A 72,089-nucleotide genomic window follows, 5' to 3' on the forward strand; every position below is an offset into this window, starting at 1 on the left:
GCCCCTCCCCTCTCCATAGCCACATAATGGAGACAGAAATCCTGCTTCTTCTGCAGTGAGGGGGGAGGCTGGGAGATTGCTTTTTCAGTACAGAAGGAAACTATTTTGGTTTATAAAACCTATTACAGAGTTTCTTAAATCGCTTGAACTGTTGATATTTAATGTTTTTAAAAAAAAAGACCCTGAAATGACGGTTATGCTTTAAGGCTATGTGGAAAACATGGATATAGTCATTGGCTGTATGCATGTTTTCCAAACAACCTTAGAGCTTTATCCAACATCAGCAGCCACTGCTAATCAAATGCCGAACGATCGGGTTCGGATGGACTCGAGCATACTCGAGGTTTGGTCATCTCTAATGAGCACGCTCCGCACTTGATGGCTGGAGATGCCTGGAAAACATTGATAGAATCATATTGCAACATTTAGTGTTTCGCAAAATCTCTTAAAGTGGCCAGAAAATATTTTCACTTGCCACAAGAAAGCAAGAGCAAGATCTACCCCCATAAATTAGGCTATAATATGGTTTAATAAAGTCATTCTTATATTCCTGTGCTACTCCTCAACTGCTGACCACAATATGGTCTACTAATATAGATTCTAGTTTATCAGCAACTCAAAATATGCCCTTTACACCCTTTTCTGCTTTTCTGTTCCTCTAGGTACCATAAAGTATACTAGTCTCTAATAAGAACATTGTGTGTACAATGGAAAAGCTCAAACATGCATTTATTAGCAACACAAAGATTACCAAAAACACAGGATTCACATTATCTGTAGTTTATTTAAACATAACAAATACTGCACAACAGGTGATGCACATTTGGGACACACTTTGTGCAGTCAGAAGACACCAAAAATAGCACAGATGTGTTTAAAAGGCAGTGGGCCATAGTGTAGTAGTGTTTGACTTGTGGCCAGTAATTCAGCAACTTGCTCCTGGATCATCTTTCACTTATTCTTTCTTTGTACACAGCAGTTAAACACACTACAAATATGGCATAACCACAGTACAGGCAGTGTCATTGGCCCACAAAACAAAATAAAAAATAAAATGAAAACTAACAAAAAAACAGGTTTTCCATAATCCAGGAAAATGTAGATATATATATAAACTATCATTTATTCCATAATAAACTGAAAATATAAGGCCCGTTGTAACAGAGAAAGGACATTTTATTTGCATTTTTGCTTAACTGCTTTTTCCTTCTCAAACTCTGCAATCTGGTTGAGAATATTTAATAGATCGCCAGGTAAAGCCTTACTGGTGTCTTTACTACCATTCCGGGCTTCTTTATGAGATGTATTTGCACTTCCTTGGAAAGACTGTTCGTGTGATCTGCAACTACCACTACCGGACCTTCTTTCACCGGTTCCATGGTCAGACCCTGAATACTTACTTTGATAGGAATCAGACTTATGGCTAAAAGATTTTGGGGGGTCTTTGTGACAATCTTGCAAATCATGTTTTTGTCTCCCCTCAGCCTTTCTGTTATATGAGTCTGTAGAATCTCTTCTACCAGGTCTATACTTACTGGCTGAAGCTGCACTCTTTGATGTGCCACCACTGGCATGAGTTTTTGCACTAGTATAGGAATCCCTTGAATCTTCAGACCTACCTCCAACATGATCTATAAACTCCACAGACGATGAAGATAGGGACCGATTCCTTGATTTGAACTCCAGGGATTTTCGAGGTCTATCCCGATCGTCACATATTTGGCGATCTTGTTTCAGAAAAGAAGCAGAGGTGTGTGCAGGTGGAGTAAGCTGTTCATCGTCCCGAGTTGGGACACTGGATGAATGTTTCCTAGAGCGGCTGGAAGATACAGAATGTTTACTACTCCTCTTCCTTTTCTTGTGTTTTTTATGACTAGAAGAAGATGAAGAGCTCTCTGAAGATGATGCATTTGATGAGGAAGATGAAGATCTTTTGCGTTTCTTCTTTCTATTGTCATGAATAGATTGATAATAGCAGCTTAGTAAACTATTTCAGAAGCAGCTCAGATTGGAGACTAGGACAGATTAAAGGGGTAATCCCATTTCAGCAAACAATATTTGCTACATACTATAAAAATATGCAACTATTTATTATTAATGCGGCACTAGGAAATTCTTAGTTTTTAATATAACAGGTGACTGTGCAGCTACTTCAAGAGGGGGACATCACTTACCTCTGGACTTTAGGGATTACAGAGCAAGAAATATGGAATTAAAAATATAGGGTCATCGCTACAACAGGACACATGCAGGTATGACCCCTCGTCACAGGGTATAAATACAGATTTTACATACAGAAAATACAGCAGTTAAGTGGAATGTATTTTAACTGTCAGTTAAATATTAGAAGAAAACATTCGTACTTGTATGTGGAAGAGCTTAGTGCCATCCCACCAGTGAAAGAGGAGCTTAAAGAGAACCAATCACCTAAATATAACTGTCCCTATTATGACAGTACATCTCTCCCTAAGTCTATTCATGAAGATACAGACTGCCTTTGCAGTCTGTATCTTTATACTTTACCTGATCCTCTGTTCCCTGGCTGTTCCGGTGAGCGCCGCCATCTTGATGACGTCACTTGCGTTCCAGCTGTGCGTTCCAGCGTGACGTCATCAAGATGGCGGCGCCGCCGGAACAGCCAGGGAACAGAGGATCTGGTAAAGTATAAAGCTACAGACTGCAAATGCAGTCTGTATCCTCATGAAGTCTATCTATGAAGATACAGACTGCCTTTGCAGTCTGTATCTTTATACTTTACCAGATCCCCTGTTCCCTGGCTGTTCCGGCGGCGCCGCCATCTTGATGACGTCACGCTGGAACGCACAGCTGGAACGCAAGTGACGTCATCCAGATGGCGGCGCCGCCGTAACAGCCAGGGAACAGAGGATCTGTTAAAGTATAAAGATACAGACTGCAAAGGCAGTCTGTATCTTCATAGATAGACTTCATGAGGATACAGACTGCATTTGCAGTCTGTAGCTTTATACTTTACCTATCCTCTGCTTCAGTGCCGCAAGGCCGGGCACCGCCATCTTGATTACGGGCCTTGTGTTCCACCGCTGGAACGCAAGTGACGTAATCAAGATGGCGCCGCCGGCCTTGCTGCACCGAAGAAGAGGATTAGGTAAAGTATAAAGATACAGACTGCAGAGGCAGTCTGTATCTTCATAAATAGATTAGAGAAGAGGGACTTTAGATAATACACAGCGATCTTGCGCTGTATAGCGCGAGATCACTGTGTGTTAACAGAGCGGCAGGCAAAGGATCATGGGAACCTTTCCTGCCACTCTGCATGACGGGAGTTTCCTGTCTCGCGCCGGCTCTTTTGAAAAGAGCCGGCTCGAGACAGTAAAGTAAAAAGGGAATAATTCAAAAACGTGACAATAAAAATAATTAATTATATTTGCAAATGTCAGTTAAATTATGATTTGCATCTAATTAAGGAATACAAAAATTTTAACTTTCGTCCATGATTGGTTCTCTTTAACTATTCAGTCCATAAATGTATGTGTAACCAGATGGAATGGAAAGGTATGCTTATTTTTAACTAGAAAATGTACCCGGCACTGCCCGGGTATAAAGTGTCAGTTTGTTAATTAGATTTATTCAGGAGGCCAATCTAACGGTATTGTTCATCTTAGTTAATCAGTGGAATTAGTGTATACCTGTAGTCCATAGTTGGAGGGGTTCTGTACACCTACAGTGTATAGTTTTTAGGGGTCTCGCATATCTGTAGTGCATAGTTGGGGGGTGGGGGGCTGTATACCTATAGTGTATAGTTGAGGGAGGTCCTGTATACCAGTGGTGTATAGTTGGGGGGGGCTGTATACCTGTACTGTATAGTTTGGGAAGTCCTGTATACCTGCAGTGTATAGTTGGTGAAGGTCCAGTATACCTGTAGTATATAGTTGGTGCTGTATACCTGTAATGTATAGTTGGTGGAGGTCTTGTATACCTGTAGCTTATAGTTTGAGGGCCCTGGATACCTGTAGTGTATAGTTGGTGGAGGTCTTGTATACGTGTAGTAGATATTTTGAGGGTCCTGTATACCTCGAGTGTATAGTTTGAGGGTCCTGTATACCTGTAGTATGTAGTTGGTGGAGGTCCTGTATACCTGTAGTATATAGTTGGTGAAGGCCCTGTATACCTGTAGTGTAAAGTTTGGGGGTCCTGTATACCTGTAGTATAGATTTGGTAAAGGTGCTGTATACATGTAGTGTATAGTTTTGGGGTCCTGTATACCTTAAGTGTATAGTTTGGGGTCCTCTATACCTGTAGTATATAGTTGGTGGAGGTCCTGTATACCTGTAGTGTAAAGTTGGGGGTCCTGTATACCTGTAGTATAGAGTTGGTGGAGGTCCCCTGCACCTGTAGTGTATAGTTTTGGGGTCCTGTATACCTGCAGGGTCGAATTTACCATTAGGCACCCATGGTCTGGTGCCTAGGGTAGCACCTTTCAGAGGTGCAGTACCCTCCCGTTCAGACTTGCAAGAAAATCTGGTGTCTTTTCGAGGGGGGGGTATGGCGGTATTGGTCAGGTCTGGTATAGCGGTGTTATCCAGTCACAGTATGGTGGTATCAGGTCTGGTGTGGTGGTGTTCTCCAGTCACAGTATGGTGGTATTGGTCAGGTCTGGTATGGCGATGTTATCCAGTCACAGTATGGCGGTATTGGTCAGGTGTGGTATGACAGGGTTATCCAGTCACAGTATGGTGGTATTGGTCAGGTCTGGTATGGCGGTGTTATCCAGTCACAGTATGGTGGTATCAAGTCTGGTGCTGTGGTGTTCTCCAGTCACAGTATGGTGGTATTGGTCAGGTCTGGTATGGTGGTGTTATCCAGTCACAGTATGGTGGTATTGGTCAGGTGTGGTATGACAGTGTTATCCAGTCACAGTATGGTGGTATTGGTCAGGTCTGGTATGGCGGTGTTATCCAGTCACAGTATGGTGGTATCAAGTCTGGTGCGGTGGTGTTCTCCAGTCACAGTATGGTGGTATTGGTCAGGTCTGGTATGGTGGTGTTATCCAGTCACAGTATGGTGGTATTGGTTAGGTCTGGTATGGTGGTGTTATCCAGTCACAGTATGGTGGTATCAAGTCTGGTGCGGTGGTGTTCTCCAGTCACAGTATGGTGGTATTGGTCAGGTCTGGTGGTGTTATCCAGTCACAGTATGGTGGTATTGGTTAGGTCTGGTATGGTGGTGTTATCCAGTCACAGTATGGTGGTATTAAGTCTGGTGCGGTGGTGTTCTCCAGTCACAGTATGGTGGTATTGGTCAGGTCTGGTATGGTGGTGTTATCCAGTCACAGTATGGCGGTATTAGTCAGGTCTGGCATGGCGGTGTTATCCAGTCACAGTAAGGTGGTATTGGTCAGGCCTGGTGTGGCGGTGTTAAATGTGACGTCTGGAGCCATTATCTACCAATCTATCATGATGCTAATTAGCTGCAGCTAATTATGTCACCTGTCTGTGCAGTGTGGAGATTTTCCCATTCATTTCTATGGGGCGCCGCTCTTCCCTCTCCCCTCTAAATTTTTTTTAAAAACTTTTTCAACTCCTTAACGACCCTATGATGTGTATTTTGTCATACACTGACCCGGCGCGCGTGCTGACAGATGAGTCCAACGCTCATAGAGAATGACGGAGCGCTGGACTCTCCTGTCATTCTCTATGGGTGTTGGACTCCTCTCTCAGCGCGCGCGCCGGGCTGCAGCGGCTGAGATCTCCGGGACCCGACCGAATCCAGAAGCGGGACCCGGCGGGATGAGGTAAGTATAGGGGTCTCTAACGGGGGGTCGGGAACCTGTCACCCCGGTACGGGGGGTGACAGGTTCCCTTTAAGAGAGTATGGAGAGGGCTCGAAAAAGGAGCCTGGTCTATAGACGGAGGCGACTTCTGACTGCTAATAGCAGCTTGGGGGTCGCCATGGTGCGGCTATTTAACAATTTAGATGGAGTTGTCAAAACAGACGACTGCATTTAAACGGCCTTTACATACCTCACTGGCGGTCCAATGTAACAATATCTCAAGGAATCTATCCATGGTCATTGCAGTCCGAGGCCTTTGTCAGGACTCCCAGGACTGCCTAAATAAAGCAATAAGTACTGAGTTAATGGATCAATGCGGTATGTACTGCCTACTTCAGCCTTCATTGTGTGTGTGTGTGTGTGTGTGTGTCGGGGGGGGGGGGGGGGGGGGGGGACAGCACACTATAGCTGATGTCAGTGGGTAACGCGTCCTCCCTCTCTTTAATGGGCAGGGTTATAATCGCTAACCCAACCCACTGAAGATGGGGGCCAGGAGCAGGATGGAGGCCTTTGAGAAATATGTTGACCTATGGGTGGGCTATTTACCAACAGAAAAAAATGGTGGGTAGAATACCCCTTTAAGTACAAAGTGCACTCATTGCATTCTGCACTTGTAATATAATTTAGTCGCAATGTTTGAGACCTTTATATAACTCAAAGTACACAGATCCTTCTAAATCTCAAAATTTGCTTTTCCCAATGCAGACATTAGCAGACTGGATATCTGTACCTTTTCTCTTCTTTTAGGAGTTTACGCAATTTTTCAGCACTGGTTTCTATTTTCTTTTCTTTCGTTTTTTCTTCCTTTTCTTCAAATTTCTCTCTTTTTTCCAAAGATTTCTTTTTATCAAATTATCAAAAAGATATTGTTATAACATATGCATTTTTTAAGTAATATTCAGCAGTCCCACCACCCACATTGTAAGCGCAATAAGCCATATGTATGATAGTAGAAAATCCAAGAATATAACAAGGGAATAAAAATTGAGATGTAGAAACATCCACACAAAACCCATTATGTATTATTGCCATACAGTCACAATACACATTGGCATTAATTCGCAGAGTATAAGATTGAAGTTAAGGTGTTATTAGCAAAGCCATATGAGCAAAAGGTACATAGACCAAAATGTTAGTCAATAAAAATAAAATTTTACAAATATGTTCATACAAACCAGTTGACATCAACCCAGGTCCATTTTAGGTGGTAGTTTAGGAATCACATTCCATTTTCAAATTAGGAAGATAGATAATTGATATTCACAGCCACAGCACCAAGAGTTCAAGGCAGGAGGAGATACATAAAGAGACACATCATCAGTATTACAGGAAGAAAGTTACAAACGCAAAACTGTAGTCAAAGCAATACACATAGGTTTGCCTCCAATCAGCTATTCATCACTACAAGCTCCCCATCCCAAGTAACACTCAGACCCCAAACAATCATAACTTTTGATATGACTATTACCTCAAAAAAAAATTTTTTTGGTACCCATATAAGGCAAACATTAGCAGTATATTCATAGTACATTAATAGCAAACAATGATGTACAACCATTTTCCATTACAGGAAAACTAACAGCAAGTTAGATTCCTTTAGGGAAGGAGACACTCTTTGCGAACGAATCTTTATATCTGCCACAGTATTTTAGTAAAATCATATTTTTATCAATATGCTAATAAAGGTGTATAGTGCACTGGTAGCAGTACGCTATCCCTTGGTGTACTGATCCACCACCTCCCTGTGAACATTCAAGCAGTGCTCTGCTCCAGTCAGCTGATCAGTGCAGAGTACCACATGGTAAGCAAATTGGTGCACAGAGGGATAAAGTACTGCCCCAGGGCGCCAATCACCAGCGTTAGTATATGAATAAAAATTATGATTTTACAAAGGTGCAGATGATCAAGATAACGATACTCAACGTTACTTATTAGTGGTCAGTGTACCCATCTCTAAGTACATAACAGCAGCTTTCCTGCAGATGACCATTTTAAAAGAAAAAGCATTGTGTACTTAAAGGGGTTGGCCAGCGAAAACATTTTTTCTTTCAAATCAACTGGTGTCAGAAAGTTGTATAGCTTTGTAATTTACTTCTATTTGAAAATCTCAAATCTTCCCATACTTCTAAGCTGCTTTATGTCCTGCAGGAAGTGTTGTTTATTTACATTCACACACAGTGCTCTCTGCTGACATCTCTGGCCGAGTCAGGAACTGTCCAGAGCAGCAGCAAATCCTGATAAAAAAACCTCTCCTGCTCAGGACAGTTCCTGAGCAGGCCAGAAATGTCAGCAGAGAGCACTGTGTCTGAATGTAAATAAACACTTCCTGCAGGACATACAGCAGCTTAGAAGTACGGGAAGACTTGATATTTTTAAACAGAAGTAAAATTACAAATCTATAAAACTTTCTGACACCAGTTGATTTGAAAGAAATTTTTTTCCCGCTGGACAACCCCTTTAAGTCTTTTACAGTGGTCAAGAAACATTATAACACATGATTTCTTTAAAAAAATATACATATATCAAATGTTGCATATAAGTCTCTGTGCACAGCACATTAAGAGAAAATAAAGAATCACCTGTATACACTGGCGCACTTTGTTTAGTGCCTCCTCAGCCTCAGCGAAGCATTTGTCTATTGTCAGCGCTTTGTCATAGTAACTCTCTGCATTCAGTAATTTATCCTCCTCTTCCAGCCTGCAGTGAGATCATTATGTTAATTTTAAAAGAACAGGACTGATATAGACAACTAATGCACAGATTACAAGTAGGAAGACAGTCCAATTATTGGGGAAATGAACATTCCTGTGTAAGGGCCATATTAGACAGAGCAATTATTTGTGCAATCAGGCTGATTCGGACAGATATAGCTCTGTGTAATAAAGAAAAATATTTGGTTGCCAAGTGATAGGTGACAATGTAAGGGTATAGGAAATAACAACATTGCTTACCTGTCCAAACTCCTCCAGTGTCCTCCTCGCTTGTTTCTGTCTGTGTTCCCCGCTGACAGCAGCTGCCTCTGACACTTCTAAAGCAGTCTCTGCAGAGACAGGCTGCTCAGCCAATCACTGGCCGAGACGGGGCAACACTCAGCCAGTGACTGACTGAGGAGCCTGTCAATGCAGAGGCTGCTTCAGAAGTGTCAGAGGCAGCTGCAGTCAGCGGGGGGATGCAGAGACACTGCAGGAGCACACTTGGGGAGTGAACAGGTAAGCAACATCTTTATTATTTTCTTTACATGCTGGCATACCCCTATAAAGCAAGGGATGCACGACATTGTTAACCATGTCTATGCCGCACGATAATCAAGCTGTGAATTAGGCCTTATCAAAATGAGTCTGATACCAGTCTAAAACATCCCTAAACAGGTGATGTGTGGCAGACACTGAAATTTTTGTCATACAACTGATCAACTTTTGTGAAGGCTCAGCAAGTAAGCAGCTTATTTTATGCAGCTGGATGGTCTGTGTAAAAGGGGCCCTTATGCCTTAGACCACATTCACACAGCTGCTGTTCTGTGACACAACCGTGTCATAGAATGGCCGTTGTCTTTGAAATTCACATCTGTCGTTACTGCAGTGGTGAACATAATTTCTTTAGAATTGGAATGCGGGCACATTCAGGTGTGCTTGCGGTTTAATTAACCATAGGAGACAATGTAAAATGCGTCCGTAGCCGCACTTTACATTGTCTGCAGTCAAATTTGTGCGTCAACTATTCAATGAATAGTGGCTGCACAAAATTGACGTCAGTTTTTTGAGTGGCCACATGGAATCCATAGTAATTAAAGCGACCGTTGTTTAATGAAAATATACGTTGTCTGAAAGTGGCCTTAAAATGGAAACAATTACATTTTCCTTAAGCCAAATGAACAATACTGGTATTAAATAAAGGGGGTTGATCCTATATACACTGTAAACATCACTGGGGAAAAAATTTTTAAAATCATACTATACTCACTGTCCCCCTCTCTCCACAAGTGTTTGGCAAAGGTATTTTCTTGCATTCTTATGTGTTGGGCAGTTTTCTAAGGCAATTTCAAAGTCATCAATTGCCTTATTTAAGCTGCCTTTTGTAGCATATCTAAAAAATATAAGCAGTGAGCATTCAGATTTATAAAAAATGTTATAGCGTTATAATAACAGTGGTTATGATTTCTGTGTTACGTGCTGTTAGGGCAGTGATCAAAGTATCGTCATCAATGTAAATCAGTGGCTCATAGATAAAAATGCATGCCAAACGTATATATACACACATAAAATATATAAAATATTAATATATATATATATATATATATTTATTTTATTATTTTTTTAATCATTTGAACAGTAATCTTAGGGTCTGTAATATCCATAGCTGTAATAATATCACGTCAGTAGCCTTCTAACAGCCCTACTGTATCTAAATGCTTCAGATTTCATGGAGACATAAGGCTTTTCAGAAGGAATCTCTTGGCAAGCTAACAAAAACCTGCCCTCTAATGTATTAAAGACCTATGTAGTGCTAGAAGCCCCCTGTCATTGCCCCGCTAGGTGCCACATTAGGCACTAGACCCCTGTGCTGTATCAGGACCCAAGCAACCCTCCATACCCCCTGAGTGATTTCATCATCTCCTTCCTGCTCTGCAGTCAATGCAGAGGGGCAGGGGAGAACGATGCTGGTTGTGTGTAGGAAGGGGGGACCTGGCAGCAGCTGAGATGTAAGGATATAACCATGAAAAGTAAGTGACTGCTTGTTTGCCTGTGTCTTTGGGTGTAAATGCATATGTGGAAAGTGAAAGTGTTCAAGTATGTAATGTGCACAGTATGTGTATCATGTGTGTAAAGGATTTGTGTATAGTGTGTATATGATGTATTTACAGTGTATATGTGATATGGTACAGTATAGGTGGTATGTACAGTGTATGCATGCCTCTGTAGTATGTTTATGATGTATGCATGTATGTATGTATGTATGTATGTATGTATGTATGTGCAGTAGGCATGCATATATAATGTATGTTTGTACAGAGTGTGCTCATATATGATATGCATGTATTAAACAAAATCCAAAGGACCGCATCTACTTCATGAAAAAAATGTATGTTTTTTATTCTTACATTTTGCGCATACAGTTTTATATATATATTTTGTATATGCAATATAGCATAATATGAAAACACATTTTTTGCCCGAAGGAGATGCTGTCCTAGTTTATAGTCAACTTTGCGTGACAGGGATGCTATGGGTTGATGGTAGTGTCCCCAGCCCAGGGAATCTGCAGTACACAGCGCCACGCAAAGTGTATTCTGCCTGTATTAGACAAATTGCGCTGACATGTGACCCTACGCGAACTGTAGCCTCAGCACAATCTGTTTAATGCCAGCTACATACATTTTTTATATATATATATATATATATATATATATATATATATATATATATACATACACACATATACATACATACACACACACACACACACACACAGTGTGTATGTCTGTCTGTGTCTGTATGCATGCACAGTGGGGGAGATTTATCAAACATGGTGTAAAGTAGAACTGGCTCAGTTGTACCTAGCAACCAATCAGATTCCACTTTTTATTCATCACAGATTCTTTGGAAAATGAAAGGTGGAATCTGATTGGGGTAACTGAGCCAGTTTCATTTTACACCAGTTTGATAAATCTCCCCCTGTGGGTGTATATATATGATATAAGTATGTATGCACAGTGTGTGTTGTGTGCTTATGATCTATGCATCTATGTACGTAAAGCATGTGTGATGTGTGGATCCAGGTAAGCAGCACATCCTACAGTGCTTACACCACTGGAATAATCTATATTTAAATGCAATTGTATGGTACATAGGATTCCATAGACCAAAGTCCAGCACTTTCTTCCTGTGTAATAAAATTTACAACTTTATTGTAAATCTCTGATACAAGACGCCATTACCATCACATGCCGCATTTGATGGTAACAATAGTGTCTTACATTATGGAGTTGTTATAAAGCTGTGAATTCTAATACACCTGTCTGTCAGGCTATGTTCACACACTTTTCTGAGCCAAACAGTTGCTACTCAAAAAGTCCTAAAAGGTCCTTTTGTATGGTTTATTGTGTTTAATTAAACTTGATATTAAAATGGCCGTAGTGACTTTATGGTCATAATCATTACTATAGAATTAAAAGGATTATCCAGAATTTGAAAAACATGGTTGTTTTATACAAAAAACATCCCTCTCCTTACGTTATGAGTGGTATTACAACTCAGCTCCATTAACTTCCCTGGAGCTGCAGTACTGCACCCAAAATGGGGACAAATGTTGTGCTGTTTTTGGGAGAAAGCTGACATTTTTACCTAATTCTGGATAGCCACTCCACAAGGAGTGTCATCAGGAGAAGGGCGTATGCCATAAGTGTCATTAGGAGAAGGGAGTATGCCATAAGCGTCATCAGGAGAGGGCAAATGACATATGCGTCATCAGGAGGGGGGCAAATGACATAAGTGTCATCAGGAGGGGGTGGCAAAGGACATAAGTGTCATCAGGAGAAGGGGGGCAAAGGACATAAGCGTCATCAGGAGGAAGGCAAATGACATAAGCGTCATTAGGAGAGGGCAAAGGACATAAGTGTCATCAGGAGGAGGGGGGCAAATGACATAAGCATCATCAGGAGGGAGGCAAATTACATAATCCCTCCTCCTGATGACGCTGTTTGCAAAGTGAAACTAATTGAGGAGCTATGCAGCTTTTAATATAGGACTGGGTCATCAGTATTGTTCTATGGATAGTAGTCTGCAGCTGCTACAGTATAGGCAGGGCCTATGTGGCCCACATATTCATACACTTCATATACTCATGACCTGGAGTGAATTTTCAAGTGTCATGTTAAACTTATTCTTTAAGGGTACGTTCAAACCTACCGGATCCGCAGCGGATTTGACGCTGTGAGTTAGCAGCGAAATCCGCTGCGGATCCAGTACTGTGAATTTTAATTTTAATTTAATTTAACCCCCGTGCCGCCGACCGAAAGCCTGCCCTGCAGCCCTGATTGGCTGAAGAGGAGCGAGGGGAGCCTGAATCAAGCTGCAGGCAGGCAGGCTTTTTGGCCGGCGGCACGGGGGTTAAAATTCACAGTGCTGGATCCGCAGTGGATTTCACTGCTAACTCGCAGCGTCAAATCCGCTGCCGATCCGGTAGGTGTGAACGTACCCTTATTGGGTATGATTAAATGCTACGTTTTAATAATAGGGTCCAATCCAAAATGTAAGTGGGCAATTGGCCCTTTTGTTAGGGGGGCCCCAGAAACTTTGCCTGTATGGGGCCTAGGGCTGGGCGATTAATTTTTTGTGAAAATCGTAAATTCGATTTTCACAAAAAATCACTGTGGGTGGAGCAGCATGGAACGTCGGGCGGGCGGCCAGGCTGGAGGTGCAGGGTGCGCAGAGGTGAGGTGCAGGGCGGTTGACGCTGCGTGGAGTGTCGGGCTGGAGGTGCAGGGCGGGCGCCGCTACATGGAGTGTCAGGCCGGAGGTGAGGTGCAGGGCGGGAAGTGAGGTGAGGTGCAGGTCGGTCGGGCAGTCCGCCTAACAGAGCCGCCACTGACCTGCCCCGGTTGTACATATAGCGTCCTGTCCCCCCGGCCACACATGCAGGTCCCGGTCTCTGGAGGAGGCTGCAGAGACTGTAGTGGTGATAGCGTCCTGTGGGTCCTGGAGCTGTACAACAGAATCTGCATCCCCCGATCCCGCTGTACAGCTCCAGTAATGGCAGCGACGCTATCACCAATACAGTCTCTGCAGCCTCCTCCAGAGACCGGGACCTGCATGTGTGACCGGAAGGGGAACTTGTGTGCCTGAGTAAGAGGATAGCAATGTGCACTCCTGCCCCATTCCCCCTGTGTGCCCCCCAGCTGCCCCAGTCCCCCTGTGTCTGCTCCAGTCCCCCTGTGTCCTCCTCAGCTGCCCCAGTCCCCCTGTGTCCCCCCAGCTGCCCCAGTCCCCCTGTGTCCCCCCCAGCTGCCCCAGTCCCCCTGTGTCCCCCCCAGCTGCCCCAGTCCCCCTGTGTCCCCCCCAGCTGCCCCAGTCCCCCTCCGTCACCCCCAGCTGCCCCAGTCACCCCCTGCCTGCCCCAGACCCCCTTCAGTCACCCCCCAGCTGCCCCAGTCTGCCCCAGCCCCCTTCAGTCAACTCCAACTGTCCCAGTCCCTCTTCTGTCAACCTCAGTTTGCTTCAGTCCCCCCTCAGTTTGCCCGAGTCACCCGCAGCTCCCTCAGTTTCCCCCAGTCACCCCTCATCTATACCTGTATTACTACTACACCCCTCATCTTTAGTTGTATTACTACACCCATCTTTACCTGTACTGCTACTACACCCCTCATCTTTACCTGTACTACTACAGCACACATCGATACCTGTACAACTAATCCTCCTCATCTGTACTACTAAAACACCCCTCATCTTTACCTGTACTACTACTACACCCCTTATCCACTATACCTCCACTACTACACTCTACCTAGATGGAGGCACAAAAAAGATCTCCTATACTATATGGGGACACAGAGGGGGGCTTGTCTACTACATGGGGAGCACTGTTACAGTGGGAAGCAATACAGTTGTTGTCTCAAACGTCATTAAAATAGTATCTGAAGCTGCAGGGAGAAAAATGTTCTGTTTATTTAGCAAAAAGAAAAAAATAGAGATTTAAATTGAGAATCGTGCAAAAATTATTTTAATTTTTTTTTAAATCGAGATTTTATTTTTTGGCCACATCGCCCAGCTCTAATGGGGCCCATAATTCCTGATGGCAAATACGGCCCTCTATATTATAGAGAGATACATACACATACATATATCTTTCTGTATGTGCTTATGCACATACAGTTGAAAACTTATCTGCGTCTACACTGCTGAGAAGAGGTATAGCAGCCTGGCTGTTCTCCCCAGGAGATATCTGCACAGAAGACTTGAGTATATGTTTTATTTTTCTTATTATGGCATGAAAGGGACTCTCTGCTTAGTGGGGGTGCATTTTCCACAACTGTAATGCCAGAGAATGGTTTGCCATTTGTTTTATATACAGTACAGTGGTCCTTCAACATAAAATATTAATTGGCTCTTGGCCAACCATTTTATGTTGAAACCATAACTCTATGGAAAACAGGTAATTGGCTGTGAAGCCACCAAAACATCAACCCAAAATGAGAAAAGAAATTTGACATTTAAAGAAAAATAAGCCGATAACTCCTAAAGATAAAGCAAGTCCTTACATACAAGTCCGATAGAGCTACTGGAAGCTGTAAATTACTTCCTACGTAGAAGACTTGACTGTGTTCAGGGTTCCGTAAAAATAAAGTGATGTTGCCCTCATCCGGAGCCCAAAAGAGCATCTCATCCTGGCACAGGTAAAGAGCAGTACAGGACATGTAGTATCACACTGTACAATAGAGAGGAGATACTAGACAGCCAGTCACTGCACGTGCTTCACTAATACTGGGGTTTTACAAGTAAAATGACCACTTTTATTGCTCCATTATCGACACCTGCCACAAGTCCTGACTGTCTGCAGCACTGTATGTGGAGTCTGGTCTCCGGTTACAATGGTCCAAAAAGGAACATTGTATGTTGTTAAAGGAGAAGTCTAGTGAAAATTTTTATTAAAGTACTGTATTGCCCCCCAAAAGCTATACAAATTACCCATATACACTTCTTACGGCAAATGTCAATACAGTGCTTTTTCCCTGCGCTTAACCCTTAGGGGACACAGCCAGTTTTCATTTTTGCGTTTTCGTTTTTCCCTCCTCGTGTCTAAGGCCATAGCACCTGCATTTTTCCACCTAGAGACCCAAATGAGCCCTTATTTTTTGCGCAACTAATTGTACTTTGCTATGGCAGATGTAATATTTGCCTAAAATGTGCCGGGAAACCAGAAAAAAATTATATGTGTGGTGAAATTGAAAAAAAAAATGTTTTTTTTTTTTATTTGGGGGGGGGAGGGGGGGGGGTTGTTTTTACTCCGTTCGCCCTGGGGTAAAACTGACTCGTTATATATGTTCCTTAAGTTGTTACGATTACAACGATATGTAACATGTATAACTTTTATTTGATTTGATGGCTTGTAAAAAATTAAAACCTTTTAAAGAAAATATATGTTCCTTAAAATCGCTCCATTCCCAGGCTTAGGCTGGGTTCACACACTGTATACTTCAGGCAGTATTTGGTCCTCAAGTCAGGTCCTCATAGCAACCAAAACCAGGAGTGGATTGAAAACACAGAAAGGCTCTGTTCACACAATGTTGAAATTGAGTGGATGGCCGTCATATAACGGTAAATAACTGCCATTATTTCAATATAACAGCCGTTGTTTTAAAATAACAGCAAAAATTTGCCATTAAATGACGGCCATCCACTCAATTACAACATTATGTGAACATAGCCTTTCTGTGTTTTCAATCCACTCCTGGTTTTGGTTGCTATACAGCCTCACAAATACAGCCTCAAATATACATAGTGTGAACCCAGCCTTTTAGCGCTTTTATCCTTTGGTCTATGGGTCTGTGTGAGGTGTCATTTTTTGCGCCATGATGTGATCTTTCTATCGGTACCTTGATTGCGCATATATGACTTTTTGATCGCTTTTAATTACAATTCTGGATTTGATGCGACCAAAAATGCGCAATTTTGCACTTTGGGATTTTTTTGCGCTGACGCCGTTTACCGTGTGAGATCAGGAATGTGATTAATTAATAGTTCGGGCGATTACGCACGCGGCGATAGCAAACATGTTTGTTTATTTATTTACTTTTATTTATAAAATGGGGAAAGGGGGGTGATTCAGACTTTTATTAGGGGAGGGGATTTTGTTATTAAAAATACATTTTTCTTTTACTTTACACATATACTAGAAGCCCCCCTGGGGGACTTCTAGTATATGCACTCTGATCTCTCATAGACTCTCATATACTGCATGAATCCATGAGATCGGTGTTCTATTGCTTTTGGCTGCTGCAGCCAAAAGCAATAGAATGCAGAGTCGGGATCAGCGCCATTACGGCGCAGACCCCGGCCCGGGATGGATGCGGGGATCGCCCCCCCCCCGCAATCGCGCCGCAGGGGGGCGATCCCCCCACTAGACCACCAGGGATGAATAAAAGCAAGTATTTAGAAGCAGCTGTCAACTTTGACAGCTGCTTCTAAGTAATTAATTAGTGGGCACGGCGATCGGACCGTGCCCGCTAATAGCCGTGATCCCGGGCTACATGCGGCACCCGGGATCGCGGCAGTTCAGAGGGGGGTCGCCGCGCGACCCCCCTCTGAACTCCCATAGCGGCACGAGGACGTTCAGTAACGTCCTGGTGCAGCTATGGGTTAATACTGCATAAAGGATTCACTTCCTGGATAAAATGGTGATGTCACGACCCGACTCTTAGAGCTGTGCGGGCTATGGCTGCTGGAGAGGATGATGGCAGGGGGACACTGAGGGACACAGGGCACTGAAGGGACACTCTGCATCCCTCTGCCATCATCCCCTCAAGCAGCCACAGCCCGCACAGCTCTGGGAGTCGGGGCGTGACATCACTATTTTATACAGGAAGTGAAGCCTTTATGCAGTAGTAGGTGAAAAAAGCACTTTATGTGCATTTCCCAAGTGTATATTGGTGATTCGTATAACTTTTGAGGGGGAAAACAATACTTTAAAGGAGAAGTCCGGCCAAAATTAATTTTTGATATGTTGTTACTTATGAAAAGTTATAAAAATTTCTAAAGGACATTAATTATGGGAAATGCACATATAGGTCTATTTCCCTTAATTTAGTAGATCAGGAAGTGTTAGAATTCTCTCAGATCCAGTGACGTCACGACCAAAGGTGTAATTCCTATGGAGTGTCTAGCAGAGGGCGCTCTATATATAGAAGTCTATGGGACTTTATTGTGTCTATAGATGTCTATGTAAAGTAAGGTAATGTAGTGTACAGTATGCTTTATTGAATGAATACATCTATGGAATACTTTGGGGAGCAAGGGTACTTGCTCCCCAAAGTACTGCATAAATGTATTCATTCAATATATTAGGATATCACAGTAAGCCCGCCGACCACCGCATTCCCTCCGCCCGCCGATCCGGACTATATACACTGAACTACAGCTCCCATCATCTGCTTATAGTATGAACAGGTGATGGGAGCTGTAGCTGGGTTATGGATATGACTTGCCTGCCGCCGCTGATGTCACTGCTTATGCCGCCGGGCCCCAAAGTATTCCATAGATGTATTCATTCAATAAAGCATACTGTACACTACACTACATTACCTTACTTTACATAGACATCTATAGACACAATTAAGTCCCATAGACTTCTATATATAGAGCGCCCTCTGCTGGACACTCCATAGGAATTACACCTTTGGTCGTGACGTCACTGGACCTGAGAGAATTCTAACACTTCCTGATCTACTAAATTAAGGGAAATAGCCCTATATGTGCAATTCCCATAATTAATGTCCATTACAAATTTGTATAACTTTTCATAAGTAACAACATATCAAAAATTTATTTTGGCCGGACTTCTCCTTTAATAAAACATTTTGCCAGACTTTTCTTTAATATTGTATCCTATGACCATTGTAAGTTGAGGGATCACTGTACTATCTGCCAATAAAAAGGGCCACATTTTTATAGAATGCAGTTTGAAACTAGATTTGCATTTCCAGGGAAATACATAGTGCTTGAAAAGAGCGCCCCTTTACCAGTGACTTTCAGAGCGCCCCTTTACCAGTGACTTTCAGAGCGCCCCTTTACCAGTGACTTTCAGAGCGCCCCTTTACCAGTGACTTTCAGAGCGCCCCTTTACCAGTGACTTTCAGAGCGCCCCTTTACCAGTGACTTTCAGAGCGCCCCTTTACCAGTGACTTTCAGAGCGCCCCTTTACCAGTGACTTTCAGAGCGCCCTTTTACCAGTGACTTCCAGAGCGCCCCTTTACCAGTGACTTCCAGAGCGCCCCTTTACCAGTGACTTCCAGAGCACCCCTTTACCAGTGACTTCCTTTTAACATAAATGCTGGGTGCTGTCCCTTTAAGAGCGACGTGGGTCCCATCCCTTTAAGAGCAACTTGGCTCCCGTCCCTTTAAGAGCGACATGGGTCCCTTTAGGAGCGACGTGGGTCCCTTCGCTCTTAAAGGGACCCATTTCGCTCTTAAAGAGACCCAGGTCGTTCTTAAAGGGACCCAGGTCGCTCTTAAAGGGAACCAGGTCGCTCTTAAAGGGAACCAGGTCGCTCTTAAAGGGACCCATTTCACACTTAAAGGGACCCAAGTTACTCTTAAAGGGACCCAGGTTGCTCTTAAAGGGACCCAGGTCGCTCTTAGAGGGACCCATTTCGCTCTTAAAGGGACTAAGGTCAATCTTAAAGGGACCCAGATCGTATTAAAAGGGACCCAGTTCGCTTTTAAATGGACCCAGTTCGCTCTTAACCCCTTAAGGACGGGGCCCATTTTCGTTTTGCGTTTTCGGTTTTTCCTCCTTGTGTTTAAAAGGCCATAGCACTTATTTTTTGTGTCACTAATTGTACTGTGCAATGACAGGCTGAATTTTTGCATTAAGTACACTATGAAACAGAAAAAAATTCAAAGTTTGGTGAAATAAAAAAAAAAAAAAAACGCATTTCTTTTATTTGGGGGAACTGTGTTTTTACGCCATTCGCCCTGGGGTAAAACTGACTTGTTATGCATGTTCCTCAAGTCGTTTCGATTAAAACGATATATAACATGTATAACTTATATTGTATCTGATGGCCTATAAAAAATTCAAACCATTGTTAACAAATATACGTTCCTTAAAATCGCTCCATTCTTATAACGCTTTTATCCTTTGGTGTATGGGGCTGTGTCAGGTGTCATTTTTTGCGCCATGATGTGTTCTTTCTATCGGTACCTTGATTGCGCATATACAACTTTTTGATCGCTTTTTATTAAATTTTTTCTGGATTTGATGCGACCAAAAATGCGCAATTTTGCACTTTGGGATTTTTTGGCGCTGACGCCTTTTACCGTGCGAGATCAGGAATGTGATTAATTAATAGTTCGGGTGATTACGCACGCGGCGATACCAAACATGTTTATTTATTTATTTATTTGTTTACTTTTATTTAAAACCTGGGAAAAGGGGGGTGATTCAGACTTTTATTGGGGAGGGGGCTTTATACTATAAAACAAAACTTTTTTTTTTTTTTTTACACATACTAGAAGCCCCCCTGGGGGACTTCTAGTATATATATTTTGATCTCTCATTGAGATCTCTGCAGCATAGATAGCTGCTGTAGCCGGAAGTAAACGAGTGCCGAGCCGGGGACGGCGCCATCTTGGATGAGTCCCCGGCCGGCATCAGTAACGGAGATCGCTCCTCCGGGACAACGTCCCGGAGGAGTGATCTACCCCACTAGACACCAGGGAAAGGTTGCCTCCGATAATCGGAGGCAGCTGTCAACTTTGACAGCTGCCTCCGATTAGCTAATTAGCCGTGCCTGCTAATAGCGGCGGTCCCGGGCTACACGCGGCACCTGGGACCGCGGCCGCGTGTAGCCCGGGACCGCCGTGCCCGCTAATTAGCTAATCGGAGGCAGCTGTCAAAGTTAACAGCTGCCTCCGATTACCGGAGGCAACCTTTCCCTGGTGTCTAGTGGGGGAGATCACTCCTCCGGGACGCTTTGAAGTGCTAATGAGGACATATGACATACCGGTACGTCATATGTCCTTAAGAGGTTAAAGGGACCCAGGTCGCTCTTAAAGGGACCCAGGTCGCTCTTAAAGGGACCCAGGTCGCTCTTAAAGGGACCCAGGTCGCTCTTAAAGGGACCCAGGTCGCTCTTAAAGGGACCCAGGTCGCTCTTAAAGGGACCCAGGTCGCTCTTAAAGGGACCCAGGTCGCTCTTAAAAGGACCCAGGTCGCTCTTAAAGGGACCCAGGTCGCTCTTAAAAGGGACCCAGGTCGCTCTTAAAAGGGACCCAGGTCGCTCTTAAAAGGGCCCATTTTGCTGTTAAAGGGACATATTTCGCTCTTAAAGGGACCCATTTCGCTCTTAAAGGGACCAATTCACGCTTAAAGGGACCCATTTCACTCTTAAAAGGGACATATTTCGCTCTTAAAGGGACATATTTTGCTCTTAAAGGGACCCATTTCGCTCTTAAAAAGGGACATATTTCGCTCTTAAAGGGACCCAGGTCGCTCTTAAAAGGACCCATTTTGCTCTTAAAGGGACATATTTTGCTCTTAAAGGGACCCAGGTCGCTCTTAAAATGACCCATTTTGCTCTTAAAGGGACCCAGGTCACTCTTAAAGGGACCAATTTCACTCAAAGGGACCAATTTCACGCTTAACCCCTTAAGGACAGAGCCAATTTCGATTTTTGCGTTTTCGTTTTTTCCTCCTTGTGTTTTAAAGGCCATAGCACTTGCATTTTTCCACCTAGAAACCCACATGAGCCCTTATTTTTTGCGTCACTAATTGTACTTTGCAATGACAGGCTGAATTTTTGCATAAAGTATACTGCGAAACCAGAAAAAAATTCAAAGTGTGGTGAAATTGAAAAAAAAAAAACGCATTTTGTTTATTTTGGGGAAATGTGTTTTTACGCCATTCGCCCTGGGGTAAAATTGACTTGTTTAATTAAGTCGTTACGATTAAAACGATATGCAACATGTATAACTTATATTGTATCGGATGGCCTGTAAAAAATTCAAACCATTGTCAACAAATATACGTCACTTAAAACCGCTCCATTCCCAGGCTTATAGCGCTTTTATCCTTTGTTCTATGGGGCTGTGTGAGGTGTCATTTTTTGCGCCATGATGTGTTCTTTCAATCGGTACCTTGATTGCGCATATACGACTTTTTGATAGTTTTTTATTTCAATTTTTCTGGATTTGATGCGACCAAAAATGCGCAATTTTGCACTTTGGGATTTTTTTGCGCTTACGCCGTTCACCGTACGAGATCAGGAATGTGATTAATTAATAGTTTGGGCGATTACGCACGTGGCGATAGCAAACATGTTTGTTTATTTGTTTACTTTTATTTATAACCTGGGAAAAGGGGGGTGATTCAGACTTTTATTAGGGGAGGGGGCTTTTTATTGACAACAACACTATATATATTTTTTTTTACACATATACTAGAAGCCCCCCTAGGGGACTTCTAGTATATACACTTATAGATATGCTGCAGAGATCCATGAGATCGGCACTCGTTTGCTTTCGGCTGCTGCAGCCGGAAGTAAACGAGTGCCGAGACGGGGACGGCGCCATCTTGGAGCGGTCCCCGGCCGGCTTCAGAAACGGAGATCGCTCCTCCGGGATAACATCCCGGGGGAGCGATCTCCGCCACTAGACACCAGGGAGACGCTGGATCCGGTAATCGGATGCAGCTGTCATGTTTGACAGCTGCATCTGATTACTGTATTAGCGGGCAAGGAGATCGGACCGTGCCCGCTAATACCTACAGTCCCGGGCTACAAGCGGGCTACAAAGGGACCCAGGTCGCCCTTAAAGGGACCCAGGTCGCCCTTAAAGGGACCCAGGTCGCCCTTAAAGGGACCCAGGTTGCCCTTAAAGGGACCAATTTCACGCTTAAAGGGACCCATTTCGCTCTTAAAGGGACCCAGATCGATCTTAAAGGGACCCAGATCGATCTTAAAGGGACCCAGTTTGCTCTTTAAGGGACATATTTTGCTCTTAAAGGGACCCAGTTTGCTCTTAAAGGGACCCAGGTCACTCTTAAAGGGACCAATTTCACGCTTAAAGGGATATATTTTGCTCTTAAAGGGACCCAGGTCGTTCTTAAAGGGACATATTTCGCTCTTAAAGGGACATATTTTGCTCTTAAAGGGACCCAGGTGGCTCCTAAAGGGACCCAGGTGGCTCTTAAAGGGACCCATTTTGCTCTTAAAGGGACATATTTCGCTTTTAAACTGACCCAGGTCGCTCTTAAAGGGACCAATTTCACGCTTAAAGGGACATATTTTGCTCCTAAAGGGACCCAGGACGCTCTTAAAGGGACCCGGGTCGCTATTAAAAGGACCAAGGTCGCTCTAGCGACATGGGTCTCTTTAAGAGCGACATGGGTCCCATACCTTTTGGAGTGACTTGGGTCCCTTTAAGAGCAACATGCGTCCCGTCCGTTTAAGAGCAACTTGGGTCCCGTCACTTTAAGAGTGACTTGGATCCCTTTAAGAGCTACATGGGACCCTTTAAGAGTGACTTGGGTCCCGTCCTTTTAAGAGCTACTTGGGTCCCTTTAAGAGCGACATGCGTTCCTTTAAGGGCGACCTGGGTCCCTTTAAGAGCGATCTGGGTACTTATAATGGTAAAGATCATTGCTCGGTTACCATGACAATCTTACTCATGTCAGTGAGACAAAATCATTAAGGACCTTCCATATATTACATCTTCTATTGGCCAATAGTGGTCATGTGACTGTGGATGGTGTGATACATTGCCTGACAAAACCTTAGAGTTCCTATTGGCTGCTATATCTCAGCTATTTGCATATGTGCTGTGATTGGCTGTTAGCAGTTAGAGTGTGGCCATTATTTGCAATGGGCCATTATTTTCTATGGGAAATTTGGGGTCGTTTAACGTAAATTTCTTAAAAACAACAAATCCGATTGAAACGAAAAATAGATAGCACACCTCACACCGCCGAGGGCTTCGAAACGCAGTTTGAATGGAGTGTGTGCGCAAAGCGGTTCGGGCTGTTTTACGCGCAGAAAAATGGCTGGAAGAAGAAGAAACGGAAGAAGAAGAAGAATATGGATTACAATATAGTGCTTTTCAAGCACTATAATTATTAAATACTCACAAGGCACCTCGTGCAACTAAAGCTTCAACATTTTTGGGATCAATTTCCAAAGCTTTGTTGTATTCATTCATAGCATCAACATGACGACCTAGCTTAAAGTAATCGACTCCTGTCTTCACACTGTTATATAAAAAATAAATAAATAGTGAGGCAGTTTATATATTTACCAGAACTATTATTCACAAAAAGAAAATCAGGTGCAAGGGGGCAAACAAACTCACCACTTTAAAGCCCAGGATGATGACTGCTTTCTTCTTAAAGAAGGAGCATAATCTTGATCACAAAAATTCTCCCTGCAAAATTACATTTTTTTATTTTAGGTTTGTACCATCTGAGGGCTGAGGAGAATTCAAAAATGGTTAAATTTAAAAACTAAGACCTGGCTCGACTTACACCATTTTGTACAAATTCCAAGAGGTTTTCCATACATGAAAAGAATGCATATATCTACATTTACGTTTGCACTGCAGTACTGGTGCAAAGTTTAAAGGGGTATTTTGGTGACCCCATCAACAGGAATGCTAGGCTTCAGTATCACATTTTACTGGCTATCAAATGGGCGATTTTCTGCTTAGTAGAAGAAAATGGTAGACTGGGAGAATAGGCGTAGAGACCTGCAAGTGAGGTGTTATATAAAGTGTTCACAATTTGGGTATACTCACACAAGGACCTAACATGACCTAAAATTCAGGGGCACCTTTAAAGGAGACCTGTCACCCCCGTGCCGGGGTGACAGGCTCCCGACCCCCCGTTACAGCCCCCTATACTCACCTGATCCCGCTTTTGGATCCGGCCGGGTCACAGAGACATCAGCTCCCGAAGCCCAGCGCGCGCGCTGACAGGAGAGTCCGATGCCCATAGAGAATGACGGAGCATCGGACTCCCCATTCATTCTCTATGAGCGTCTGACTCCCCTGTCAGCGCGCGCACTGGGCTTCGGGAGCTGATATCTCTGTGACCCGACCGGATCCAAAAGCGGGACCCGGCGGGATCAGGTGAGTATAGGGGGCTGTAACGGGGGGTCGGGAGCCTGTCACCCCGGCACGGGGGGTGACAGGTCCTCTTTAAGCAAACCAACAGTTGGTCTTAAAACAAGTCAGTTTTTAGAGTCTTTAGAACTTTATCAAACAGCCAGCGCCACATTGAAAAATTTGGCACATTACAGATCTATTCTACTAGTATGCACAAATAAAAGTTTTAGTACATAATAAATAAACCTAAATTTTCTTCTAATGTTTTATGCCTACTCTCCCCCACTATATCAGAACTCCAGGTCTTTGTCACTCACTGCTCAGGTGAGCTACAAATGTCAAATACAGCTATTGTGGTAAGTTAGCCAGATGTGACACTATTGTGAACTGAATTGTGTTAAATTACATAAACTGCAGTTTGTGCTGTAGTTTTCAGTTTTGCCGTTTTTACTCAATTGCAAAAGTTGCATTGCAAGAGTTAATGCAGTTGATATTGTTTTCACAGATCTAGGCAGAGAATCTGCACACAATACTGACAAATGTCACAATGTGTTAACATGGCCTAAATGTCACTCCGCAAAAAAATCACAAGACTGAACATCCACGGCCAACAGAACATCTGGAATAAATATGGACAGAATTTATTTTATGATGCATGTTTGGAAAACCAAGTGAGTTATTAAACTAGAGGTGCTGCATTTAGCTTCAGCCCACTGGTAAATGTCACACTAAAAGACAACATACAGCTTCATCAGCATCTTTTGCAACCCATGGTATTACTATATAACTAGGTTTTGTTATGTAACATTACCTCTGAAGGCCTCGTATTAATGATGGTGGCTTAGACTCATCAATTCCAAGAGTACTCAGGAGGAATTCAACAGTAGATGGGTTGGAAAATGCCACAGATTGCTGCAGGACCTTTTCATATGTGTCATTGCTGCTGGAGAAGGCAGTACTGTGTCTTGACAAAAACAAATTGATCGACCAGTTAATACACATTTATAATTATCATTTTGCATCTGCTGACATCACTTTATTTGGTGGGCCATATGTTTCTTTATGGGAAAAAGCCGGCAAATAACGGCAAAAGGTTATGTCATAAATATATCCGTCAAGGATAAATAGACAAGACAAATGGGGCTCAATATAGACCAACTGACAGTATTCATGGTGATCAAAACTTTAACTGAGCATGCCTGACCCACCTCAGCGGGTTGTCAGGTCTACAGGTAACGAAACAATGCAGGAATATGGGGGATTAGTAAGTCTATATCTTTCAAATAGTAATACTTGTACATTTAAAATAGGTTTAACCCCTTGCCTCCGCAGCCTATTTTGGCCTTAATTCCCAGGGCATATTTTTCAAATCTGACCTGTGTCTCTTTATGTAGTAATAACTCTGCCATGCTTTTAACTATCACGGTTATTCTGAGATTGTTTTTCGTGACATGTTCCTCTTTATGTTTGTGGTATACTTTGGTTGATAAACATTTGCGCAAAAATGTACGTTTCTTTATATTCAAATAGTCGTATCACAAACTAATTATTGCAACATCTACAACATGTCTACTTTATGGTGACATCATTTGGTGAACATCCTTTTACTTGTTAGGATATTAGAGGGTTTTACATTTTCCTGAAAATTTGAAAGGAAAAAAAAAATTTGATGCAAAATTTCGAATTCTGATTTTATTAGGGACTAGTGCAGTTCTAAAGTGGATTTGTGGGGCCTGTATGTTAGTTACCCCCATACATTTCTTCACTGTAAAAACTGCACCCCTCAAAGTATTCAAAGTAACATTTCATAAGTTTATTAACCCTTTAGGTGTTTCACAGAAATGTAAGCAAGTTAGAGGGGAAATGAAACATTTTCATTTTTTGGCAGATATTCTATTTTAATCCATCTTTTTCCTCTAACGCAGCAAATACTAACTCATAAATAATAACACTCACTGTTTATTCTCCTTATTCCAATGTTTCTAGAAATCCCCCATATGTGGCCACAGTGCATCACCTGACTCAACCACAGGCCGCAGACATGACAGAGACCTGTTGAATTTTGGGGCCTTTTTTTATTTCAGCTTTTTTATAGCCATTATATCATGTTACAGAGGTCTTGCGGTGCCAAAATATTTTAGCAAGACAAGTTGACGTTTGCATTGGTATGTTTCTGGGGGACACGTGACACCCTGATAATTAACTACATTTTTTATGAGGGGGTAACAATAAAAAAAAAACACAATTTAGCGGCTGTTTTTCACCATTTTTTGTATCCCATTTACTACACGTTCCATATGACATGTTATCGTTATTCATCAGGAGGGTACGATTACAGGGATACCCATGTTATATAGCTTTTGTTAATAGTTTATGGCATTTATACTATAAAAACTGTTTGTGTCTTGCATATTGTTAGAGCAGGGAGGGAGGGCTGACGTTTTTAGTGGTACACCTTTTGGGCACATGTGATGTTTTGATAGCTTTTTTCTGTCTTTATTAGGAGGCAGAATTAATTTAAAAAAAAATATGTTTGGTTGGTTTTTTTATTTATTTTATTTTTTATTAATCGGTTTGAAATAATTAATGTAACGGGTTAATAGACGGGGTCATTACGGATGCAGCGATACCAAACATATGTATCTTATTTATAGGGGGGATCGTTTATAATAGGGGATGGGGAATGTGTATATTTATTTACTTTAATTATTTCATTTATTTATTTTAAGTATGTATGTATGCATCTATTTGTGTGTGTTTTTTTTTTTACATATATCTATATCATGCATTACAGCACATGATCAGTGCTGTAATGCATTATACAGTGAATGAGCTGTCAGCTTTAGGCTATGTTCACCCAATGTTTTTTCAGCTCCGTTTAAAATGACGTCCGTTATTTTGAGTCTAAAATAACAGATGTCATTTAGTTGCCTGGCCTCCCCTTAGTGCAATGACTGGTGTTTGCACATTATTTTAGTTTGAGGTTACTAATTGGCCTTTTGGTGTGTCTTAATTGAAAAGTCCATTGAATTTAATAGTAAAAACAGAGAAAGAACGGTGACAAAAGAAAAACTGAGTGAACTACAAATAAACGTCCGCTGTTTGCAGAAGACGTCCGAAAATAATGATCATGTTCATTATTTTTACGCCCGCGGAAAAAACGTAAGTTATTCAATACAGTGAGTGCATTGGTCGTCTGTATTTACATTGACTTCAATGCATTTCCATTGCAGTCAGTTAAATCTCGGCAAAAACGGACGTTTTTGTTAAATGTGAAAATCGGCCGCCTATTTTTGACGTTGTGTGAACATAGCCTTACAGCTCATTCAAACGATCAGACCTCTGCCCCCTGCAGGGGCCTGATCATTAGAAATCATAGCAACCGCCGGAGTTGCGAGATGGCTCGCGTGGCTCCAGGGGCGTCACAGAGGGAGCTGGCTACAGTGTGAGCACAGGGAGGGGGTTCCAGCAGGGACGGGGGAGCCCTGGAGGGGATCACAGCAGTGGCGGTGGGAGGAGGCAACGTGCCGCAGCCTCCTCCCGCCACCCGATCTCCGGGAGGGAGTGGATCTCCCCATAGACGCTGCGGTCGCACAAAGCTCTATGGTGCGTGTGCGGACGGGACAGACATGGAGCCAGGAGTCGCGCGGCAGCCAACAGACAGACCAAGGAGGAGAGACACACAGTGGGGGAACGAGTTGTGTGTTTGTTTTTTTGCACAGACTGGGGGCCATTATAATGGGCATCATAAAGAAGGATTAAAATGGGGTCATCTGCAAAGGGGGATTACAATGGGGGCATCTACAAAGGGGGATTACAATGGGGGCCATCTACAAAGGGGGATTACAATGGGGGTTACAACTGGGGCCATCTATAGAGGGGGATTGTAATGGGGGCCATCTATAAGAGGGATTATAAAGGGGGATTACAATGGGGGCCATCTATAAGGGGGATTACAATGGGGGCCATTTATATAGGTGCCATTATAAGGGGAAACATTGGGGGACTACATGGGGAGTGTATGCAATGCACTATAGTGGACCACAGAGGGGGGAAAATACTATAAGGGGGTCACAGAGTCAGCCTAACCACTAAATGAGGGTGTAAAGGGGCCAATACAGAAGTTCTCATAACAGCCCAGGACAGAAGATGATGAAAAGGGAAGAAGTCCGATCAGAGAAGACGTCCCATGTGAGTCATCTGATGGAACTGCACTGTAATGTATATGGTGTACAGGACCTGTGTAGAGCTGGGTACCTCTATATGACTGGATGAGGTGATAGTGATCTGTGTACAGTGAATGTTATTCAGTAGCAGCAGTGGTGTTATTTGTTACTTGTTATCTGATACTGTGTTTTATTGGATTTAGTATTCAGGATCTGGTCAGTAACAATATATTGGTTGTGGTGTGGCGGTAATATTTCCTTCCTATATACTAGTATTATTGGCAATATTGGTCTCAATATACAGGATTTTGTTAGTAACAGTATGGCGGTAACATGCATGGTGATATTTCCCATATACTAGTATTATTGGCAATATCAGTCCTCTTGCACCAGGGCCCAAGAGACATTAGCTATGCCCCTGGTTGCAATGGCTACCTCCAAGGAGGGAAGGAGGCAATCTCTCCTGCTACTCCTCATAGACAGCTGCAGTTGCATTGACCGCGGCATCTATGGGGTTTACTGGGGGACAGTTGGGTAATAAGCGGCAGCAGTCTCCCAATCGCCGCAAGGGACAGCGGGGGGGGGGGGGAAGGCAAGGACGACATGACATTCTGCAGGAACTACCTGCTTTTTATGACATTCCCGGAACGTCATTTTGCTGTATGGGGTTAAACTTGAACAGGGAGGCCCAGGCAGGGGCGTAACTAGGATTCATGGGGCCCCATAGCAAAAAACTTTATGGCCCCCCCCCATCTCAGCATACTCCTGGAAGGAATGCTGCCTCCGGCAACGTGTTGCGAGCCTTACATGTACACATGCACCCACATAGCCGCTAGTGTACTGTGTCACCATCTCCCCCTCGTGTACCCTGTCATCGTCTTATCTGTTGCAGAACTACAGCTCCCAGCATGTTGTGTGGGGTAATATGCAGGAGATGTAGTTCTACAGCCTACCCTATACACCATGGTGAGAGATGTAGCCCTGTATATTACCTCACACACATCATGCTGGGAGATGTAGTCCTGTATATTACCCCACACACCATGCTGGGAGATGTAGTCCTGTATATTACCCCACACACCATGCTGGGAGATGTAGTCCTGTATATTACCCCACACACCATGCTGGGAGATGTAGTCCTGTATATTACCCCACACACCATGCTGGGAGATGTAGTCCTGTATATTACCCCACACACCATGCTGGGAGATGTAGTCCTGTATATTACCACACACACCATGCTGGGAGATGTAGTCCTGTATATTACCACACACCATGCTGGGAGATGTAGTCCTGTATGTTACCCCACACACACCATGCTGGGAGATGTAGTACTGTATATTACCACACACACATACCATGCTGGGAGATGTAGCCCGCATATTACCACACACCATGCTGGGAGATGTAGTCCTGCATATTACCACACACCATGCTGGGAGATGTAGTCCTGCATATTACCACACACCATGCTGGGAGATGTAGTCCTGTATATTACCACACACACCATGCTGGGAGTTGTAGTCCTGTATATTACCACATACAGCATGCTGGGATATGTAGTCCTGTATATTACCACACACCATGCTGGGAGATGTAGTCTTGCATATTACCACACAGCATGATGGGAGATGTAGTTCTACTGTGCCACTGCCTCCCCCCTCCTATACTATATCAACCTCTAATCCGTTGCAGAACTTCAACCCCCACTATGAACCGTCAATAGGGCATGATGGGGGTTGTAGTTCAGCGACTTGAATGTCCATCTGCAAAACTACAACTCTCATCATGAACAGTTAGAAGGACATAGTGGGGATTGTAGTTCTCTGGGGGTAATCTCACCTGTCCTGGTTCTGGCGAACCGCTGCCACACTCAGCACTAAAAGCACCCACCTTGGATGGGATGCAATCATGCAGGCCACATGTTTCAACACGGGGGCCCGGGCCCCGGCCCCCATAGCAACGGCGTACCCTGGCCCCATGGTAGCTACGCCAGTGCCCCCAGGCAGGATTTCTATTCACTGCTCATCTGAACAGTGCACCAGTGTCGCTATGGCACATGTGCACTGTTTAGAGAGGTGATGAATAGAAATCCTGCCTGGGGTGTTCCTAATGAGGAGGAGGGTGTGGAGGAAGAAAGGAGAGGTTTCGGCAAAGACACTGTAGGCCACGCCAGTATGACACAGTGCTGTAAGTTTAAAAGATCAATTTTTGCTGTAACCAAGGCACCGGGCACATATTAAAAGACATGACCGATAAGGATTTACTGTAATCAAACAGACAGTACTAGCGTTTTGGTGGAATGGGTTGGTGGATAAAGAGTTACTTTAGCATACAAACTTCATTTAATACAGTAGGAAAAAAATAAATAAAAAGGTAACGTTTCTTTTCAGAAACACACACACATAAAAAAAAAAAAAAATTATAGGAGTCTTCCAATCATACTTGTAGTATTCTGGCATATCTTCAGAAGTTATAACTCCAAGCTTCAAATGGGAAAGATGACTTGGAAGTGAAGACTTGTGCAAGGATAGTGCAATCTTTTCATGGTAACGATCAATGTCCTTAACAGCAGCTAGAAGAGATGGTATTGAATGACATGTGATAACTGTATTCAGAACAGAACACAAACAGCATATCTGACGCAAAGTTCGTATTTATCAGATGATATAACAGCATGAAGTTGGTAAGCGGAGGCGCAGTGGGGCGTTAAACAGTCTGTCACCAATGTGATCTTGGCGTCTGCACTATGTCCTGAATTGAATTTTTTAAAGATGAAGAGTTAAAGTTCAAGATTTTTTTACTATGGCATAGGTAAAGCAGGCTTACAAAGCAAGATAAATGCACTGATTTGCATAAAAAATATTTCTTCAAGCTTGTCTCTACTTTTGGGCCATTTAGTGAATGTTACGCTTAGTATAATAGGGTTTTCTAGGCAAAATAGCTGATGCCAAGGTAGGCTATAAAACCTCACAAAATGTATCGGTTTATAAAAAAAAAATGCTGTGTTGATAGGGAGCAGGAATAAGAGACTAAATAATTTTTAATGTTATTTAGGCATTTAAGTCATACTGTTAGAAAAAAAAAAAAACCTATAAAAGAGTTGTCCCACTAAATGGCGTTATGCTCGATCATCAGGATAGGGAAAAACTAACTAATTGCAAAGTGGGGCATCCGACAGCTGGAACCCCAAACATTCATTCTCTGGTGGTAGCTGAGCATTGAACTCTGCCATCTGTAGCAGCTACCATACAGCAAGGATAGGACGGCAGTGCGCAAGTGTGACCATGGTTTTAGTAGACACTTCAGTTCCCATTCTCAAGAACATAGGTGGTTCCAGTGGTCAGAGGATAGGGCATAACTTGACTTTGTGGGACAACCCCTAAAGTTTTGCATACTTTTCTTATTTTTTTGTGTATCTTGTAATATACTCATAACAGGTCTTCCATGGAATTACATGTACCCCCCCTACCACAACTCTGTATCCCTCCAATTTCATACACAGTAACACAGATGTTTTTTTTTTCTGTTGAACTGTGTACAAATCACACAGAAAAAAGGCCTTATAAACATTTTCCATTAGAAGAACTGAATCTAGGGGATAATGGCTCCATAACATAAAAAGAGTCTGTCATGTGCATGAAGTCTGGCTGCATTATCAGAGTTCCAGTTTACCATATGGGAATTAAAGGATTTTTACAACAGAATCAGATGCTATTTAGAGTGCCTCATATATGGCTTTTACACATAACATGTCCATGCAAATAAACTGTACATATAATTGTTATACGTGTTATGATTTCTAAAGTATACATTGTAAAATTACCTTGAATTAGATCTCCAATTTGATAATATGATAGAGGGTCACCATGGTTGCTTTGAGAAGGCACATCTCTAACAGGACATAATGCCTGATTAATGACAAAAAAGGTATACACTTTAAAAGTACTTAACTGGAAGGTGTACCCTGGGCTAAAACAAACAAATTTAAAGACACATACACTTATTTCTAATGGTTCTATATCTCTTAAAATGCCACTGCCCATTGAGATCAGCACAATGAAAAATCCAAAGTCACGAATTGAAGATATCCTTCCGATTACAACATCCCCACGTTCAACATCTCTAAAAAACAATTCCCTTTTCTGGCCACTTTGGACCTCCATAAATTGCTCCAAAGGGGGCATGACTGCATAACAACCTACAAGTGAAAAAAAGAATGTTAGCTGTAGATTTCAGAACACAAAGTGGATATTATTAAGTCAATAGACAATTCAAGAGATTTTATAGTACCCAGAAAAAGGTGAAGCCAAGACGGCTGCAATCATGAATTCACCTTGCATCACAGCTTGTACTGTTACCCAGAAGCACTGCAGCTCCTTTATGCAGCTGGTGGGCCAGGGTTTAGGTCTGATGACAATATGTAACAAGTATGATGTAACCCCAAAAATATTATTTATGAAAATAAAAATTGGTGAAATTGGAAAAAAAGAATGCAATATTGTAACCTTTGGGAGGTTCCTGTGTCTATGTAATGCTCTAATGGTTTATTTTAATGTATTATTTATATGGGATAGGGGTGATTTATATTTTTTATTGGGGGAGGGGCTTTGGGGTATTTTTTTTAAAAAATTCAGTTTTTTTTAAGTCCCATTGGGGGACTTTTACATGCAATCATTAGATTGCATACACTGATCATTGCTATGCCATAGGCATAGCATTGATCAGTGTTATATGCGCTCTGCTCATCGAGCCTGCCTGTGGCAGACTCGATCAGAGCGGCAATTGGACCACACAGAGATAGGTAAGAGACCCCTAGCGGTCCGGCACAACGATCTGGACCTGCGGGGGTGTGATTGTGGGGGTCCCGATCGGTAAGCCACAGGAGCTGCTCCCATCACTTACACTTAAAGCGACTCCGTACCTATAATCTGACCCCCCAAACCACTTGTACCTTCAGATAGCAGCTTTTAATCCATGATCTGTCCTGTGGTCCGTTTGGCAGGTGATGCAGTTATTGTCCTAAAAAATACTTATAAACTCGCAGCCCCATGCCCTACGGGAGTATCTGTGCCCTGACTTTGCACCACCCCTCCGTCCCTCCTCCCCACCCTCTTCATCATTAGGAATGCCACTGAAACATTTTCTCCATGCTGAACATTGCACAGGTGTCTTAACAATCCAGCCCACGTGCCGGGCTGCCACAGGTGGGGAATAGGAGACAATCTGCCTGGGGCATTCCTAATGATGAAGAGGGTGGGGAGGAGGGACAGAGAGGGTGTGCAAAGTTAGGGCACAGATATGCCCGTTTGGCACGGGCTTCAAGTTTAAAAGTATTTTTTAGGACAATAACTGCATCACCTGCCGAACGGACCACAGGACAGATCTTGGATTAAAAGCAGCTATCCGAAGGTACAAGTTGTTTGGGGGTCAGATTATGGTTACAGAGTCTCTTTAAATGCTGCGATTGTGCCCCGATCGCGGTGTTTAAGGGGTTAATGACAGACTACAGCGTGATCGAAGCTGCCTTTCATTAAAGGGGAACTTCGGATAGGAAAAACTTGTTTTCTATTAAAAGTACATTAAAAGTTATATAGATGTGTCTATACAATGTATTACCATCTGTATGGTTCTGCCACACTGGTAGCTGATAGAAATTCAGGAAGTGAAGAAAAATGGCCTCTGTGCCAGTCCACATTGTCTCCTGCTCCCACTGTTCTCCCACCTTAGGAGACAAATATTCCATGCCTCTGTCTCACATTGTGTGTTTGCTGAGATCAGGCTAATGATGCAGACAGGGAGCAGGGTGTGATGTCACAGGAGGCTTGACTGGATCCCTCAATCCCCTGAGTGATCCACCATCTCTGAATGGCCAGAAGCAGGTGAAGCACTAATTTTACTGATTGTGATGGGTGGGGGACTGTGATGATCAGCTGAGGGAAAGCATTGCATTCTGGGAACCAGGAAGGACAGAAACACAATACAGAACAAAAAAAAAACCAAACAAATTGATTTTTGGTAGTTTCAAAACTGGGATAGACAGGTAAGTAATGCTTTATGCTTCTGCAGAAGTTTCTTTTATTTAACCTCTATCTGGAGTTCCCCTTTAACGGTGAGGGCCCAGCTGCTGATTGCAGCCACCCCCCCACCTACTATGAAGGTCTAAAACTAAACTGAGACTTCCTGTTCTGTGGTGATTAGAGGAGTCTGCTATAAAGTGATCTGTACAGCATTACAGCGACACATGACTGCAGTAGATAGATGGTATGAGTATAAGACAATAGCAACTCCTTGTTGAATGATCTCTTCAAAGATCAAAGAGCATGCTCAGTAATGTTTGACATTCATCTCTAGAAACAGAGTGTCTATTGTTGTTTATGTCCATGAGTCTATCTGTAAAACAAGTCACTAAATGCTGTCAAAAAAGTGCAGGCAAGATGGCAGCCCTCATAACATACAAAAAAAAATAGACAGAAGGTTAGTCTCTCCTGTGCTGCCTCCTATGAACTTGCAGGATTACATAGGCACATTCAGTAACATACCCTCCCAACTAAAGTGGCGATCTTTTTGCTCCTCCTTTAACTCCTTGTAAGTGACATAGCAGGTGGGTCCCTACAATAAATAGCTGGCTCACAGCAACTATTTCCTGACTTTCCACTATCTCTCTGTTAGGCTTCCAGCAATCACTCTTTTAGGCTAAAACAACATTTAGCAGTTTTATTGAGCACAAACATACCTTCTGATGGTCCATGTGTATCCGTATTTTGTGGAACATTAGATTTCCATGAAAGAGCAAAGAGGAGATCTGCTTTCCTAGCAATAAACTGCTGGATTTCAATATTATCGAGATTCCTTTCCTTCCTGCCAAAAAGCAATGAAGAATACAGAAAAACGATATTGATAGCGCTCTGTAATGTATGCAAGCATAGACGTAGAAGGTTTTTCTCACACTAACATCCTAGCGTCTTTTGGTAATGCAGTCATGGCAGCAATTATAAATAACAAATCCTGAGATAAATAGCATAAAAACTGAGTATAGTCCTCAAGATAACTTAAGTGACACTGTCACCTCCTTTTTACATTCTGACATCTCTACACAGGTGTAAAGGGTAAATTTTGTGGTTTTCATACCTTATTTTATATCATACGTCATGGTGCTTGTTCAAGTAAAAAGTCATCTTTTATCAAATGCAGATTGTGTTAAGTGGGTGGGGCCTCGCAGCATTAGCGCCACCTAGCCCCGTCCACAACACCACAGTTGGCCCCGCCCCCTCGCCGGCCATTGGAACAGGCTGGCCAAAAGGTCTAGACTCCACCCCCTTTATGTCGGCCAACCAATGGTTGTCAAGGGGGCGGGGCCAACTGTGGCGTTGTGGGTGGGGTTAAGTGGTGCTGATGCAGTGAGGCCACGCCCACTTAATACAATCTGCAGTTGATAAAAGATGACGACTTTTTACTTGAACAAACACCATGACGTATCATATGAAATAAGGTATGAAAAACGCTAAATTTACCCTTTACACCTGTGTAGAGATGTCAGAATGCACAAAGGGGGTTGACAGTGTCACTTTAATGTATTATGATAGTGGCAATAGAGATTGGAACAGTCTACCTAGTGGAATGAAATTCAAACATTTAATTGAGTATAGCATCAAATACTAAAGGATACATATAAAAAACATGTGTAGGTTACCACAGGGCCCTAGTTTCCATTAACCCTTGCCTCTTTCCCCTCTTTTGGCCTTAATGCCCGGGGCCTATTTTTTAAAATCTGTCTCTCTTTATGTAGTGATAACTGCGATGCTTTTAACCATCACGGTTATTCTGGGAATGTTTTTTCGTGACATATTCCTCTTTATGTTTGTAGTATACTTTGTGTGACTCAGTAGTTTTTTTTTCATTTGCGCAAAAATTTGAAAAATTTCTTTATATTCAAAATTCTCTTTTCCTAAGAAAGATAGTCATGCCACATGAACTAATTATTAATGCAACATCTACAACATGTCTACTTTACGGTGAACGTCCTTTTACTTGTTAGAATGTTAGAGGACTTTGAAATTTTGCAGCGATTTTTCACATTTTCATGAAAATTTCATTTCTGAATTTATTAAGGACCAGTTCAGTTCTGAAGTGGATTTGTGGGGCCTGAATGTTAGTTACCCCCATAAATTCGGCCACTGTAAAAACTGCAACCCTCAAAGTATTCAAAGTAACATTTCATAGGTTTATTAACCCTTTAGGTGTCGCAAATATTTTTTTTTATAAATCAACAGGGGTTGTGATAACAATCATTTTTGCAATATACTATATTTTTATTTTACATTTTTTATGTTTAAATCAACATTGAACATCTGTCCCATAGGTGTCTCCCTTCCTGCCAAAACTGCAGTCCATGCTTTCAGCTCGTCTTTTCTCTGCTAAAAAGAGATGGAGAGACAGGAAGTGGCAGCCCACACACACAAGCAGTAAGCAGCCATGTGGAGGCAGTGTTTAGCTCAACTACAAAGAAGTCATCTTGGGGTGTGGTGAGCATTTTCACCCCACAGGTACCAGAGGAAAATATTCAACATTTTCCAATAATATCTTCGTTTAGTTTGAAATTTCTCAATTTTACAAGGAACAGGAGAGAAAAGGCACCCCAAAATCTGTAAAGAAGGTTCTCCTGAGTACAAAGGTACTCCATATGTGGGCATAAACCACAGGAAAAGGGCTCAGAAGGGTAGGAGAGCCAATTAGCATTTTCAGTGCAAATTTTTCTGAAGAAGTTTCCGAGCGCCAGGTGCGTTTGCAGTGCCCCTGTAGTGTCAGCAGAATAGAATTCTGAAGGTAATGCAGGTTTTCCTAAGTGCCACGGTACCACATATGTGGGCATAAACCACTATATGGGCACACAGCAGGGCTCAGAAGGGAAGGAGCGTAATTTTGCTGGAGCAAAACTGCAGCTAGTAGGAGAATAGCACAGTTGCTAAAAATAAAAAAAAATTAAACACGAGATTACTGGTAATCAGGGGTGGTAATGGGCAATCTGGCGGTGTTTACTTGCTATCTGGGGTGGTGACGGGCAATCTGGGTTGGTACGAGCAGTCTGTGGCAATCTGGGGGGGCTGACGTGCAATCTTGGGTGGGGGGGGAGGGTCACGGGCAGTCTGTGGCAATCTGAGTGGTTACAGGTAAACTGAAGTGGTTATGAGCAATCTCAGCTGGTTTCAGGTAATCGGGGGCACTTGACTTTTTATCCTGTCACAAATGATTTGTGGTGACGGGATAAAAAGTGCCGGCAGCATTTGGAACAAGTGATCAGTGGTATATAGTATAACCACTGATCACTTGTACCAGGACCACATTGGGTACTCCCCGATCATTGCCCCATGCTCTCCGCCACCTCTGGTGGTTGAGAGAATGGGGATTTATTAGGAACCATCAATGTGAACACTAGGGTTAATCCTGGGGACACGGGGAACATGTACTCATCTCCTCTCACTGCGGATTCACAGAGAGAGGAGATAAAAGTGTGCAGCGGCACCGGCAATGCCCTTTTCTGGTGGCCGTCGTTATACTTTTAATAAAGGCGATCACCAGTGTGGAGACTGGCCGAGACTGTACCCACACTCTGCCTCAACCCCTAGCCCTTACCGGCTCCACTGCACAATTCTGTGCCATCGCCATAAAGAGCTGATGGCAGCAGAAGAGAGCCCATTAGTGACCGCCGTAAAAATCTGTGTCAGCGGTCACTAATAACATAACACATATATTCTCTGGGTCACTACAGTTACAGGGATGCCAAATTTGTATAGTTTTTTTTTTTTTTTAACTATTACCGCTTTGGCACAATAGAAACTTTATTCCTAACATAGCGTTCTTATCTTTTGCGCAACAGAGCTGGTTTTGGGCTCATTTCTTGCGGGAAGATCTATAGTTTCTATTGATACCAGGTTTTACTTTTTGATCTCTTATGACGAATTTTTTAAAGCAAATTGATAATATACAGCAATTGTGTTTTTTTTTTCCTTTTTACAGCGTGTCGTGCCATATAATAATTCATATAGTTTTTATAAATTGGGCCGTGACGGACGTGGTGATACCAAACATGTATATGATTTGTGTTTTTGATCTGTTTCATGTAACTGTTTGTTGTATATGGGGAATTAAACACACTTTTATTATTTTTTTTTGGGGGGGGGGGGGGGGGGGGGGGAATTGTGTTTTGGTGCACTTTTTTTTTTCCTGTACACTGGTGTAACACTTTGATAACTTATACAATGCACTGCACTACTGCTGTAGTGCAGTGTATTGTATTATGTGAGCATCCTGCTGACAGGCAATCAGCACAGCCATACCTGTCAGCAGGATGGCATCTCCATGGTTAGCACGGGGGCCTTCATTAGGCGGGACATAGCGATCACGTGAGTATGGCCACTGCACCCACCGGAACCCGTTAGATGTCGCTGACATGATTTGACAGTGGCATTTAACTGGTTAAACTACACTGACAGCTGATCCCCCGCTCTGCCGCCGCAGGGGGGCAGCAGAGCATTCCGATACATATGCCATAGAAAGGCGTATGCATCGGAATGAAGCCCATTAGTGACCTCCGTAAAAACACATATGGGCGGTCACTAAGGGGTTATAGTAGAATTTAGAAAAGCCTAACCAACTTTCTCAGGGGTGTCTCATGGACAGAACATTTGAGTTAGTGCACTTGTACTTATTTCCTCCTCCTGAAATGTATTTTATTCTGGCATGTTGCACATTATAGGATGTATTACTGTTAGGACATGCTCTTTTCACATGCCTTATAGGTGTATCCGTGTTGCAGCATTTGGTTGCTTTTCGTATTTGTACATGCGTATATAGCGTAGGGATTGCAAGATGGCTCATATCCTGTCCTTTAGGGGGTTGTTTATGAAGCTTTTAATTATTTTTTTTCTTCTGTGTTGGGCTATAATAAAGATTTTTGTACTTTAACATGTTAGAGATGTGCAGGTTTTTTGTTTCTGCCCAGGCTTGTTTTCTTTTATATAGCCATGTCTGCTAGATCACATCTGCTAAGTCACACAACAATTTTCAATGGCCATTATTTGATACTTAAAATAACGGCCATTATTTTGAGTGCCAAATATCGTCCGTTAATTAACAAACTTAGGCAGCCACCACTGCAATGACGACAGTTGGCACATTATTTAGGTTCTGGTTGAATGATTGTCAGGTTTAAGGCAAATCCCTGCCCTGTAAAGTCTACTGGCAGACATTCTCGCAACGGGATGGACACTAGCAGTATGTTAGGAGACCACCGTTAACTCCCGGCCGGCCGAAGCTTATACATTACCTGCTCCACGATCCGGCTTACTTCGGTATTCCCGTGTGCACGTTCCGCAAAGCCAATCAGTGTACTGCGTCGGGGCAGTACACTGATTGCCTGAGCGGGACGTGCACCCGGGAACTTTACAGGGCAGTGATCCACAGTGGATATGTCATGTGTGAAGGCACCCTGACACTCTTTTGGGTGTGGCTATTATTAAAGGTCCATTAAATTTTGCTGAAAAGACAGTGATGGCCAAAAAAAAAAAGTCTGTGTGTGAAAAGCTAAAAACAACATCTGTTGTTCGCCAAACAACAAGTCTCCAATAAGTGTCTTGAACATTAATTTGATGGCCGCTGTGAACAATGGACAGTATTTTACGCATTGTGTGTACTAATGCCATGTGTCCATAGGCTTCAATGGAAACAACTAAAGACTGAAAATAACGACCGTTATTTTACAGTGTACAAACACAGCCTTATACATACAAACTGTACTCACCTCTAAAGGCCAATGCAAACATCCGCAGAAACCAGTTTGTGCTAGTAGTACACTAGTGCAAACTCTTGGGGCTCCTGACATCATAATTATTCATGATGCTGAGAGCTCTGGGGTCCAGTGCGCGGACGTGTGCATTAGCCCTAAACCTGCCAGATATAACATCTACCTGCAGAAGTGCTGTGATGACACTGCAATACAATATGCACCATCCACTTTTTTCTTACCTTCCTTCCAATCTGTGTAGATTGTTATAAATACTATCAGAAAACCTTTAACCCAAACCCCTGCGTGTGGCACTGCTATTCCCTGCCCGTGCCCCCCCTCACCCTTGCCTGTGGCACTGTCACCCCTGCGTGTGGCCCCCGCACCCCTGCCTGTGGCCCCCTCACCCCCGCCTGTGGCACTGCTATTCCCTGCCTGTGCCCCCCCCTCACCCCTGCCTGTGCCCCCCCTCACCCCTTCCTGTGGCACTGCTATTCCCTGCCTGTGCCCCCCCCCCTCACCCCCGTCTGTGCCCCCCCACTCACCCCCGCCCTCACCCCCGCCTGTGCCCCCCCCTCACCCCCGCCTGTGCTCACCCCCGCCTGTGCCCCCCCCCCCCCTCACCCCCGCCTGTGGCACTGCTATTCCCTGCCTGTGGCCCCCCCTCACCCCTGCCTGTGCCCCCCCTCACCCCTTCCTGTGGCACTGCTATTCCCTGCCTGTGGCCCCCTCCCCTCACCCCTGCCTGTGCCCCCCCTCACCCCTTCCTGTGGCACTGCTATTCCCTGCCTGTGCCCCCCTCCCTCTCACCCCTGCCTGTGCCCCCCCCCCTCTCACCCCTGCCTGTGCCCCCCCCCCTCTCACCCCTGCCTGTGCCCCCCCCTCTCACCCCTGCCTGTGCCCCCCCCCTCTCACCCCTGCCTGTGCCCCCCCCCCCTCTCACCCCTGCCTGTGCCCCCCCCCCCTCTCACCCCTGCCTGTGCCCCCCCCCCCTCTCACCCCTGCCTGTGCCCCCCCCCCCTCTCACCCCTTCCTGTGCCCCCCCCCCTCTCACCCCTTCCTGTGCCCCCCCCCCTCTCACCCCTTCCTGTGCCCCCCCCCCCTCTCACCCCTTCCTGTGCCCCCCCCCCCCTCTCACCCCTTCCTGTGCCCCCCCCTCTCACCCCTTCCTGTGCCCCCCCCCCCTCTCACCCCTTCCTGTGCCCCCCCCCTCACCCCTTCCTGTGCCCCCCCCCCCTCCCACCCCTTCCTTTGCCCCCCCCCCCTCCCACCCCTTCCTGTGCCCCCCCCCCCTCTCACCCCTTCCTGTGCCCCCCCCCCTCTCACCCCCTCTCACCCCTTCCTGTGCCCCCCCCCCTCTCACCCCTTCCTGTGCCCCCCCCCCCTCACCCCTGCCTGTGCCCCCCCCTCACCCCTGCCTGTGGCACTGCTATTCCTTGCCTGTGGCCCCCTCCCCTCACCCCTGCTTGTGCCCCCCCCTCACCCCTGCTTGTGCCCCCCCCCCATCACCCCTGCCCCCCTCCCCTCACCCCTGCCCATGCCCCCCTCCCCTCACCCCTGCCCATGCCCCCCTCCCCTTCCTGTGGCACTGCTATTCCCTGCCTGTGGCCCCCCCACTACCACCAGTTGCTGATCTCTAGTAAAGTTTTCCTTCAGTAAATGCTGGTTATGGCCAATCTAAGTGGCACATATTCCAGCACTAGCTGCCTTCCCATATGGCTGCAAAGTTCAGCGAGCAACTGCAGGGCAGGGGAAACATGCAGCTCCCCCTGCGCTCCCAGCAGCCCCGTATGTTACCTGTACTGCGGCCACTTGGACAGCTCCCCCAGCAGCTGCCTGAAGCCGGCGTGGTCATGCTGCTCACACTTCAGCAGGGACAGCAGGCTGGGGCCGTGGTAATTGAGGCTCTGCCGCACCAGGTCTTTCTCCATGGCACGCTCAGGGCTCCGCCGCCACCATCACACATAACATACTGGAGTCTGGGCGAGTACGTCATCGTCATGTGACCGGACCTAGACGTGGCACGTGACTGTCCCGTCCTGCCGGGTAAGGCTGAAAGGCGGGAAGGTAATGTTTAGGTGACGATGAAGACGGCCCAGCTCTGTGTAGACGGCCTGTAATAGCCGTTCGTGTATATGACAAGAACAGTGGAGCAGCCGTGAAGATGTATGTAGGAAACCTAGTGTTTCTATTGAGAGTTTAGTTGGGTTGCGTTACACATACTGACCATGGCCCCATATACAGGACGCCTTGTCAGTGCTCCATTACCGACACAGAGATGAAATGACCCTGTACTGGCCCAGACCCCAGTGTTTAACCCTTTAGTGCTGCAGATAGTTTGGGCTCTAATGACCAAGCCCAATTTATGCGCTTATAGCACTGTAATGCATTCGCCTATGCTAGCGATTTTGAGATTTCTTTTTTGTGACATATAAGGCGCTATGTGCGCACTTGGTTTAGCAGCTGTTAAGCTGCCGGCCGCTGGGCTGCATTCAGGACATTGGTATCGACTGCAAGAACGTTCTATTTTTTTAACATTGACTTGCTGCCGCCACGCATTACATTGTGTCAGCAGCTATTATTTCCGGACGTTGTTCACTGAACAGTGTCCGGAAATAATAGTTCTAAAGATTAGGCGTTACCGTAACAATGTGTGAACGCAGCAGGTGGCATTGCATTGACTTCAGTAAAGAATGGACGCTGATTCCATTGCAATCACCCTTTGTTCTGTACTCAAAAACAACAAGAGTGTGAACATAGCCTAATAGTGGCAAAATTTGGTCACTATCTTGTGTGATCAAAATTTGAAAAATTGGAAAAACTAATATTTGAAAAATAGCAAAAATAAATAATACATGTATGCTATTCAGCATTCGTTAAAAATAACATAATTATTGTAGTCTCTGGGTCACCACGGTTATGTCGTTACTAGAGATGAGCAAACCTGGAGCATGCTCGAGTCGATCCGAACCCGAACTTTCGGCATTTGATTAGCGGTGGCTGCTCAAGTTGGATAAAGCCCTAAGGCTATGTGGAAAACACGGATATAGTCATTGGCTGTATCCATGTTTTCCAGACAACCTTAGAGCTTTATCCAAGTTCAGCAGCCACCGCTGATCAAATGCCGATCGTTCGGGTTCAGATGGACTCAAACCCGAACCCGGTTCGCTCATCTCTAGTCGTTACCAACGACTCATCTCTAGTGTATATTTACGCCCTGCGGTTGGTAAGGGAGTTCAGAGCGGGGCCGCGGTCCCAGGTGCCGCCTGTAGCCCGGGGCTGCGGTTATTAGCGGGCACGCTCCAATCGCTGAGCCCGCTAATCAAGTAATCAGATGCAGCTGTCAAAGTTGACAGCTGCCTCCGATTACTTACTGCAGCCGATCCCTGGTGTCTAGTGGCGGAGATCCATCAAATATATGTTCCTTAAAATCGCTCTATTCCCAGGCTTATAGCGCTTTTATCCTTTCGTCTATGGGGCTGTGTGAAGTGTCCATCCGAACTCGAACTTTCGGCATTTGATTAGCGGTGGCTGCTGAACTTGGATAAAGCCCTAATGCTATGTGAAAAACATGGATATAGTCATTGGCTGTATCCATGTTTTCCTGACAACCTTAGAGCTTTATCCAAGTTCAGCAGCCCCAGCTAATCAAATGCCGATCGTTCTCGTTCGTATGGACTCGAACCCGGTTCGCTCATCTCTAGCCATGATGTGATCTTTCTATCGGTACTTTGATTGCGCATATGCGACTTTTTGATCGCTTTTTATTACAATTCTTCTGGATTTGATGCGACCAAACATGTGCAATTTCGCACTTTGGGTTTTTTGCGCTTACGCCGTTTACCGTGCGAGATCAGGAATGTGATAGATTAATATTTCGGGCGATTACGCACGCGGCGATACCAAACATGTTTATTTTTATTTATAACATGGGAAAGGGGGGGGGATTCAAACTTTTATTAGAGGAGGGTGCTTTTTATTAAAGGCGAAGTCCGTCCAAAATTTATTTTTTATTTGTTATTACTTATGGAAAGTTACTGTATACAATTTTCTAATGTACATTAATTATGGGAAATGCTCATATACTGCTATTTTCCTTAATTCAGTGTATCAGGAAGTGTTAGAATTCTCTCAGAACCAGTGACGTCACAACGAATGGTGTAATTCCTATGGAGTGTCCAGCAGGGGGCGCTCTATATATAGAAGTCAATGAGTACCATTGACTTCTATATATAGTGCGCCCCGCTGGACACTCCATTGGAATTACAATGGATGTGTGTATGTAATGTAATGTACTGTACTTTGCGATTGAATACATTTATGGAATACTTTGGGGAGCAAGTGTCCTTGCTCCCCAAAGTATCCCATAAATGTATTCAATAAATACATTTGCTGGGCACCGAGCAGGGAGGGAGAGAGGAGCCATCTACCTCCCCCCTCCCTGCTCGGTGCTGGGAACATATACAAAGTACTACTCCCCCATTATCTGCAGATAATGGGGGAGTAGTACCTGTGCTATGTTATCGCCGTTCGCACCATATAAAAAATAAATTTTGGCCGGACTTCTCCTTTAATAACACTTTTTTTTTCCTTTTACACTTATACTAGAAGCCCCCCTGGAGTTAGGGTTATTCCCCATGGGGGACTTCTAGTATAAGTACACTGATCTCTCATTGAGATCTATGCTGCATAGATATGCAGCATAGATCGATGAGATAGGCACATTGATTGCTTCTGGCTGCTGCAGCCTGGACGGGTTAGGATGCTTACGGCGCTGAGCCGGGACGGGGTAATGCTGCGTTTGCACGGAACGATTATCGTGCAAATTTGCACGATAACGATCGAATTTGAACCATAATCATACGTGTAAACGCAAAAAATTAGCAGATCGTTCCGTGTAAACAGTCGTTCATCGATTTTTGCTATGTGCGAGATAGGCTTAAGCGATCGCAAAACGAATTTTCCATACGATATATCATTCCGTCTAAACGCTGATCATTATAAAAAAAAATTGTTACTTCGAAATCGTTAATCGTACGATCGGGCGAATTATCGCTCCGTGTAAACGTAGCATTAGATGTGTGGATCGCTCCTCTGGGACAACGTCCCGGAGGAGCGATCCTCCCCACTAGACACCAGGGATCGGCTGCATCAAGTAATCGGATGCAGCTGTGAACTTTGACAGCTGTATCCGATTACTTTATTTATTATGTATTTTCTGAAGCAGATAGATAAAATACAGCAATTCTGGTGCTGATTTTTTTTTTTACATTTTTTCACAGCGTGTCTTATAATTTTTTATATAGTTTTATACAGGGCTGTGGAGTCGGAGTCGGAGGTAGTTTTGTCTGGAGTCGGAGTTGGAATAAATGTACCGACTCAGACTCCAGCTTTAAAGGGAACCTGTCACCCCCCGTGCCGGGGTGACAGGCTCCCGACCCCCCGTTAGAGACCCCTATACTTACCTCATCCCGCCGGGTCCCGCTTCTGGATTCGGTCGGGTCCCGGAGATCTCAGCCGCTGCAGCCCGGCGCGCGCGCTGAGAGATGAGTCCAACACCCATAGAGAATGACAGGAGAGTCCAGCGCTCCGTCATTCTCTATGAGCGTTGGACTCATCTGTCAGCGCGCGCGCCGGGCTGCAGCGGCTGAGATCTCCGGGACCCGACCGAATCCAGAAGCGGGACCCGGCGGGATGAGGTAAGTATAGGGGTCTCTAACGGGGGGTCGGGAGCCTGTCACCCCGGCACGGGGGGTGACAGGTTCCCTTTAAAAAAAATCTTTAAAAAATTTTGAATTGTTTTGATTTGAATTTTATAAGTATTGCTCATCAATATATTTTATGAGCAACATTATTAGATAAGGAGGGGGGTCGGGGAAAAGTTGTCAGTCACTATTTGGCAGTTTGTTTCTGAGCTGGAAGAGTCCATTGTGTGGGGGGAGATCTGTGCTGATCTCTTCGTGGATGCAGGATGACTGTATATGAGCAGCAGTGTAATATGAAGATATCCTCTAATATAGAGGAGGAGGAGAAGACATAAGTAGTGTAGCAGTAATCTCTGTCCTCAATGTGCTGTTTTCTCTCTGAGAGAAGATTGTGTTTTTCTTCAGTCTGCTAAGACTGCAGCTGTGTGTATATGCTATGGCTGAAGCAGGCTGTGTGTGTGTGTGTGTATGTATGGTATGGCTGCAGCAGGCTATGTGTATGTGTGCATGCTATGGCTGCAGCAGGCTTTGTGTGTGTATGTTATGGCTGCAGCAACTTGTGTATGTGTATGCGTGCTATGGCTGCAGATGTGTGTGTGTGTATGCTATGGCTGCAGCAGGCTGTGTATGTGTATTCTATGGCTGCAGCAGGCTGTGTGTGTGTATGTGTGCTATGGCTGCAGCAGGCTTTGTGTGTCCATGTTGTGGCTGCAGCAGGCTGTGTGTGCGCTTTGGCGTGCCCCCACAGTGAACCCTCTATATGACCTCTGTATGACCTCTCTATATCACTATGGCTGGCCTTTATATTACAGGGATCTGGCATTGTTATCAGTGTTTCTTAATGTATGGTGAATATTAGTTAGAAACAGGAAAAGACCACCTGCTCCATCTAGTCCAGTTCTGAGTTGTTCAGGACATGGAGGCTGGAGACTGGCTGCATCCACTGTACACACAGGAGAAGCTGCTTTCTATCTTTCTTCATTCCCTCAAAAGTCGCTCCAGGATCATGTAGGACATAGGGAGAAGCTGCTGAGCCAGTGTGATAAATAACTCCCCTGGTATATGACTGGCCATTTATGAAGGAGCAGGAGTCGGAGTTGGAGTCGGTCCTGATAAAATTCAGGAGTTTGAGTCGGAGCTGCGGCTTACCGACTCCACAGCCCTGGTTTTATAGATTGGGTTGTTATGGATGTGGCGATAGCAAACATGTAAAGGTTTTGTGTTTTTTAGGTGTTTTCATAAAACAGTTTCTTATATTTAGGGAATATAATGCATTTTTTTATTATTGTGAAGGGCTGGGGGGGGGGTTGATTTGTATTTTGGTGCAATTTTTATTTCTTTAACTTTCACACTACTTTGTACATTACTGTACACTAGTGTATACTAACCAGTGATCTTTTGATCACTGATACAATACACTGCACTACTATTGTAGTGCAGTAAATAGTCTATGTCAGCACTGAGCTGACATGCAATATCCCCTCGCCATGGGACTTCCAATCGCGTGAGTATCGGCCCGCATGCCATAGGACCCCGTTGCATGATGCTTTCATGACCTGACAGCAGCATATAATGGGTTAAAACTCCCAGGAGCAGTAAATTACTGCTCTGGGTAATTGCAGCAGGAGATCAGCTGTCATACTGACAGCTGATCTCCTGCAGTAACGGCGATCCTGTGCTGGAAGCATTTATTCTTTCCCCGCCATAAAAAGCCAACGGGGACAGAATAAAGCCCATTAGTGACCGCCATAGAAAGCCGTATCGGCGATCACTAAGGGGTTAAAAGACCATAACGCTTGCATTTTTTCCACCTACAGACCCACACGATCCCTTATTTTTTGCGACACCAATTGTTTTTTGCAATGACAGACTTTTTCCATAAAATATGCTGCAAAACCTAAAAAGTTTTTTGCACTGTTAAAAGGAGGGGGAAGTTTACGCCTTTTGCCCTATGGTAAAACTGACATGTTATCTACATTTCTCAATTCGGTATGATTACAGCCATGGGCAACTTGTATAACTTTAAAAAAAAAAAAAAAAAAAAAAGTAAACCTTTTTAAAAATAAATGTTTAGAATGGCCCTATTCCGATCCTTTTAACGCTTTTACTTTGGGGTTATTTAGTCTTTGGGGCTATTTGAGGTGTAATTTTTTGCATCATTGTCTGTACTTTCTTTAGCTTTCTTACATAAATGCAACTTTTTAATTTTCTTACTGTACAATTTTTCCAGATTTGATGTGACCAAAAATCAGCTATTTAGCATTTTGGCACTTATGCTGTTTAACTTGCGAGATCAGGAATGCGTTAATTGAATAGTTTGGGGCGATTCCACACGCGACCATAGGAAATATGTTTATTTTCATTTATAAAATGGAAAAGAGGGCGATTTAAACTTTTATTATGGGAAGAGAGTTTTTTTTTTTTAATGAAAAATCTTTTTTTTTTTCTTTTTTACTAGAAGTCTCCCTGGGGGACCTCTATTACAACTATACTGTACATATGTACTGCCGTGATAAATGAGATCAGTACTCGATTACTATGGGCTGCTGGAGCTCAAATCAATCAAGTGCCAAGCCTGCATCAGCATGGTGCTGACTGTTAAACCTGGCCACAAGCGTGGATTTCCTGAGTATTTTCCATGTAGGCCTCTACGCGATAGTTAGCACTCCCCTCCCCAAGTAGACATTCTCCTGTAGGTAACCTTCTTCCCTCCCCATTGGTTATCTCTCTCCCATTATGTAGTATTCCCCAATATAATCCCACAGTAGGGAATCTCCCTGTTAGTTAGTCCTCCCCCAGTAGATAGCAACTGTTAGCATCTCTGCTAGCTTCCCCTATGTTAGGTATCTTCACCAGTGCAACCCCCCCCCCCCCCCCCCCCCACACACACACACACACTAGATAGCTTTTCCTATGTTAGGCATCTCTACTATTATTGTATCCTTCCCCTCTCCCCTAGTATTTTCCCTTCCTCCTCGAAAGATATCCCTGGAGTACCAAGTGAGCACTCACCCTGCTAATTACGCCACATTTAACTGCAAATGCTCGTCAGGACTACGTACAGTTTCAGTCATAAACACAAATGGCACAAAAATTAAGTGTAGTTTTTAAAGTGCATAGAAAGCTCAATATATAGTGTAATAGAATGCACACAATGGAAGCAATCCCCATAAAAAAACTAAGGAATAAATTTATGTAATGAGACCGCAAGTCATCCCATAGGTAGATAAAGTAAAACGAAATGTGGTTGTGTTGTGACCTGCACGTTACACTGACACTACAGTCAGAAAAAATGGAGCCCTAGCCCAGGGATGGGGAACCTTCAGCCCTGCTCTATCCTAAATCCTGGACTGAAATGTAAAAAAGGGTCTGCACACAGCATTTAGTTTTTTTTTTCATTTTTATCTTCTCGACATTTTTATATATTCTTTGCCTTTTCATTAATGGGCATCTCTATCAACTTGTTTGAGACATCAGAACTGCTGACAGCCCCACAAAGGCACTGCAGTAAAAGTGTAGTGTCCCAGTACAGGTGTGCCACTAGGTTTTATTCCACCTGTAAAAAGGTAACTCTGTCAGGTGTCTGGGATGTAGAGTGCCTTTCGGCACTATCACCACTAGGTGTCTCACTCTCCCTAGTTTATTGTGCACAGTTAAAGGTGTAAAAAGGTTTAACCCCTTAAAGAAGCAGTTCACTTTTTTTTTTTCTGGCCCCCCTGGTAGCCTCTGGCATGTATACTCACGCAAGATGATAGATGTCCCACGGCGTAGCTCCGGTCCTGTCCCGCAGTGCGGTTCAAATCCGGCGCGCGCTCACTTCCGCCGGCGCTGTGACTCCTCTTTTCTGCCTTGTAATTTGAACGCCGGAAGTCACGCGCTTCCATAGAGAATGCATGGAAGCGAGTGACTTCCGGCTATAATGACAGCTCAGAGAAGAGGACTCACAGCAGCCGACAGAAGTGAGCACGCACCGAATTTGAACCACGGGACCGGAGCTACGCCGTGGGACATCGATCATCTTGCGTGAGTATACATGCCAGAGGTTACCGGGGGGGCCAGAAAAAAAAAGTGAACTGCTTCTTTAAGGACGGAGCCACTTTTCGTTTTTGCAATTTAGTTTTTTCCTCCTTGTGTTTAAAAGACCATAGCACTTGCATTTTTCCACCTAGAAACCCACATGAGCCCTTATTTTTTGCGTCACTAATTGTACTTTGCAATGACAGGCTGAATTTTTGCATTAAGTACACTGCGAAACCAGGAAAAAATTCAAAGTGTGGTAAAATTAAACAAAAAAACGCATTTCTTTTATTTGGGGGGGTATTTGTTTGTACGCCATTCGCCCTGGGGTAGAACTAACTTGTTATGCATGTTCCTCAAGTTGTTACGATTACAACGATATTTAACATGTATAACTTTTTTTTTACCTGATGGCCTGTAAAAAATTCAAACCATTGTTAACAAATATACGTTCCTTAACCCCTTGCCTCCGCAGCCTGTTTTGGCCTCAATGACCAAGCTCATTTTTCATAATCTGACCTGTCTCTCTTTATTTCATTATAACTCTGCAATGCTTCAACGTATGCTCACAATTCTGGGACTGTTTTCTCGTGTCACATTGTACTTTATGTTATTGTATTCAATTAGTCAATATTCTTGGTGTTTTGGGGGAAAAAAGGGCAAAATGTTATGAAAAATTAGAAAAATTAGCATTAGTATGACTTGAAAATTTCTGCTTCTAAAAAAGTAGGTCACACCACATAAATGAGTTACTTAGTCATATAAGAAATATGTTTGCTATGTGCTGGCATGATTTGGTAAACATATTTTATTTTCTTAGGATGCTACAAGGTTTAGAAGTTTATCAGCAATTTTCACATTTTCATGAAAATTTCAAAAATCGATTTTTTTTTTTTAGGGACCAGTCCATTTGTGAGGTGAATTGGAGGAGCTTTTATGTTAGAAACCCCCATACGTCACCCCATATTAAAAACTACACCCCTCAAAGATTTAATTGAGAGGTGTAGTGAGCATTTTGACTTTACAGTTGTTTGAGGAAAGCATTTCTTATTAGGACATAAAGAATTAAAGATTAGCTTTTTTTCATTAATATTTTCTTTTAGTTTAAAATTTCAAATTTCCACAAAGAACATAGGCAAAAATGCACCTCAAAATGTGTAACGCAAATTCTCCTGAGTACAAAAGTACCCCATATGTTGTCATAAACCCCTGTTTGGGCATATGGCAGGGCTTAGAAGGGAAGGAGCGTTCTTTTGCATTTTCAGTGCATATTTTCATGGAGCAGTTTCTGGGTGCAACATGCGCTTGGAGTGCCCCTGTAGTACCAGCAGAGTGGACCGCCCCCACAAGTGACCCCATTTTGGAAACTAAACCCCTCAAATTATTCATCCAGGGGTGTAGTAAGTATAAGCACTGCACAGGTGTTTGGAGAAAGTATTTAGCAGTGGGCAATGAAAAAAAAAAAAAAAATTCCAGTAAAATAAATTTTTGGCTTGAAATTTCTCATATAACAAGAAAGACAAGGAAATAAACAATACAAAAAAATGTGTTCCCCAATTTTTTCTGAGTACGGAAGTACCCTTTATGGGGTCACAAACTGTTGTTTGGGCATACGGCAGGGCTCTGAAAGGAAAGATGCTCTTCTCACATATTTTGTTGTAACAGTTTTTAGGGACCATGTGCGTTGGCAGCGCCCCCCATGATACTATTACAGAGGAAACCCCCCAGAAATTACCCGATTTTGGAAACTGGACATCACGTAAAATTCTTCTAGGGGCATTTAGACCTCACAGGTGTTGGAGGAGAGTCTTAAGCATTTTGCCATGAAAATTAAAATCTACTTTTTTTAACTTTATTATTTTATGCTTTTGCACTTTATTTTATTTTTTCACTTTATTATTTTGTTGCCCTATGGGACTTAACGCTCACTCTCACAGGTAACCATACTGTTACACACACACACATCAGGACCCTGTGATATCTAGTATAACACATAGTAGTTTATCAGTACTGCTATGTGCTATAGCCTGACATTTACAGGTATAGAACATAGCAATTCTGATGTACTACTATGTGTTATACTAGCTATCCCGATATGTGCAATCTATAGTGGTGACAGGAGGAGGGAGCTCCCCCTGTCACCCATCGGACCCCTGCAGTGTGATCGGGGGTCCCGATGTGTGGCTGAACCTGCTCATAATCAGTGGAGCATGGCCCCCCGGCGTATCTGCAGATCCGACCCCCCCCCCCCCCCCCCCCCGTGAGTACATATAGTAGTATACAGGAGTGACAGGAGGAGGGATCTCCCCTGTCACCCATCGCGACCCTCGCCGCGCGATCGCGGGGTCCCGATGTGTCCCCAAGCTTGTGGAATTATTGCACCAGTAACTGCAGAAGCCTGTGAGATCGCGCCGATGGCTCTGTCTCACACACGAAGTGACAGCCTGTCAGATCCTGTGGCGCGATCTCACAGGCTTCTGTGCAGTAGTTACTGTAGTGTAGTAGTAGCAGCAGTTACTGGTGCAATGATTCTACAAGCTGGGGGACACATTGGGACCCTGCGATCGTAACTGCTGCTACTACTACACTACAGTAACTACTGCACAGAAGCCTGTGAGATCGCGCCACAGGATCTGACAGGCTGTCACTTCGTGTGTGAGACAGAGCCATCGGCGCGATCTCACAGGCTTCTGCAGTTACTGGTGCAATAATTCCACAAGCTTGGGGACACATCGGGACCCCGCGATTGCGCGGGGAGGGTCGCGATGGGTGACAGGGGAGATCCCTCCTCCTGTCACTCCTGTATACTACATTATGTACTCACGGGGGGGGGGGGTCGGATCTCCAGATACGCCGGGGGGCCATGCTCCACTGATTATAAGCAGGCTCAGCCACACATCGGGACCCCCGATCACTATGCAGGGGTCCCGATGGGTGACAGGGGGAGCTCCCTCCTCCTGTGAATCCTATAGATTCCGCGGTCAGTACTGACCACGGCATCTATAGGGTTAAACTGACTGACCCGTCTCAGCTTTGTGGCTTTGTGGCTTTGTGGCTCTGGCTGTTGCTAGGAGACCCTGAGTCCTGTCGGCACCCAGAAACCGTAAACTTCACTGTGCAATTTTGCACGGTGCTTGTTTACTTTCATGACGTCCTGGGACGTCATGATGCATTAAGCACTGGCATTTCATGACGTCCCAGGACGTCATTTTGGGGCAAGGGGTTAAAATCGCTCCATTCCCACACTTATAACGCTTTTATCCTTTGGTCTATGGGGCTGTGTCAGGTATCATTTTTTGCGCCATGATGTTTATTTTCAATCGGTACCTTGATTGCGCATATGCGACTTTTTGATTGCTTTTTATTACATTTTTTTCTGGATTTGATGCGACCAAAAATGCGCAATTTTGCACTTTTGGATTTTTTTGCGCTTACGCCGTTTACCGTGCGAGAGCAGGAATGTGATTAATTAATCGGGCAATTACGCACGCGGCGATAGCAAACATGTTTGTTTATTTATTTATTTTCTTTTATTAAAAACCTGGGAAAAGGGGGGTGATTCTGACTTTTTTTAGGGGAGGGGGCTTTTTACTTATAATAACACTATTTTATTTTATTTTTTTACACTTATACTAGAAACCCCCTTGGGGGACTTCTAGTATAAGTGCATTGATCTCTCATAGAGATCTTTGCTGTATAGTAATACAACAAAGATCAATGAGATCGGCACTCGGATGCTTTCGGCTGCTGCTGCCGAAAGCATCCGAGTGCCGAGCCGGGATCGGCGCCATTTTGGCGGAGACCCCGGCCGGCACAAGTAACGGAGATCGCTCCTCCGAGACAACGTCACCCAAATACGGTGGCTTAGTGGTTAGCAGTGTAGCCTTGCAGCGCTGGAGTCCTGGGTTCAAATCCCACCAAGGGCAACATCTGCAAAGAGTTTTTATTTTCTCTCTGTGTTTGCGTGAGTTTCCTCCGGGTCCCCCGGTTTCCTCCCACACCCAAAAAAAATCCATACAGATAGGTGAAGCGCTGCAGAATCTGTGTGCACTATACAAATAAAAAAAAATAATATATATATATATTAGACACCAGGGATAAGCTGCGTCCGGGGTAATCGGATGCAGCTGTCATCTTTGACAGCTGCATCTGATTACTGTATTAACGGGCACGGCGATCGGACTGTGCCCGCTAATACCCGCGGTCCCGGGCTACAAGCTGCACCCGGGACCGCGGCGGTTCAGAGCGGGGTCGCTGCGCGGCCCTGCTCTGAACTCCTCTTGCGGACGCATTACGTACAGGTACATCATGCGTCCTTAAGAGATTAACTTATGTGTTCTTGCTGTTCTCTGTTCTCCACTCTCTAGTTCAGGTGCCTTACATTTCTCCTCATATAACACTCTCACACTTCACCCCTTCTAGCACTTTTCCCTCCAATAAGAATGTTAGTCCCGGTCACCCCTATATAAGAGAGTTACTTCCTGATTGGAGAGTCTTTTCTAGTTGGTGTTGGGTGGGAGAACAAGACAGTGAGAGAGTAGCTGTTGCAGTCTACAGTGGCGCCTGGCTTAGGCCAGAGCCGTGGGGTTCTACTCAGTTAGTTAGAGAGAGAGAGAACAGTTCTGTGAGAGTTTTTGAGAGAAAAGCTATGCAGTGCTAAGCCTTAAGGAGGGTACCTGTCACCTGGGTACATCGGGCCGACCCACCCTTAGTGGGAGGAGACCCTAGCCCCTCTATGATAGGGTTCCATTAATTCTAATGGAGTCACGTCATGGAGGGGCTGGAGTTTCTTCCCACTAAGGGTGGGTCGGCCCGCCTCCAGTGCTTTAGCCTGGGCCAGGTGGTACAGTCACTTTAAGCAAAGCTTGTTCCTGGTTAAAGGAGAAGTCTGCCGTTTTGTAAAATGTGGCTGCTGGAGGGGGCAGGGGGAAATTGATTACAAGTATGAACTTACCTCTCCCCATGCCCATGTGAGCAGCGGGCCCGGCCACACATCACAACCTGGCTGATGGACTCACCGCTTAGCTAATCAGTGACTGGGATAGGGCGCCGTTCCAGTTATTGGTTGGCTGAGTGGCCAGTCCATCAGCCAGTACAGACCTTTTCCCCCCCAGTCATGATGTCATCACAACTTGGGGAAAATGCCCTCCAGCGGGCGTCCCGAGGCCGGTCCCTCCGTTCACCGCAGGCACAGGGAGAGATAAGTTCCTACAGCTGCCACATTTTAGGAAATGACAGACTTCTCATTCAAGCCCTGGACTCTGTTCTTATTCCACACCTGCACCTACACATTCTGCTACCCTTACAAAGCCTAGTGCTAGTGTATCTGAGTGTATCGCCATTCCTGGTCACGGTGACAAGTGCTCAAGTAAAACACCAGATAGCCCACTGCTGTTACCATCTTGCAATCCTGGTTCATGGCAATAGCATCATACAAGATCCACAAATAAACTGCTGTCCTAGCAACCACAAGCCATAACTTTCTTACTTTTCCATCTACAACCATCTTTTTTTTTGTGGAACTAATTGTACTTTGTAATGACAGGATTAGAAGGGAAAAATTACATATATACCCACCCCCCAGTTGCTTCTGTTCCAGCAAAGCTGCTGTTTCTGACTTCCTGGTGAAAATTCCCTAATAACGTCGCCGTACAAGATGCTCAAGATAATCACTAGCCTGAACTGTACTATATAAGAACAAGTAGATATAGAATGATGTAAAACTTTTAAATTCAGTCCTGTACGCAGTGTGTCAAAGATTGTCACAAGCTTGTACTCCCGAACTTTATTTCTGTCTCTGTGTTACATGATAGTTTCAAACAGCTTCCTTCTATGTGATACCCTATGAGCATGATTGCTAATAAATTTGTAAATCACTCCCACTGCTGGGTCCACAGGATTTGTTGGGCCTTTTGCTGTGTGAATCCTTGTTTTCTTTTTAATTTGTACTGTATATTCTCTAATAAATACATTTTGTACGTTGAGATGTTGTAGTGAGATGCATTCCTTGATTAACACACAGCTTAAAGTCTTAGCCACTAGGTGCCTTCCCTTCAGTCTGCTGTTCACTGTCTGTTGGCTTAGGCTTAGTCTGCTTACTATGAAAACAGAAAAAATGCCAGCTTACCCTGAAACGTTGCACTGCTAGCACGGCTCACACTCCAACAGGTGCAGGAAACTTGAATAAATGAACAGAAAGTCTAGCTTGCAGAAAACTATGAATTCAATGAAATTTATTCATATCCACTCTACAGTGCACACACCACGATACTACCCCCAGAAACACCCCCCCCCCCTGCGGTTTTCTGGGGGTAGTATCGTGGTGCGTGCACTGTAGAGTGGATATGAATAAATTTCATTTAATTCATCGTTTGCTGCAAGCTGTACTTTCTGTTCATTTAGTCTGCTTACTAACAGAAAGACTAGGGTGGAGTGCAGGAAGGTTTGGTGGGGGGCTAGCCTATGTGCACAAGAGGGAACCTTGATTGTGTGCAGGCAAGCTGAGCCTTCTCTGGAGGATCCACGCTGTGCTTAAGAGGTATATCTTCCCTCTTATTTAACCTCTCATATAGCTTTGTGTTCCTCAGGGCTCTGACATTGGTAAGCTGCAGCTTTGACTCCGACCCTGACTCCAGCTCCCTCATAAACGGCCAGTCAGACACCAGGGGAGTTATTTATCCACCTACTGTTAAGAAGAACTAGCTCTGCAGCACTTCTTGGTAATGTCCTACGTAATCCTGGGGCAACTTCGGAGTGAATAAGGCAAAGGGTGTGTGCAGTGGATGAAGCTATTCTCCACCTACTATATCCTAAAGAACTCAAAACTAGACTAGATAGAACAGGTGGTCTTTTTCTGCTAACAATCTTCTATGTTTCTAACTAAATATTCTCCATGCACAAAGAAACACTGCTAACAATGCCAGATACCTGTGACATAGAGGTCAGACATAGGCCCAGAATTATCAGCTTTCTGTTAGAATCTGTGCTCCTGAACCATTGTGGCGCTATAGGAACTACCCTCTTAGCAAGTCAGTGACGGCAGCTGTGTCCCACCTCACCTTGAGTGGTGATGCTGCACTGCATCGGGGCACATGGGCGCGTAAATAGGACTTCTTAATTAAATCCCACCACCCCATGTCCCCCTGGATTTTTTACTGTTGCCCAGTATGCTCCTTTACTTTTTGCCTTTCTCTCTCGAACACACAAGCAGACTGCTGCAGCCATAGCACACTGAAGAAAAACACAATCTTATCCCAGAGAGAAAACACACATTAACCCCCACCTGGTACGTCATGGTGGCACAAGGGGGGTTCAGAGAGGGGTCGCACCTCTATAGCCTATGTGGGCCGTTCGCCACGCCGGCTACTTAAGCATTTAAATGCAGTTATCAAACCTGACAGCTGCATTCAAAAACTCTAAAATACACATCCATGCTGTCTAGTGGATCAGATCATGCAGCAGCTCAGAGCAATATGGCACTGGTGTCATGGATCAGTGCTGTATGAGCTGTAATGTAAAATAGAAATACATTTTTTTATTAATAAAAAAAATCCCCTCCCCTAACAAAAGTTCAAATCACTCCCCTATTACTATTTTATAAATGAAAATAAATAAACATATTTGTATCACGGTGTGTGTAATTGCCCAAACTATTAAATGATCACATTCCTGATCACGCATGGTAAACAGCGTAAGTGCAAAAACCCATCATAGTCGCATCAAATCCAGAAAAATTAAGTGATCAATATAGCTATATATCTATATAGCTATATAGCTATATCATATAGCCCTATAGACCAAAAAATAAAGTGTTATAAGCTGTCAAAATAAAAGTTATACAAGTTGCAAATCGTTGTATTCGTAATGACGTGAGAAACATAGAGAACATGTCAATTTTACTATAGGGCAAATGGCGTAAACACAAAACTCCCTGAAATGAAAACAAATTCCTTTTTTTTTTTCAATTACACTGCACATTTTTTTCCCCGATTTTGCTGCTTATTTTAGGGGAAATAGCTTGTGGTGAAAAAATGTAACATAAAGAGGAAAAAACTAAAGTGCAAAATTGAAAATTAGCTTTGCCCTAAAGGGGTTAAAAGGGGTTCTTTTGGCCTCATTTGACCTGGTGCATGTAAGCTTACCCCCTTGACAACCCATGATGTAAGGATACATCATAGCAGCTACGGTCTGCAGCTATTAGCTGGTGCGGGCTGATCGCCATGCCCGGCTAATTAACAAAACTGACAGCTGCATTTAAATGCTAGTAAAACCCCACCCGTGATGGTCTAGTGGGCAGATTCCACATGATGCAATTGTGGTTGGGCGATCAAGTGCTTGTAGCTCGGCCAGGGGTCAGTACTCAATTACTATGATCTCCAGCAGCAACTAAGGCTGCATTCACACGTCCTTAGATTTTGAAACATCATGCCGGGCGGAGAAACAATCAATTTCATGCATTCACCATCAGTAGGTCTGCAAAATCTACGGACATGTAAATGCAGCCTAAGGGCCCTATTCCACCGGACAATTATCGTTTGCATAATCGTTAACGATTGACAATCTCAAACGACCACTATTGCGAAAGACCTGAAAACATTCACACATTTCCATGGAACGATAATCAGTACTTATGATCGTAATTGCGATCGTTTTTTCTTCGCTATTTGTTCGCTATTGCGTTCCTATCTATTGAGAACGGCCGAAAGATGTCTTATTCAATGCGAACGATTTGCGAACAAGCAACGATAAAAATAGGTCCAGGTCTTATAAAGCGATCAACGATTTCTCGTTCGGTCGTTAATCGTTAACTGCATTTCAACCGAACGATTATCGTTTAGATTCGAACGATTTAACGATAATCTGAACGATAATTGTCCGGTGGAATAGGGCCCTAAGTGTGAACCTAGCCTTAGGCTGCGTTTACACAGAGATTTATATGTCAGATTTTTGAAGCCAAAGCCAGGAACAGACTATAAGCAGAACAGCAAAAATCCCATAACAAATAACAAAATCTGTTGGAAAATAGGTGTAGTTTCCACCACAATGACAAACAATAGTAACCGAATATCAGATAGGAGACTGCATCTGATATTCGCATGCCATTGTTTGGCATTGTGGTGGAAACTACACCTATTTTCCAACAGATTTTTTGATTTGTTATGGGATTTTTGCATTCCGGATGTGTAGAGATCCTATTTGATTGTAAATAGTTTGCTTTAGGTGTTGGGAACACTGTCATTGGTGTATCTTAATTGATTAGAATAAAAGCTACATTTATGCACTATTCCAGTTACCAATATATGATTTAATTTGCAGGGATAGATCATTTTATAGCACATACCCTCTACTGTAAGTTTTTTAAGAAATAAGAAATCCTATGCATTTTGTTTTGACTTCCACTAGAGGGTACTCTAGCACTTCTAAAGAGCACTGCCAAACTATAGTATAGCCATGCTTTGAAACACAAAGGTCCACATTTAGCAAAAGTTAAGTTATTTTGGCCTAAACAATGATGTTTAATGGCTAATTTATTGGCATGTGTTGAAACAAATGTATAAATTGCATGTTCCGTTCTTGATAAATCTGTCACAAAATACAATACTGCAGTTAAGTATTCTACTGACTAAAATTGCTACACTTTTTCTTTGACAAGGTATATGTGTATGAGCTCATTATCCTTCACATGAACACGCCACGTTGGCATCCATGATTGGTTGTTTTAACTTTTATAAGATGTTAGTACGTTTACTTTTGTAACCATGATTAAGCGCTATAGCGCGAAACGCATTGGTTTTAGAGCACTATTTTATAAGTATTAATTAAAAGTTATGTTTTATTAACTTATTTTTCTACATGCCCTGGAGTGCTGGACAGAACATTTCCTTTTTTGTTTCTACTTGAGAATCCACGCCCGGCCGCGTCAGGGATCCGTGCACACACCCATCCCCCCCCCCCCCCCACACACACACACAGTAATCAGGGAACCAGCTGTCCGCTACCTCTTGGTGAGCTGATCCGACTTTTCACTTTTCACATAGTATTACGTCAGCTGGCACAGCTTATATGCGTCAGCATACGCCTCTCAGCGATAACATGTAATACAAAATACAATGATGTGAATAAAACTATAAAACTATATCACTATAGAAACACCTTCACCATATTAAAAACATGTATAAAGGAGGAGTTACAAAAATGGAAACATTTGATTTCTGTCATTCAATCCTAATATACCCATGGCTCCAGTCTGGAGGATCCATGTAGCCTCTTTTTTTGCTAGGATTTTCTGCCGATCCCCTCTGTTCACATTAGCCCGAACAAGTTCCAAGACCAAGGCTGGGTTCACACTACGTATATTTCAGTCAGTATTGTGGTCCTCATATTGCAACCAAAACCAGGAGTGGATTGAAAACACAAAAGGCTCTGTTCACACAATGTTGAAATTGAGTGGATGGCTGCCATTTAATGGCAAATATTTGCTGTTCTTTTAAAACAACGGCTGTTATATTGAAATAATGGCAGTTATTTACTATTATATGGGTTCCTTCACACCTACCGTATCGCAGTAGAAAATCCGCTGCGGATTTAACTAAATGAATGAACACAGCACTAAATCCGCACTTACAAATCTGCTGCGGATCCGCAGCAGATTTTCTACTGCGATACGGTAGGTGTGAAGGCACCCTATGGCGGCCATCCACTCAATTTCAACATTGTGTGGACAGATTCTTTCTGTGTTTTTAATCCACTCCTGGTTTTGGTTGCAATATGAGGACCACAATACTGACTGAAATATACGTAGTGTGAACCCGGCCTTTAAAAGTTTAAGCACAGAGGGATCACTATTGTGTACTCCCCTGACATAGGCAGTCAGCCTTGGGGACACTGTACCAGTAATGATAGATTTCATATGTTCCCTAAAATGAACTTGTAAATTTTGAATAGTCCTGCCAATATAAAAGCTACCACACAGGCAGATAACTGCGTAAACCATGAAACTAGAGCGGCAAGTAATAAATTGTCTGACTTCCCAACTTACACCACCCAGACATACAAATTTATATTCAGTATTTTATCTACAATGGGGGCAATGACCACATTTAATTCTCGCAGATAAACTCTGCGGAATTCCGCAGTGTGAACCCACCCTATCTCTTCAAAAATTATGGCACCTTTTGGTGTGGTGGTGTGTATACCCCCATAGCATTGATGCATAGCTATCCACATCCACACCACATTATATGTAAAACATGATGTGCTGTGTATCATGGTTGTTTTTCATGCCACTGTAATCTGCCTTTTGCTCAGTTATATGATTTGTCATTTTCTGTTGGCTGTATTTAATAAAATTCAAAGTTAAAAAAAAACAAGATGAACAATCAGCCACCTTTTTTGATAAACTTGACAAAAGACCGATTAATATGCAAGCAGAGATTAAAAATAAGAAATGTGCTAAATTTTTACGAGACAAGGCAGATTTTGATTTGGACCGGATTTTTCAGTGGAGTAATAAAAAACAGCTGTGTAGGCGAGAAAAAAACGAAAAAAAGAAGCCTGGACTACTAAAGGAGCAGACGCAAAAAGAAATAAGAGTTGGAAAAAGAGGACAGAAAAGGAAGCAAGTCTTGAGGAGGCAATGAAAGCACGGGGTAATATATCTGTGTTTAATGTGTGATTAACCTGACTGATGTGACACTAACCCCCAATTGTATGTCGGCTTTGTCCAGCTTTGGACTTATTTAAGGCTATGTGAAAAATAAATTTGGAAAAAATTGGTCCACAACAAAAAAACAAGTTTATTTCAAGTATGTTTCTCAAATTATTTCTCAGTTATGTCTCTATGTCTCAACGCATTTCACCCAAGTATGTCCCTGGGATCATCAGGAGACTTATACATACAACACGGTGGTTGCCATCCCAGAGATAACAAGATATTAGGATGATTATTGTGTACTCCAATGAGTTATCTGTGTTGGGGTAGAGATTGAGTGGGCAGCTATAATAATCTGTGTGTCTCAGGTACTTCCTCTGACCTGGCCGCTGAAAAGCACTTGGAGCGACAAGTCAGATCTGTGTCCTTGCACACTCAATACACGAGATATATTATGTTATATTATTATTTTTTTTTTATAAAGCGCACTTAATTCTAGAGCGCTATACAGGCGACAGGGGTAACAAACAAGAACATTACAAGATCAAAACACATTACATGAAGGCAGATGGCAGACTGATACATGGGGAAGAGGACCCTGCCCGCGAGGGCTTACAATCTATAAGATCAGATACGTCATGGGTCGCTAAGGGGTTAATTAAAAGTTAAATTTTAGATATGATTCTGGGATACAATATTATTTAGAGGAAGCAATTAGACTACTTGGTGACACAGAGGTATATCTGCAGCTTGATCATGACCCTACAGTAAGATTTTGTAGCCAACTTAAGTCTCTACTGCGCAGACATGTTGAAACAGGAGCCATATCTAAAAAAAAAAAAATGCGGAAAAATTTATTCTGCCATATCCCAGGAAACTATCCTGGTATTTCCTCCCTAAGGTGCACAAGCCGCTGAGATGTCCCCCTGGTCGCCCTATTGTGGCTGGGGTCGGCTCTGTGACTAAGTGCATCTCTAAATACATAGATTGGCTGTTACGTCCACTCTTACAGAGCATTCCCACGTATCTAAAAATAGTGGAGAGTTCCTGGAAGTGGTCAGAGCTATTGACTGGCAGGATGGCTTTTCCCTGGCCTCCATAGATGTGGAGAGCCTGTACACCTGCACCCCAAAGGAAAGTCCCAGAGACTTTTAATAGCTTTGTGGGAGAGTCCCTTGCGTTTATTTTGTCCCACAACGCATTGAAGTTTGAGCAACAGTGGTTCCAACAGGTCTCCAGAGTAGCTATGGGGACTCCGGTGACCTGTTCTTTAGCCAATCTTTTTTTGGCAGTTTTTGAGAAGAGATTTATTTTTACCACCAGCAATAGGTTTCCGCAATACATTGTATCATTCATGCTATTCATGGACAATATCTTTCTAGTGTGGTCCAGGTCAAAAGAGGAATTTTTAGCCTTCGTAGATTATCTCAATGAAGGTTTGAAAATGAACATGAAATTTACTTCAGTTTTTGGGGGTGATAAATTTGATTTTCTTGACGTGAGGGTGGAAATTGTAGATGGTAGATTGATCACCACAGGATTTATGAAAGATACTGTTACCAACTCTTTACTTCATTTTGACAGCTACCATCCCCCTCACATAAAGAGATCCATACCATGTTGTCAGTTCCTCCGTTTATGGAGACTAAATTCTAGCGAAGAGGGTTTTTTAAAAACAAGCTAGAGAGCTATCTACATGCCTAAGTAAAATGGGTTATCCTGAGAGGATTATAAGGGACGGCTTTCAGAGAGATAAGCTACAAAGGAGAGAAAATATAGTCCATAATAGAAGGAGATAAAAGAGTGAACAGCATTTTGTATTTACTTTTACTCATTCCCCAATGAATCGGGTCATACAATCAGCAATAAGGAGGCACTGGCACATAATTGTGGAAGATAGCGAACTAAGTGAGATGGCACAAAAACTACTTTTTTCACACAGAAAAACCCGAACAAAAGGGGATCAGTTATCTTGTTTATTAAGAAAAGAAACAAATAAAAAACATACATGGCTAGACAACAGCTTTTTGCAATGTAATTTTAAATGTGGTCATTGCCCCCATTGTAGATATAATAACAAATCTAAATTTGTATGTCTGGGTGGTGTAAGTTGGGAAGTCAGACAATTTTTTACTTGCCGCTCTAGTTTCATGGTGTACGCAGTTATCTGCCCACATGGTAGCTTTTATTTTGGCAGGACTATTCAGAATTTACGTTTTACAGTACCTTCACACGTACCGGATACATAGCTGATTTCACGCTGCCAGTTTGCAACAAAATCTGCTGCTGATCCTGGTAGTGTGAAGTGAATGGGTCACATACCCGCAGCAGAATTTTCATTCCTCTGCAAGTATGTGACCCGGCCCCTTTAACCCCTCGTATTCCGCTGCCTGCAGCCCCTGGCCCGGAGCATGCATTACCTGCTCGGCGCTGTGGCTGAGTGTGTGAGGCTCCCGGCTCCCCTCGTTGCCTGCCTGCACTTATTGGCTGATGGGGTAATGTATGTTCGGGGGCTGTGGGATGCGGGGGGTTAAAGGGGGCGGGTCCCGTACTGGCAGCGGAACGTATATGCACGTTCCTGACACTGAAGGGGTTTGATGTGTGTGAGACCGCTGCAATGAGAGCGGTTCCACATACATCAGTGTCCCGGGAGCTGAGGGTAATGAGAGGCAGCTGCGTCTCATTTACCCCTTAAGCGCAGTGAGACTGAATATAAGTACGTCCTGGAGGATCACAAGCAGGTTAACAGGCTTTTATCCTTTGGTCTATGGGTCTGTGTGAGGTGTAATTTTTTGCGCCATGATCTGTACTTTCTATTGGTACCTTGATTGCGCATATGCGACTTTTTGATCGCTTTTTGTTACAATTTTTCTGGATTTGATGCGACCAAAATTGCGCAATTGCACACTTTAAATTTTTTTAGCGCTAGCGCCATTTACTGTGAGAGATCAGGAATGAAATAGTTCGGGAGATTACGCACGCGGCAGTACCAAACATGTTTGTTTGTTTATTTATTTATTTTTATTTATCAAATGGGGAAAGGGGGGCGATTCAAGCTTTTATTAGGAAAGGGAAATTTTTTTTATCAATAAAAAAACTTTTTTTTTTTACACACACTTACTAGAATTCCCCCTCTCTCATTGAGATCTATACAGTTTAGATATACTGAATATATCAATGAGATAGGCATTCTATTGCTTTCAGCTCCAGCAGCCGAAAGCAATAGAGTGCCGAGCCGCGCGACCCCTCTCTGAACGCCCCCACCCGCATCAGGACGTACAGTTACGCCCTCATGTGGGAAGGAGTTAATCTGTTATTTTAAGAATTTATTAATAAAAAAATCCCATCTCATAATAAAAGTTTAAATTAATAAAATAAAAATATAAAGAAATAAATACAAAAAAAAAAACATTTGCTATCATGTGTGAAATCGACGAAATATTAAATTATCACATTCCTGATCTCACACGGTAAATGGCGTAAGCACAAAATTGCAGGTTTTTCATCACATCTCCTCCAGAAAATTTTGAATAAAAAGTCTTGCTTTTTTGCAGGATGAATTGTTTCATGGTACCAGTTTGGAGTACATATGACATTGTGATTAATTTTTGTTTAGATTTAATGAGGTGGAATTATCAAAAATAATAATTTGGGCTTTTTTATTTATTTATGTTATGGTGTTCACTATGTGGGTTAAAGGGGTATTCTGCGCAAAAATACATATTGATATGCTGCTGCCCATGGTGAGAACATAACGAACAGCCTATTCTTACCTTTTTGCGTACTCCTGGTGTTGTTCTACAGCCTTTTTGGTTACTGGCTAAGACAAGCCCGCCTCCACTGATGAGACAAACCTGACTGAGGGTGACTGGCCACTCAGCCAGTCACACAGAAGTGGAAGTGGGATCCTATCATTCAAAGGCCCGAAGATGGAGGTAAAAATATGCTGTTTGTTATGTTTTCATCCTGGGCAGCAACATATAAAAACTTATTTTTGACAGGAATAACTAAAACAATCAATTTATAACTCAGCTTGTTACAGATGTGACTATACTGATTATGCATTTATATGAAGGTTTAGTCATTTATTTTTGCATTTTTAAAATTTTATTTTTACTTTTCTTTCTAAACTATGCAATTTCTTAGTTGTCAGTATAAAACTTGCAATACAGTACTGTAATGCATTGTATTATGCCTGTCATTGTTACTGCCACCTAATTGGCTTCCATACAGAACAGAACCTGTTCCTCCTTTAACCACCTAGACAGTCTCCATTTAAATAAAAATTTGTCACTTCCCAGGCCCAACCATGGGTGCTGACAGTGTGCTGTAGTTGCCATTCCCCTTGTTTGTGAACATGATACTTTTTGGTAATTTGTCCGTGCAGTGGATTATACACAATCTCAGGTCTCCTACTGTAATTAAGAGTCAAACTGGAGTTGTTTGTGCCATACTCTGGCACACCTTACCACTCCTTCCTCCTCCGTCTTCTTAATAAATAATCAATGCTGCCTGGCCTCCTGCTCGCTCAGCTGGCAGCCAGTGTCTCTGATGGCAGAGACACTGGCTCATCAGTCCTCTGTAGACAGTTTGTCTGAAAAAAACACAGATATAGTTAAATCTGTGATCCTAAATGTGTTGGAGCTGTGGTCTAGGGGGGAAAATTAACTGTTTAGAGACCTGCTAGCAGTTCTTCATTACACACTGTTAAAATTGAGTGGATGGTATTCATATAATGGGAAATAATTGCCGTTATTTTAAAACAATGTCTGTTGTTTGCCATTAAATGGCCTTTCTGTGTTTTCAATCCACTCCTGGTTTTGGTTGCAAAATACTGAGCAAAAATAATATGTGTGAACATAGCCTTAAAAATGAAGGGAAAAACAAACAAACTATATTTCATTTCCATCAGGGGATTTGAACTGCTGGCAGGTCTCTAGACAGGTAATTTACCCCTAGACCACAGCTCTAACACATTTGAGATCAGAGATTCAATTACTGTATATGGGCCCGTTCACATTGCATAAAACAAGCGAGTGGAATCCTTGCCGTGGACTCCGCTGGGAATTCTGCCTGCCTCAAAATTAAGTATAGGGCGCCTCCACTCTCTGCGGTTCTCTGCTGAAAGAATTGACATGAGGCAAAAATGAAAACTGCTCATCAAACGGTTAAAGATACAGACACATCTTAAAACATCATGTATTACAAAGTTGCACAATAAAAACAAAGAAATAATTATTTCTACATTGTGTGGCAAATAAATAGAGCATAGCCTGTACATAGGGTACTTCTAACAACATAACTAGTTGGAGAATGTAAACCTTTATGCAGTCTACAAATAGTGACTGTCCGGCCTCTGTTAGGGCCACTGCGGCGTCCCGTGCTCCGGACCGCCGCCGCACCCTCTCTCCTGCATCTGCAGCAGCCGGTATCCATAGGCAGGGACCCGGCGCTGCCGTTGCTTCGGCCCCGGAGGGGCGCCTCACCTCACCGCGCTCCTGTCCGTCGCTGTGCCGGCCGGCGCGCGCGTCACCGCCACCTAGGGCGCGCACGCCGGCTGTCTCAGATTTAAAGGGGCAGTGCGCTCCTAATTGGCCTGTATGTCAATCACTCCCCTATAAGTTCCAGCCCTGCCCCCTTCCAGGTGTTGGAGCCTCTACATGCTTCCCATAGCGTTTGGCCCAGCTCGCTGTTGTTCCTGATTCCTGTCCGCTACATGGTCCCTAGTCCTTGTTCCTGGTTCCTGCTCCTCTGTTACACTATTGCTCCTGTGTTCAGCCTGTCACCTGCGGTTACGCCTACAGACCTCTGCCACAACCATCTGCCTACTGCTCCTGCCACGCCTCGCCTGCCGTCACTAGCAACCAAGCCAGGGGTAGCGACCTGGGGGTCGCCTGCCGCAGCAAGTCCATCCCGCCTTGCGGTGGGCTCTGGTGAAAACCAGCGGCCCCTTAGACTCCGCTCCCTGGTGAGGTTAGTGCCATCGCTAGTGACGGTCCAGTGGATCCACTACTCCAGGCGTTACAGTAGGCTCCAACCATGGATCCCGGCGAGGTGCCTGATATCCGTGAAGTAGCCCGAGTGGTCGCCCTACAGGCTCAACAGATACAGCAACAGTCACAGCTGATCCAACAACTGACTGCAGCCGTACAGCAGCATACCACAGCTCAGCAGTCATCACCTCCTGCAGCCTCTTCAAAACTACGACTGGCTCTCCCAAGTAAATATGGAGGTGACCCCAAGTTTTGCAGAGGATTCCTGACCCAATGCACTATGCATATTGAACTTCTAAGCAGTCAGTTTGCCACCGAGCGTTCTAAAGTGGCTTTCATCATCAGCCTATTGGAAGGTAGAGCTCTGGCTTGGGCCACACCGCTGTGGGACCGTGATGACCCTGTTGCTGCTAATCTCCGAATCTTCCTGGCTGAGTTCCGCTCTGTCTTTGAGGAACCTGCCCGTGCGTCTTCGGCTGAGACTGCTCTCCTTAATCTATCTCAAGGAACATCCTCTGTTGGTGATTACGCCATCCAGTTCCGCACCCTGGCCGCAGAACTAGACTGAAATGAGGCCGTCCTAATTGCCACCTTTAAAAAGGGCCTGTCCAGTCGAGTGAAAGATGTGCTCGCTGCCCGAGACCTTCCTACCTCCTTGAACGGACTAATTCTACTGGCTACCAGAGTCTACACCAGGTTTTCCGAGAGAGAGGAGGAGGTCCGGCAAGAACGGCGTCTGAGTCTGCCCCGTCGCCATCCCCGGCTGGCACCTTTGTTCCAGAATCCCGTTGCTCCTATGCCCCAGTCGTCTCCAGACGTTCCTATGCAGGTGGAACGAGCTCGCCTGACGACTGATGAGAGGGCACGTCGACTGGAGCTGAATCTCTGCCTCTATTGCGGTGGCGCTGATCACCGCAATCGGCAGAGATGTCCCCAACGTCCTCAGCGTCCGGGAAACGCTCGCACCTACGTCCGGTGGGAGAGGCCTCCCTAGGTGTGAATGCCACCTCTCCAAGGTTGACTATGCCAGTCTCCATCCAGACACCCTCAGGGCAAGTTCTCCAGACTACTGCCCTCATCGACTCTGGTGCTGCTGGCAGTTTCATTTCTGCTTCGTTGGTCCAAAGATGGCGGCTACCCGTGATACAGCTAGCCCAACCCCGGTCTATCTCTTCAGTCACGGGCGAGATTCTTACCGAAGCTGTGCACTGCCAAACTGCACCCCTAGTCCTCCAGGTGGGCGCCTTACATCAGGAGAGGATCTCCTTCTACGTCTTGCGCCATTCCTCTTCCAACATCCTGCTGGGTCTTCCTTGGCTGCAATTACATACCCCTAAAGCTGGACTGGAGAACTGGGGAGGTTATCAGCTGGGGCCAGGACTGTCCAAATAACCCAAGTGCTCTACGAGGTCACCTGCTTACGCCAAGCCTCTATCCGGACTACCGGAGGAATACCAAGACTTTGTTGATGTCTTCTCGGCCAAGGAGGCGGACTCTCTACCACCTCATCAGCCCTATGATTGCCCTATAGACCTTTTTCCAGTATAGTAGAGTATACCCTCTCTCTGTGCCCGAGACTGAAGCCATGTTCTCCTACATCCGTGAGAACTTACAGAAGGGCTTCATCCGTAAATCCACGTCTCCCGCTAACGCTGGATTTTTATTTGTGCAGAAGAAGGACGGTTCCCTCCGCCCATGCATAGACTACCGGGGCTTAAATAAGGTGACTGTCAAGATCCGTTATCCTCTTCCACTAATCCCCGAACTATTCGACCGTCTCCGTGGAGCTAGGATCTTCTCCAAGCTGGATCTCAGGGGAGCGTATAACTTGATCCGTATTCGTGAAGGAGACGAATGGAAGACCGCTTTCAACACCAGAGATGGGCACTACGAATATCTGGTCATGCCATTCGGCCTATGCAACGCCCCAGCGGTCTTCCAGGAATTCGTGAATGATATATTCCGCGATCTCCTCTATGTCTGCGTCATTGTCTATCTTGACGACATCCTGGTCTTCTCCCACGACCAGCAGACCCACGTGTTCCATGTACGGCAGGTTCTACGAAGACTACGGGCCAATCATTTGTATGCCAAGCTGGAGAAGTTTGTTTTCCATCAGCGCAGCCTGCCGTTTCTTGGATACATTGTCTCCAACCAGGGCCTACAGGATGGATCCACCCAAGCTCTCAGCTGTTCTCCAGTGGCCACGTCCTGTGGGACTTAGAGCTATCCAACGTTTCCTTGGATTTGCCAACTACTATCGGCAGTTCATCCCTCACTTCTCTACCCTGGTCGCACCCATAGTGGCTCTCACCAAGAAGAAGGCGGATCCCAGACGTTGGCCTTCAATAGCCTAAAGTCTGCCTTTGCCTCTGCTCCTGCTCTAGTCCGTCCGGATGTCTCCAAGCCGTTTTCTCTTGAAGTTGATGCATCTTCTGTTGGCGTAGGAGCCATCCTCTCGCAAAGGGACACATCAGGCAAGATCAGAACCTGCCTCACAGTCTACATTACCGCTTGTAGATCTGAGCGATCCTAGCGGTCTTAATGCGTCAGTACGCATAATAAACTGTCTCCTTGTTTAGTAATTCCATATGTCTATCTCCTTGAGATGCTGTATCTATTCGCCATAAACCCTTGAACTTCACATTTGAGGTATCTGCTTTATGAATATTACATATGGTTAGTTAATCTCGGACAAACTTTCCTTTCCCACAAATGATTGAATACTGCTCTAATAGTCTTCCCTATATAGTATGAACCACAGCCACAGATTAAAGCATAGGCAACAAAAGATGTATGACAAGTGATAAAAATATTCATCGTAATTTCCTGTCCACCCAATTGTGCCCATCTCTCATTATTTAAATAATGGCAATGGTTACAATGGCCGCAAAAAATGCCTAACGGGGCACTCATTTCTAACCTATTAGATGGTTGACTAGTGGAATCTAGTGGCACAAGCATGTCCCGTAAATTCTTACCACGTGTGAATGCTGTTAATGGGCTTTAACGTGTATACTGTCCTAGCAACTTGTCATTCTCTAACATGTCAGTTATTATATATATCTTGTTTCAAGATGTTTTCCATTGGACTATGCTTGAAACTAAAAACAAAACAATTTTTGCTATGGTCCTTTTTTTATTTTTTATTTATCAGAGTATGTCGGTCCAGGCTATGTGATTTTGCTAGAGCATTATTTACACAAGTCCTGGAATACCCTTGTGTATCCAAATGGGTACATAGCTCTCTAGCTTGTTGTTTAAACTACATATCAGTATTGTTAATTTGCCACAAACTGACAAAATACCTATAAGGGACTGCCTCCTTCACATGCTGCTGGTGATAACTATCATACCACAGCAGTGAATTGGTGGCGATAGGTTTTCTGCGGTTTGATTGCTATAACCATCATATACCATCTGACTTCTCCCCCGATAAAACTATTAAAACATCATCAATGTAGACAGCGCTGGAAATTAGGTTCCTTCGGAATGGCAATGAGACAGGTGAGTATGTGTTATTTTTTATTTTGAAGGCACCTATGGTGGCATTTCTAAAAAAAAGGTTACTCCGGGACAACCCCCTATGAAACATTGTTTCTAAAATATCGCTTGTATCAACCTAAAATTCACATTAGATTTGATAACAAAATGCAAATTCAACTTATTAGCCTCCCCCTTTTTTTCTTAATTAAGTTTTGGTTATAAACGTCCCCGTTGTGTCAACTTTTCTGCCCTCATCAGAGCTGTTTGGATAATTTCTTTTGGATAACCTTTTGATTAAAACTTGGCCTTTAGCACACATTGCACAAAATCTCTTAAGTCAGTATAAATTCTCGGTTAAAGTAACTAAATGAAACATTAACTTTCCATTTCCTGTAATGTGCACTTTTAAAATTCAGAAAGCCATTGCTGTCTACATTTTTAAAATAGGTTCTTGTGTAAACCATAACTTTCTCATTGGATAAAACAGATCAAAATACTCAGTATTGACTTCTAAATGGAAGCCAGTGAAGGTCAAACACAATTATAATTAAGATTTGTAATCAAACCTTCAATATCACCATCATCAGCGATACACGCAATGGTGGAATTTACTAAAGCCTGATATTGTTCATGGCAGCTACACTCTGTTAGACACAACATATTAAGAGACACGCT

The 72,089-nt window shown here is 43.8% G+C and overlaps 1 protein-coding gene across 4 annotated transcripts; it reads right to left on the minus strand.

Moving 5' to 3' along the window:
• Positions 1–764: 764 nt before the first annotated feature.
• Positions 765–42,538, minus strand: TTC14 (tetratricopeptide repeat domain 14). 4 transcript variants are annotated; one of them, XR_011363659.1, is made up of 13 exons: positions 42,361–42,538; positions 35,518–35,642; positions 32,783–32,982; positions 32,608–32,692; positions 31,227–31,356; positions 25,427–25,579; positions 23,866–23,937; positions 23,645–23,764; positions 9,770–9,892; positions 8,389–8,506; positions 6,540–6,649; positions 6,000–6,087; positions 1,871–1,948 (listed from the first exon to the last, which is right to left on the minus strand). XR_011363659.1 is itself a non-coding variant. In XM_069975128.1 (12 exons), exons 1-12 carry the CDS (start codon positions 42,492–42,494, stop codon positions 1,177–1,179), a joined length of 2,142 nt encoding a protein of 713 aa, XP_069831229.1. In that variant the 5' UTR covers positions 42,495–42,538; the 3' UTR covers positions 765–1,176. The 4 variants fall into 4 exon arrangements, 3 of the variants coding, with proteins under 3 accessions (XP_069831229.1, XP_069831230.1, XP_069831231.1); XM_069975128.1 differs by lacking the exon at positions 6,000–6,087 and having other exon boundaries at positions 765–1,948; XM_069975129.1 differs by lacking the exons at positions 6,000–6,087; positions 9,770–9,892 and having other exon boundaries at positions 765–1,948.
• Positions 42,539–72,089: the final 29,551 nt, after the last annotated feature.

Source organism: Dendropsophus ebraccatus, chromosome 6 (genome assembly GCF_027789765.1).
Source record: "Dendropsophus ebraccatus isolate aDenEbr1 chromosome 6, aDenEbr1.pat, whole genome shotgun sequence".
NCBI lineage: Eukaryota > Metazoa > Chordata > Amphibia > Anura > Hylidae > Dendropsophus > Dendropsophus ebraccatus.

Excerpts from the sequence above, each read along its gene's own strand:
- TTC14 (XM_069975128.1), bottom strand. The coding sequence starts at position 42,494 with ATGGAGAAAGACCTGGTGCGGCAGAGCCTCAATTACCACGGCCCCAGC. Across the intron at positions 32,693-32,782 it reads TAGAACCATTAGAAATAAGT|GCATTATGTCCTGTTAGAGA; the intron begins GTATGTGTCTTT and ends GTCATTAATCAG. Across the intron at positions 23,938-25,426 it reads TTAATACGAGGCCTTCAGAG|GGAGAATTTTTGTGATCAAG; the intron begins GTAATGTTACAT and ends GTAATTTTGCAG.